Source organism: Choloepus didactylus, chromosome 4, assembly GCF_015220235.1.
Source record: "Choloepus didactylus isolate mChoDid1 chromosome 4, mChoDid1.pri, whole genome shotgun sequence".
Classification (NCBI taxonomy): domain Eukaryota; kingdom Metazoa; phylum Chordata; class Mammalia; order Pilosa; family Megalonychidae; genus Choloepus; species Choloepus didactylus.
This window is the reverse complement of record NC_051310.1, coordinates 161650238-161722326: the sequence shown is the minus strand read 5'-3', so window position 1 is coordinate 161722326 and position 72089 is coordinate 161650238. Positions and strand designations below refer to the sequence as shown.

Genomic DNA, 72089 nt, shown 5'->3' with positions numbered 1-72089 from the left:
TTTTTATATTGTATTTCTCAGAATACATACAAATTAGATTGCATATCTTGTCATTGTGCCACATTTTTAAGTTCTTGTTATAGTTGCAATAAAGGAAGTTTCCTTTCTGATTTAGTCAACTCAGAACAATACTTGAAGGTGAGTATACTTATATTGGGTAATATGTTCCCATACTGATGTAAGTTACAAGTTGTGCTGGTTTGAATGTATTATGTCTCCCAAAGCACCGTTATCTTTGATGTAATCTTGTGTGGGCAGATATATTAGTGTTGATTAGATTGTAATTCTTTGTTTCCATGGAGATGTGACCCACTCAACTGTGGGTGATGACTCTGATTGGATGGTTTCCATGGAGATGTGGCCCCACCCATTCAGCGTGGGCCTTGGTTAGTTTATTAGAGCACTATATAAGCTCAGACAGAAGGAATGAGCTTGCTAGAGCCAAGAGGGACACTTTGAAGAATGCACAGAAGCTGAGAGAGTAGCTGCAGATGAGGGACAGTTTGAAGATGGCCGTTGAAGGCAGTCTCTTTCTCAGGAGAAGCCAAGAGAGGACAAATGCCCAAGAGCAACCAAGAGTGACATTTTTGAGGAGTTGAAGCCTATGGACGAATGTCCTGGGGGAAAGCCATTTTGAAACCATCCTCCAGCGGAGGTACCTGATTGTTAATGTGTTACCTTGGACACTTTATGGTCTTAAGACTGTAACTTTGTAACCAAATAAACCCCCTTTATGAAAGCCAATCCATTTCTGGTTTTGCAAAAAGGCAGCATTAGCAAACTAGAACACAAGTATATTGACAAATGTAGGAATTCATAAAGAAACTATTTCTACATTTTGAGTTTTCATTTCACTAAAAAAACATTTTCCAATAATAAAATTGGTTGGGAATGACATCAATTAAGTGACAAAGCTTTGAATTATTTATGTGTCCATTAGGTAATATTTCTATGATTTTGCTAAAAAATTGTGGAGCAAAGAAGTTTAAAAAAGAAAGTAAATTCAGATGTTTCTTTCATTGTAGTCAGTCTAAATAAAATCAAATTAATCCTTTTGAAGTTAACTCATGAACACTTCTTATATTATTTTATAGAGACCTTCCCTTTTGCTTCACGTATAAGCAACACAACTTTATGGCAGGGTGGGCACTGCCAGACATCAGCTTGGAAATGGAAAATTGTAATTACTGTGTTTTCAGACATAATTCATAGCCTAAACCTGGTTGGAATTGCTTTCTCTGTGTAGACTTTTAGGTATGATGCTTTCTGCAAAATGTGTGTTGCTCTCATTTTATCTCTGAAGGACATTGGATGGTGTGAGATGGAGATGAAGATGGTGATACAGGCAATACTTTAGACTGCCGCTGAATTAACATCTCTGAATTTCATCAGCAATGAGTGGATATAAGACCAACTCTCAGACATTTTTTGGGGGGATTGGGAAATATAATATTTAGTGGATGAAAAAATTCCTCTCTACACCTTGACTAGTAAATCTTTTTAGGATCTCATTCAGCTTTATCGTTCCCTCTGGCAGTTCAGTTGTTGGCCCAGATTTATTGAGGTCTGACAGAATGCAATTGAAATCTCCCTTGGAAATAAAGTTCCTGGAATGAAGAAAAAAAAATCCACAAAAAGCCTCATCTCTAGCCCGGCAACTTTTATAATTCAGAGCTGATCTGAATAGCTCTTAGATGTTGGCCTTGAAGAACAGTTTAGACTTTTATCGGGTATGAACCTTGAACTCTGTAAGTCTTTCTCTTGCTATTTCTTTCTCTTTTACTAGCACACCCACACATATTCCATCCTTACTCCCTTGCCGAAAACGGAGAGAATTGAATCTTAAATTAGATATAAAACAACACCTCTAGCATCTCTCCGTTCCATAGCTCAGCAAAGCAATATCCTGGAAACTAATAATATCACTAATCTGTTTTTAAGGATTTTAGAGCACTTTATTCATGTCCCATTTATTTTCACATACACATTGGAATGTTTCCTTGGAATTAAGTTTAAATGGGAAAGTAGCAAAATTATATATGTAACAACATTATAAAACTCTCACTATTCCCTTAAAACAATTAGTCCATTTATTGATTTTACAGTTAGTTATATACTGTAATTTTACAGTTAGTTATACAGCAAAACTTTCTTAAAATGGTAAGGCTTCATTTTGCCATAACCTCCCCCTTGGTAAGTTCTCCCTGGATATGAGTCCCAGCTCTGAAATTGTCGATTTTCTTAGGCATTGAAGACTTTTTCTTTTGTAATGTCCTAAAGGAAATCTCATCTATTACCCTGATATTTAAAAGTCTTATGAATGTTGCTTTTGTGACTGAGGCCGAATTGGTGGTGAGAGGGTATGGAGCGCAACATTGATAATGCAGCTTTGACTCTTACCTCCCATATATGTCAAAATTATTACTGTTAAGAAACAGAATCCATTCTTGTTAGCAAAGGGAAAATAGATTTCTTAAGGGATATCGATAGACTTTAGGTGTGAAGCCTGAAGAAACATATTTTAGGCTGAGATTTCGGGAACAACTCTCATCAGCTACCAAACACTCCCACCAAGAAAACTTGCCTCTGCTGTATAAAGAAGTTATTTTGTTTCATAAGTCTCCAAAGAATTCAGAATGTGTGAGAACTTGGTTTGAGAAAAAAATTGCATCTTTATTTTCACTAATCTCTGCAATTACTAAAGTAGGCAATGGTATTAGCAGTGCCTGTGACTTCAACAATTAAAATTCAGAGGTATTTTACATTACTAGAGTTGCTGCAGAGTTCCCAAATATCATTTAACTTCATTCCTCCTTCATGAATTTGATAAATAATAGACCTATAATTTGGTCATTTTATTTACTTGTTTGTAAAAAACAGCTATATTATAATATCATAAACTTGTTTTTAAAATATTTTGATGTGGTATTTAAAAATTTCCTATGTAATCTTATTTTTTTTATTGTATTTGTTGAAAAGCATTATCCAGAGGCCTCACCAGACTTTCAGAGTTCCTTGGCATGCGCGTGCACACACACACACACACACACACACACACACAGATATTATTTGCCACTACTGTTCTAAAAAAAAAAGAAAATACTTCCAGATACTGAACCACATGTCTCTACCATAATCCAAACCAGCAAATGAAACTCACTAATGCCCTTCTATATCAAATTCTTGGGTTAATACAGCTAATTAACTATGCCTAAATAAGGTAAGCACTCAAGGTAGAAAGAAACACATGGAATATGAGTGATTTTTGTTTCCTTTTGTTTTTGTTTTACGTGTGTGGTTTTGAAATTGTCTGCAAAGTCACCCTAGAATACTGCAGCAAATTTGTAAAAGTGTTCTGTAATATTTTAAATTTTCTAGGGAAACTCCATGATCCTCAGCATAAATTGCTAGCTCCAAATAGTTCACAGTTTCAACATTAAATCACACTACATTCTTTTTGATGACACCCACATCTTTGCACACTTGGATTTTCGGTGGTTGCTGTAAGTTAAAGCAACTACCAAGCAAAAATGAATGCTGAACATAAAATGAGAGTGGTGAACTGAGAAAGTTTAGGAATCTCTGAAGTTTAACATTGGAAAATTTAAATTGACATTATGGGAAACTATCACAGATTGGAAAGGGAATTCACATTTCAGGCAGTATATTTTCCTTATAGGCACCTTAGCTGCATCTGACACATTTCCATGGAGCACTGAGACATGCACACCACAGTTAGAAAACTGTGGGTAATTGGAAGTAACTGAAGTTTCCTAAGCTGGCATTCTGTCTTAGAAAGATTTTCTGGAGATAATATGGAAAGAAAATCTAAGGGATAAGAGAACAGTTAGGTGCTTACTGAAATAATTGGTTTAAAAAATGATGAGAGGGTAAACTAAGGTTGAAAAGAAGAACAGATGAGAGATTTTTTAACTGTATAGCAAAGACTAATTCAATGTATGGAAATGAAGGAAACAATAAATTTTCCTGTATTTCTAGCTTTAATGGTGGGGTCAACAATGATGTATTACCAGAATTGCTAATGCAACTGGAGCTCTAAATTAGACATTTTGAGTTAAAAATTCTGGAGCACACATTTTGAGATGTCTTGTAAGTAGTACATAATTATAAATCAACATCATTAGTGAAGTCTTGAGTATGAATAAGGAAGTAGAAGCAGGGTCATTCCAATGATGAGATAAAAAGAATCCTCAAAAGAGCCCCAAAATATTTGTTAGAGGTAGAATTAATGTAAATAATATGGAATCTAAAGGGGACGAATTTCATGGACAGAATGTCTTCTTAGTTAATTTTTTATATAGATTTTAATTTTATTTGCTAAAATGGCCATATTATCTACTGATTTCTTCATTTCCAATTGAATCAGGTGTAGTGGAAGAGCATAAAAAAGTGGAAATGAACAGACTTTGAAATGATGAGTTCGACTCCCATCTAGCCCTACAATTCATCTGGTTCCTATCTCTGGGCAAGGCATTCAATTTATATGAAGTTATATAAAATTAAAATAATATCATTTCAAAAATACAATACTTATTTCACAAAGCAATTATGTCAGAAGTAAATTGATATTTTTTCCTGAAAAAAAATAACATCTACTTCTTGAGGCTATAACAGTATTACAAATCCTATGTATAGGAGCTAAAAAAAATGCCTGGATTTATAAACATAAATGTTTAATATTATATGAATTGGTTCTATTTTTCATTTATTAGAAAATTCTATATAATAGATATCATTTTTCTTGTCATTTTTTTTCAAAATAATATAACCTCTTTTTACTAAGCTGTGTTTTCTGTCAATATCCTACATCCATGGGCTATAGTTAATGCCTACAACCAAAATTATTGTTTTTTTCCTCTTACTAACAGTACCTAGTCCTTACTATTTATCCTTAATATCACCTAAGGATTACCTTTAATTATATGTTTTGATAGTTCCTAATTTTATTTTAGTCATATTTCCTTAGATCTTTTCATTTACTTTTAATGTTTTTCTTTTTTGTTATCCTTTCTTTAAAATTTTCTTTCTTTGAATTCAAATCCACTAATGTAAAAATCTTTTGTATGTAGCATTATTGTGGTTAACCATTCATTATCTTAATATTTCCTTTTATACCATTCCAAATCTGAAATTTCATATGTTAAAGTTTAAATTCATCATTTCCTCCTGCAATCTAGCTGCTGCTATTAGTGGCTGTAGTACCTTTTCCCAGGCACTGAAATTCCCAATGTCAGGGACTATGCTGATCTGTTCTTTGTTGCCTTGTATTTACCTTGTCACTAGGCTTCATAATTATATTCTCTACCATATCTCTGAATCAAGCTTATTAGTATCCACAACCACCACCAAAAATGAAGGTGTTGAATTTTCTCAAATAAACAGTGGTCCTATAGATTTAACTAGAATGTTCAATTATTTTATAAACACACAAAAAATAGCCTGTATTGAGTGATATGTCACTAAAATGCTTATAAATACTGTACGATTGATGCAGAAGAGGATTGTAGTGTGTTTGATGGTTTTTATTAGTACATGTTTATTTTCTATTTAATCATGAGCAAGTCTGTGTTTATTATGAAATTCACATTCTTCAGTACAAAAATAGAAACAACAAAACTCAAATGGTTATTGTGAGGAGGAGAATGCTACAGTTGATCCATTTCTCTCCAGAAGTGAGGGTGTTCTAGTTTGCTAATGCTTCCAGAATGCAAAATACCAGAAATGGATTGGCTTTTATAAAAGGGGGTTTATTTGGTTACACAGTTATAGTCTTAAGGCCACAAAGTGTCCAAGGTAACACAACAGCAATCGGGTACCTTGATGGCCAATGGTATCTGGAAAACCTTTGTTAGCTGGGAAGGCATGTGGCTGGCGTCTGCTCCAAAGTTCTGGTTTCAAAATGGCTTTCTCCCACGATGTTCCTCTCTAGGCTTCAGTTCCTCAAAAATGTCACTCTTAGATGCACTTGGGATATTTGTCTTCTCTCAGCTTCTCTGGAGGAAGAGTCTGCTTTTAACGGCCGTCTTCAAACTGTCTTTCATCTGCATCTCCTGTGCTTTCTTCAAAGTGTCCCTCTTGGCTCAAGCTCCTCTTCAAAACATCACTCACAGCTGCACTGCATTCCCTCTGCCCATCAGCTCATTTATATGACTACACTGATCAAGGCTCTCCCTGAATGGGTGGGGCCACACCTCCATAGAAATATCTCACCAGAGTTATCACCTACAGTAAGGTGGGGTGCATTTCCATGCAAATCTATCAGCACCAAAATGTCTGCCCCACAAGACTGCATCAAAGAATATGGCTTTCTCTGGGGGACATAATACATTCAAACTGGCACAGAAGGTAAAATCTACTTTCCGGAAAACAATCTGAAAGATCGTGGAACAAAACATTCATTATTACTATTATTATTTGATAAATACCATCTCAGTCAAGAAGCTGGGTGAATTTCCAAATATAGATTCCAGGGATATGGATCTGAGGTGAGAAACAGCAGCTAGAAACCCCAAACTAGTTCCATGTATTTGAATCATCGAATCACCTCTTCCTGCTTCTTGTTGACTCTGTCCTTGCATGGTATATGGATAACTGAGAAGATGTCAAACATTGCAGCCATATGTATAATTTGTAACCACATGTCCAAGAGGTATCCCCTTGAAAATAGCACCATAATTATTCTCCCTTCTCTCTGGAATGCCAAAATGAATAAGTTAAAATAATCCAAGCTCCCTGAAATTAGGAAATCTTTTCCCGGTCAGACCCTTTGGCTTGAGTTTAAAGAGAACACAAATATTTGACAATACTACTAACATTTTAGTAATTTTTAACCTCTCCCCAAATCCAAATTGATTATGGAAATTCACAATTTACAGACAAGAAATGAAAAGGATTCAGGCAATCTCCGACTTTCTGACAGCTCATTCTAAATCGACCCCAAATTGTTGTTTTTTAACATATATTTATCACTTTTAAACGTGTTAATTGTGTTGCAAGCACTGCAGCTGGGATTAATTTAGGGCGTTTGAATTGCCTTCTCTACAGCTGGTGAACACTGAAGCAAAACTGTGAAATAAGCTTAGCTAAAATAATTAGATATTTTGCAGTGTTAATTATTCAACCCTTTCCTTCAGAATTCCTTCTAAATAGTCTCATTCTAAATTACAAAAGGGATTTTCTTTCTCTCATAGAAAGAACATGATTTTGACATTTGGTTGTTTAGGATTCTGATTTTATGCACATCCTCTTCTCCTAGTTTAATGTCCAAAACTAGCAAGTATTTTGGGAAAGGCAATGCATTCCAATAACAGAGTGATACAACAGGAACTGGTCTGTTACTTAGACATGACAAACGAGGAAGAGTGCCTTTATTTATCTGTTTATTATTTTAAATTTAATACTTTTCTTTGTATTCCTTCATTTCTACCCCCCAAAAAATACTAATCTAGAAGTCACTATTTTAAGAGCCTCAATCCTCTTCTTTTGACTCTGTCCCATGTGTTCCTGGGGATGTATAAAAAGTATCAAATATGTGCCCCATAAGCATCTGTAAATCTGCCAAACAAGGCCAAATAGCTATCTGACTCCCAATGTTTTTTTTCTGGGGTCTTTAAGATAAGTCATATGTTTGAGTGTAAGTACTTCTTTGAGTAGTAACTTATAGACAGAGGAATCAACAGAAGGTACAGGTGGTCTCTGATAGTGTTTCCTTTATGTACCAGAAATGGATATCAAAATAAACTCCCTTGAAACAAAGTATAAATTGCCCAAAGGAAAAACACCCTAAATTTTTTTACCAGGTTTGAGCTTAATTCTTTTACTAACTCTGACTATATACAATATAATTAAATTATTTGAAAGAGTTTTATTTATAAAATATAAACGAAATAGCTAATTTGCAAGAGAGTTTAATGAGATAATAGAAAAAAATTTGCTTTGCCACCTGCCTCAGTGTATGTTTTCAACAAATGGCTCCTATTTTAAGTTCATTTCTTAAATTTTTATTAAGAAATATTTCAAGCATACACACAATAGAGATATTAGTATAATGAATTGCAGTATCAATCACCCAGTTTTGAATATTATCAACTCATAGCAATCTCTATTCAGCTATAGGTTACACTTTCACCTCTTCTTTTTCCCTACAAATATTTTGTTGAAGAAAGACGGTCCTTCACATTGTGTTTCCCTGCAGTCTGGAATTTGCTGATTCCATAAACATAATGCTATTTAATATATTTCTTCATGCTGTGAATTTCCTGTAAATTGAAGCTGTATCTAGAAGCTTGATCTGAATATGCATTTTTAGTATTTGACTCCCTTTGATCATTTTGTTTATGCATTCCTTTCCCACCATTCCTGTTTCCCCACTTGCTTTGGGTGGTTAATTTCTGAAATCAAGGAATTTCAGAAGATTTAAATGACCTGCAAATCAAGGACAGGGGTACATTTCTTCATCGGAAATGGCTCACCCTTTCTTCAGTTTAAATTTCTATTTAGGACAGAGTCTTGGCCCAGTCTAGAAATTCCATGACGGGCTGATTGATTAGAAGTCTTCTCCATCATAACTTGTGATAATTAGGTACTTCAGCAAATAAACACTGCATCTTGTATATGCTTGGCATTGTTTTGTGCAGTTTTTTTTTTAATGAATGAATTTGGTGATGTTATCATTAACTGCCTTGTAATATCTTATACGCTCACCAGGAAAAAAAAATTCTTCATGGACTTGCCTAAATGAGAAGCAGTTAATAGGAAATAAATATGTGTAAAACCTAGTTTCTTGCGTTGGTAAAATTCAGTTTTATGCCTACATCCTAAATGTCTGATCTAAGTATGTGTATTTCTACTATTCAGTAAATTTGTCTGCTTTGCTGGGCAAGAACCAACTTTTCTAAGAACCAAATTTGGCTTTGTTGATCATCTCAGTTGTATGTTTGTATGCATCTTCAACAGTCATGATTCTTGTTTTTCATTTCCACTTTTTTATTCTGCATGGTTATTTTTAATTCATTTTTCTATTGTATGTTTCTAACTTTTAAGGAGGAAATTAAATTATTACGTTTTTCCACTCTCCTTTTTAAATCAAGTAGGTAAGACTACATATTCCTCAAAATATTTTTTAGCTTTATTTTACATTTTTTGAAAGATGGTATTGCTGCTCAATTCTAAGTATTGCTAAATTCCATTATAATTTTTTTGGCTCATTTGTTATTAATTTCAAAATATATGGAATATTTTTATTTATCTTTTTTCTTTTAAATTATTTTTGTCTCAATATTTTTAATCTTGAATCAGAGTCTATACCCATTAGGTACTCTTACATTTTTTGCATTGAAATTAATTTTAATGATAAATTCTTTAATTGTTCATTGTAAAAATAGATACATAAAAATTCACATGCAAATTTGCAATTCAACAAACTGTTACAAATTTAATGTCTGTGTCACTAGCAGATCAGAAAACATATTACCAACCAAAGAGATCTTCCTTCTGCTTCCTTCCATTCACTAATCCCTAAAGCATAAATAATATTCTGATATTTAACAACATAGATAACATTTCCTGTCTCTTACCTTTACATTTGTGTGTGATTTATAGGTATATTCAGTTTAGTAGACCTTGCCAGAGAGATTTTCAAAGCACTCTTACTAATTTACTAAAGGACACAAATAAAATAAAATCAGAAATGAAATAGGGACATTATTACCAACCCCACAGAAATAAAAAGAACTTATGGGGATACCATGAACAACTGTATGCCAACAAATTAGATAGCCTACATGAAATGGACAAATTGCTAGAAACACACAAACTGCCTACACTTACTCAAGAAGAAAAAGAAGATCTCAACAAACCAATAATTAGTATAGAGATTGAATTAGTAATCAAACCACCACTTCCCTCACCCCACCCCCACCCCCCAAAAAATAACCCAGGACCAGATGGACTCACAGGGGAATTTCACTAAATATTCCAAGAAGAATTAAGACCCATCCTGCTCAAATTCTTCAAAAAAAAATTGAACGGAAGGGAACAATCCCTAACTCATTATATGAGGCCAATGCCACTCTCATTCTAAAACTAGATAAAGGTAATACAAGTAAAGAAAACTACAGACTAATATCTGTTACAAACATACATGCAAAAATTCTCAAGAAGAATACTAGCAAACCAATTCCAAAGCACATTAAAATTATACACCATGATCAAATGGGATTTATCTAAGGGATGCAAGAGTGATTCAACATAAGAAAATAAATTAATGTAAGTCACCACATTAATGGAATGAAAAGAAAAAAAAAGGAAAATATGATTTTCTAAACTGATGCAGAAAAGGCATTTGACAAAATTCAGCACCCTCTTTTTAATATAAAATCACTTAGAAAACTAAGAATAGAAGGAAACTTCCTCAACATGAAAAAGGCATATATGAAAACGACACAACTAACATCATACTCAATGGTGAAACATTGAAAGCTTTCCCTCAAAGTTCAGAAAGAAGACAAGGATGCTCACTGTTATTCAACATTATATGGGAAGTGCTACCCAAAGAGACTTACAGATTTAACTCAATCCCAATCAGAATTCCACCAGCCTCTTTGCAGAAATGGAAAATCCAATCATCAAATTTATATGGAAGGTTAAGGAGCCCCAGTTAGCCAAATCTTCATTCATGAAAAAGAATGAAATTGGAGGATTCACACTTCCCAATATTAAAACTTATTACAAAGCCACATTAATCAATGGTATAGTGCAGGGACAGTCATAGAGACCAGGGGAATCAAATTAAGAGTTCAGAAATCAACCATCACATTCATGTCCAACTGATTTTTGACAAGGGTGTCAAGTCCACTCAGATGGAAAGAACAGTCTTTTTAACAAATTATGCTGGGAAAACTGGATGTCCTTATGCAAAAGAATGAAAGTGGACCCCTACCTCACATATACAAAAATCAACTCAAAATGGATGAAAGACCTAAATATAAAAATGAGAACTATAATAGTTCTAGAAGATAATATAGAGAAGCCTCCTTAGGCAATGGTTGCTTAAACTTTATACCCAAAGCATAAACACCAAGAGAAAAATAGATAAATGGGGTCTCATCATAATTAAAACTTTTGGGTATCAAAAGACTTTATTGTGAAAGGGAAATGCAGCCTACATAATTGGAGAAAATGTTTGGAAACCATATATATGTTAAGGTTTTAATAACCAGAATATATGAAGAAATCCTGTATAATTCAACAACAAAATGACAAACAATCCAATAAAAAGAAAATGGGCAGAAGGCTTGAATAGACATTTCTCCAAACAAGATATACAAATGACCATAGTGGATATGAAAAATATTCAACATCATTAGCCATTCCATTTGGGAAACACAAATTATAACCACAGTGAAATACCATTTCACACCCACTAGAATGGCTACTATTTTTAAAAAGGAAAATTACAAGTGCTGGAGAGAATGTGGAGAAATAGGAACACACTCTCTGTTAGTGGGAATGAAAAATGAAGCAGCTACTGTGGGAGATAGTTTGACAATTCCTCAGAAAGTTAAGTATAGTGTTAACATTTGCCCTTGCAATCCCACTTCTAGATATATTCCTAAAAGAATTGAAAGCAGGGACTCAAACAGATATTTGCACTCCAATGTTCATAGTGGCATTGTTCACAATTTCCAATAGATGGAAGCTTGCTAAGCATCCATCAACCAATGAATGAATAAACAAATGTGGTATACACAATGTAGACATATTCAATGGTATGTTATTCAGTCATAACAAGAAATGAATTTCTGATACATGTGACAAAATGGATGACATCATGTTGAATGAAATAAGCCAGACACAAAGGACAAATATTGTATGATCTCCCTGATGAGAAGTAATTAGAATAAGTAAATTCATGGAGTCAGAAAATAGAATATTAGTCACCAACAACTTAAATTGTACAAATTCTAGGACTGGTTCACTGATGAGTAACAATAATAGGTTGGCATAAGCCAAAAGGGGCATACTGCTAGCTATAGCCTCATGTAGGGCGTGTGTGTTTGGGGAGGAATACTCCTAGAAGGCAAACTCATCAGCACATCTGGCCATCAAACTTGTGTGGAAGAACAGGGATGAGGTAAAAATATTCACGAATTTCAGGACAGTGGTGAATAACTTGATAGTTTGCTGAGGACCCTGGACAAAAAATAAGTTTGGGAAATTGAGGAAAATGATGTCTAGGGAAGTATGTAGATGGAATTATGGATGCAACATGCACAGAAATTTGTTTTTCACAATATCCACAAAACAACACAAGTGCAATGGAGGCAGTGAACAACCGAGTGGATAGGATGACTCATCCAGTGAAAGCCAGCCCCTTTATCTGTACAAAATGGGCTATGAATAGAATTCCAATAGTGTGAAAAGTCAAGGCTTTGCATACACTCAATAGCATGAGTTCAGTTTTACTAAGGTTGATTTACCTACAGCTTCTGCTCAATATATGACCTGTTGGGTAGCAGTGATTGCCTCTGAGCTTTCAATATGTTATCATCTCTCAAGAAGATGTAAAAGCAGCTTGGTGGCAAATTGATTGTATTGGATCCATGCCACACTAGAGGAATTAGCATTTCAACTTTACTGGTATTGATATATATTCTCTTTATGAATTTTCTATTTCTCCCTGATACTTTGGTCACCAGCCCTGTTCTGAGTGCTTTCATCATGTCTGGTTTACCTTCATGAGATTCCTCATGATATCAACATGGATCACAGGACTCATTTTGTGCCATATTCTTTAATGTAAACTTGTGGGGCAGAAGTAATATTGTTGATTGGGTTGGAATCTTTTGATTGAGTGTTTCCATGGAAATGTGACTCAATCAACTGTGGGCAAAATGTTTGGTTAAATTATTTCTGTGGAGATATGGACCCCACACATTCAAGTGTGGTCTGGATTTAATCACTGGGGTCCTATAAAAGAGCTCACAAACAGACGGAGCTCAGAGCAGCTGTGAGAGATACTTTGGAGATGGCTGTTGAAAGCAGGCTTTTGCTGACGCTTTGGAGATGCTAGCCCAGAGTTTGCTCCAGAGAAGCTAGGAGAGAACAAAATGCCCCAAGAGCAACACTGAATGAACAGGAGCTGTTCATCATGTTGATGCCTTAATTTGGACATTTTCATGGCCTTCAGACTGTAAATTTGTAACCAAATAAACCCCCTTTATAAAAGCCAATCCATTTCTGGTATTTTGCATAACAGCAGCATTAGCAAACTGGAACACATTTATGGTACAGGTTGAAAAAAATAGATACATAGCACTAGGATTCTCTGGTCTGACCACATACTTCTGTCTTGAGGGAATATTTGATTATTTGAGGGTAGTGTGCTGTAGGTTGAAAATTGATTACTGATGCATTATAATCTCAACAAAGGTGACTCTGTAACATTTGGGTGCTTATCTTCAAGATCAGAGGTCATTAAATGGTCCTGTGTCCTTTGTTCTTCTGTAAAACATGACTTGTTCCTGGAATGGGAGGTGGATTCTCAATGGGCATAGTAAGGGTCATCCTCAAACTAAAGACAGAGTTGTCAACTGGTCACTTTGGGGGCCTCCTGCCGGTAAACTAACATGCAGAGAAAGCATTGATTGTTCTGACAATTAACTCTGGTTTTCATATGGAGATAAGAGTATTGCCACATAGTAGTGGTATAGAGGAGTACATATGTAACATGGAGGATTCATTGGGGAACCTCTTTGTTAGTCTATGTCTTATGATAACTATAAATGGGCAATAAAAACATCCATGGCCTGACAAGAGTATGAAAACCATGTCCTTAATCCCCTTCAGCCCTTGGGAATGAATGTCTGGGCTACCTGATGAATGTCTGGGCTAGCCCAGTGGAAGTGCTGGCTGAGGGTAATACTAATATTATGTTTTGGAAATCTACATCTATGACATTAAAATGATATAGACACTAGTCTGTCATTGTACTTTCTTACAATTTGCTTGTTAGTTCTTATTATCTATTATGTTGGTCTCAGACAATGAGTTGGAAACTCTCTGTTCTTTGTTCTATTTCTTGAAGAATTTGTGCAAGATAGGTGGTACTTCCTCCTTAAAATATTTTTAAAAAGTCATGAATGAAGCTATCTTGATCTAATGTTCCTTGTGGGAAGTTTTCAAGTAATATTTGTTTGTGCAATAAATGCAGGGCTATACAAATTTTCTATATTTTATATTTTTCACTTTCATAATTTGTTTTCAAGCAATGTATTCATAGAGTCTAAATTATCAAATTACTAATGTACAGTTTTTGATACTAGATTTGAAACCTCAAGGATCTACTATATTGTCCTAGTTTTCTTTCCTGTTATGGTATGCTTATGTTTTATCTTTGATCATTATTGCTATAAGGGTTATCAATTTATTTACCTTTACATAGAAATAATTTTTGCTTTTGTTAATTTTCTATATTGTATGTTGGTTTTCAGTTTTAGTTACCTTTACACAGAAATAATTTTGCTTTTGTTAATTTCTCTGTGGTATGATGGTTTTCATTTTCTTATATTTATACTTTTAATACTTCTATTCTACTTGTTTTGTATATTTTGCTTTTAAAAGTTTACCTATTGATGTGAAAGCTTAGGTCATTGAATTTTCAAACATACTTATTTTCCAACATATGCATTTAATGTATAAACTTTCCTCTAAATATTATTTCATTGACTTCTTACAAGTTTTGGAATGTCATAGTTTCATTAACTTTTGGCCCAAAATGTTTTCTAATTTCTATCATGAGTTATTGTTTGCTTCAAATATTTTTTTTTAATTTTTCTAATTTCCAAACATCATATATATTGTTTATTCGTCATTCTATGACTGAGTTCTAATTTTATTCCACAGTGGTCAGAAAACATGTACTGTATGTTTCCAAACATTTTAAATGTTGTAACATCTGATATATGTCCCAGGACACTCTGTTTCATTAAAAGTCAACTTATGGACTTGAAAACAATGTGAATCATGTAGTTGGAAGTTCTAAGTTTGAGGCAAGACCCTCCCTCTAGCAGTATAAACTAATGCTGTTAGAAAATGGAAATTAATTCATGGAATAAGAATTGGAAAATAAATTGAAATACCTCTAAATTTTAGATAATATTATAGTGGTGCTTGAACTATCCTAGAGAATCATTGGTAAAATTAACTCAACTAATAGAAGAATTTGGTAAAGTAGCAGGATATAAACAATGTAAATGTTTTGGTAATGGATGATGGTGATGGTAGCACAACATTGTGAACATAATTAACAGCACTAGAGTATATAACTGAATGTGTTTAAAAAGGGAAATATTAGGTTGTATATATGGTAACAGAATAAATTAAAAAAAAAATCCATGGAACTACACAAAACAGTGAACTCTATGTTAAACCATAGACTATAGTTAATAGTAAAATTATAAACATGTACTTTCATAAATTATAACAAATGTTCCATACCAAAGCACAGTGTTAAAATAGGGTGGTATATGGGAATCCTGTATTTTATGCATGATTGTTCTATAAACCCACAACTTCTTTAATATCTTTTTTTTTAAAAAGAAACCAGTAGGCGTCACATCCATAAACGATAATAAATGAGAGATCACCATAGTAGAGAAAACATTTTTTGCAATAGCAACAAAGATAAATGCTTAAGGAGAAAAATTTAACAAGTGTAAAATCTAATTTTTTATTCATAATACATTCTGAAAAAAAAAACCACAAGAGAAAGTCTGAATAAATTTAAAATAATGCCAAAACAAAACGCTGTTTTTTTTTCTTTTCCCTAGGCTTACCTAAGTTTATTTTTAAATGTAAGGCAATATCAGTAAAATACTATTCTTTTTAATGGAGTTAGACAAGTGGGTACAAAAGATCAAAGGAAAAAATAAAGATATAAAATAGCCAATTAAATGTTAGAAACTAATAACTAAAAATGGCAACTGCTCATGAAAGATATGAAATCATAGCATAACACAGATCCTGTAATTACTTCATTGTCAAAGTATGTATGTAAAATTAGTATATGTTAGAGGAGGCATCTCAAATAACTAAGCTAAAGATAATATAAATTGCGTTTAGGCAATTGAGTTGCCATTTGGAAAAATATAAAATTATATCTGTAACTCACACCATACACACAAAAAAAACTCCAACTTGATCAGAAATCTAAATTTAAAAAACAAAGCCTGGCAAGCACGAGAAGAAAATACAGATGAATTTCTCTTTGACCTTGGTTTAAGGAAAGGCTGTCTATCTATGAAAGGCAGGGATGATACAAGAAAAAATTAGTAAATTAGCTTCCTAAAAGTAACTTTTTAAATGAATTGCAAAATCACCACAAACTAAGTCAAAAAATAAGCGGCAGCCTGTCCTAACAGGAGATTGGAGTCTTGGATCAAATTGGATGAAATTTTACATAGAGTGATCCTAGCTCCCTATGTTTCTATTCTCTCTAACATTAGTCCTTTTTTTAGATCTCAGACATCGTTCACAGTAAAGGAAGGTGAAAGAGTGAAATACACAGAACATTAGCAATAATCTGCTTGGTCTGAAGTTGTTTAAATTTGATAATCTTAGGAAACTGTAGTTCTAAGCAGTACCGATAATTTTACCATAATAAGAATTGAGGAGGAAAGATAAGTGGTTTCCCCTTTGCATCATCATTTGGAGCTTCACCATCTTTGAATATGGAGAAGTGATTACTTAGTGGGCAGTTTGCTACAACAGTATGTGCTTATATATGATGTCTGATATTCTGAGCTGATTGTTTCTAAAGTCAGCAGGAGCACATCAGTAGTTTTGCAAGACTGCACTAAGTCATCGCTGACATTGTGGGTCCGCGGAGGGAATGGGAGAATGAATTTGAAGAACAGAATTGCATAATTATTTCTACCAAAGTCTCTCTTTTTATAACTTGCTTTCTCAGGTCTATTTTTTATATTTTATTCTGGTATGTTAATATATTTCTTTATGGTTATTAAAGACTATTAGCTCTAGGGTCAAATAAATGTAGGTTTGAATCCCAGCTTTCCCACTTATTTGATGTGCTAAATTAAGTTGAAAGAATGAATTATTTGTTATTGTAATGATCAATGAGGAAAGAAAGTATATTACATTCTTTTTATAGTTGCTTTCAAAATATTGTCAATACTTACTGAAAGTACACTGTATGCTATATATTGTGATGGTTTTATATTAATTTTCTCAAATTATCCTCAAAGTAATTCTATGAACTGAGTACTATTTTCATCCCCATTTAGCAGAAGAAACAGAGGATTAGAAATTGAGGTACTTACTTGATGTTACATGTCTTGAAATTTTAATGGATTATGATTCTGTATATCAGAGTCAATAATATATTTACAAATTTCTTAATTATTCATGTATTGATTATTTAACTCAGAAATTATGCTATGCATCAGAAACTGTACCAGATGTCTTCTACAGACACATATGACTTGGTTTTGTAAGAGTAATAATCCAAACACACTATGGCTACAACAAAATTTGTGAATTTTTATAGAGGAGCACATGCAAACAAAAATTGTAAATGGCTATTCTCTTCCTTATTCTTTAGATTTGAAATAACCCAGAAGTTAAAGGAAAAGCTTTTATTCTCAGTTTTAATGTAAATCATTACATGATCCCTTTTAAAAAATCAAATCAAATAGCAAGTGCAGATAACAATTTTTAGAAATAAATAAATTTGTTGCAATCATTCTTTCATGTTTCCAAGGTTGCAAATCCAATTTTAAAAATTAGGCAATGGTTCAAAAGAAAGTTAATAATTATCACTTTGGCAAATGCGACAGACCTAGATTAAATATTTTACAAATTCTGGAACAAAATTCTCATACTATGTATTCTCATGGTCACCAAAAAGTTAATATTTCACTCAGGATTTTATATCTGGGTGAATATATTACAGTAATATTATAGTAATATACCCTATATGTCATTAGGTTATTGATTAAGTCATGCATTTATGATAAAATGGAGACATTACTTGCACAAAGGCAGGGTCAGCAAATATTCTATTCATGGATACTGACCGACAAAGAAAATACATCTTTCGGAGAACCCATAAAGGAGACATTTTAGTGAAGCTTTTGTGGTATACTGAGCAAACAAATAAGGGAGAGACACTGAATAGAGTTACAATGTTTCTCTTGAAAAAAAGAGAACATTTTTAATAGAATTTTTAAATTTGATCATGAGCAGAAAATGAAAAACAATACTATGAAAAATGGTGAAATGGAGAAATAAAAAAATGTAGATTAGAGGAAAAAGAAATGGAAGGGAAAAATTGATGAGATAAAGTGGATAAAGTAAAAGAAAAACAAGAAAATGACGGAAAGAGAAAGCAAGAAGCAATGCTAAATATAGATTTAAAAAAAGAGAGATGTGGAGAGAAGAATCAGAAATGACTGAAATAAAAGGCGGTATAGCATTGTGTATTCAATAAAACTATGCTATTAGTAAAGTACTCATAAAACTTCATTAACACTTCTAAGTATAATTTCTTTTTATCACTTTACTTTGTGAAAATAAATATTTCAGTAACTATTACACAATTATTCAAATTTTAGTCTGCAAATACATGTTACTTGTTAATGACATCTGAATATCATTCCCACAGCATCTGGTCATTTATATATTTATATAACTAAACAACCATGATAAAATGATTATGTAATTTTTACATCCTAAGTCTTTATACTTTACAAGAAATCCAAAATCAATAGCATTCTATATCAAGTAAAAAAAAATGGCATGTAATTTAAAAAATATTTTTCTAAAAACAAATATTATGAGCCTTTAGAAAACCATTGTAATTGGTAACAACCGAAGTTTCCTTGAAAGAGATGACATTGAAGTTGTGGTTTGATAAGGCTGCAGAGGGTTTTAGGTAATCCAGCAGTGTACTGCCATACCGGTAATTGTGAACAAGCAAATTTCATTAGAAAATGTATGGTTACTCTGCCCATTTCTCCAGAGTATTGTTAACTATTTCTAATGTCCCTGGAGAATAGAAGCATAGGAATTGAAGCATGGGTTTTGATGATGCTTCCTTTACTCTCATGTCTATTCCTGAGGTTTGTCCCATCATCTGAGTTTTATAACCAATTTCCAGATATTTCTGCAGTTTTTATCATTGGTCCTTACCTCAGCCTTCTTTTGTCTCAGTGCAGATATTTTTGCTTTGTGGTAACCTTGACTAACCCTCATACCTTATTAATAATTATCTTATTAATAACCTTCTTCAATCCCCTTATTAATAAGGCCATCAACATACATAACTGGCAAGACTGAAGTTTTAAGTACAATCCATTTTGAGTTCATGTCTCAGGAGAGGAAGCAGAGAGGAAGTGTCCAAAAATTAGCAGAATCCTAACACATTTTGTCTTGGAAATTAAGGGGGGGGGCATTTAAATGAGGATGGTAGAAGCCAGTGGAGAAAGAGAAAGTAAAAGAAGAGGGAAAAAAAGAAATAATTATTAATGACGGTCCCAGAGGAGGGATGATAAGGGGTTAATGGTCACTTGTGGAAAATTGTCTTAAAAAGGAGAAGCAACACCTTTGAACACGAGTAGAGAAGAAAGTTATACAGAAATATCAATGAATGGGAAAAAAACACACAAAATATGACATAGGGCAGTGCTTCTCCTGCTATTAAGATGAGTTAATAGAATATACAATTAATAAAAAAGATATACAAAATAGAAGCCAGATTTTTTTTTATCAATTCTAACAGACACAAAATTACTCTGTCAAATGTTTCTGTACCTTTACTAGTAATTTCTACACTTCTTCATTGTGGATGGTAATATACAGTGTGTAGACTCCACCAGTCTGTGGACCATACTAGAGTAGCACTTTTTTTTTTTTTCATCTGAGATTGATAATAAGCTTAGAATAGCAGAGGATCTTGCTTTGCAAAATGGAATCACTTCTACTCACAGAAACTGAAAACAAGTTTAATCCAAGTCACAAATTGAGGGGACTGTCATGTTTGCAGAAAGCTGGTATTTAAATAAGGAGAAAGACTGTTGAGTGAGGTCAGCTTTAGAAATGATAACTAGATGAGACAGGATTCTGGGTTACTAAATTCAGAGTAAAGAGAGGGATACAAAGCTTGTTTTATTGATGTTGTATCCATTCAACAGATGTTTGCTAAGTATCTTCTATCTTGTCAGGCACTATTGGGTATATACCAGCAGACCTAACAGACCAAATTCCATGATGTCATTGCAGGACATGTTGTATTTGAAAGGGAAAGGCAATGTATACAAATAAAAAAAGACAGAAAAATTAAGATAAACTAACAAAGCTAAGTGATTTGAAGGTTCAGTTTTTTAATAACATGATCAAGGACAGCCTTGGAGAGTAGATGACATTTGAATAAAGAATTAAAGGAAGCAAGTGAGTTGGACATATGGAAATCCACAGGGAGAGCTTTCCCAGCTGAAAGAAGAGCCCATGCAAAGGCCTTAATGGTAAGCAGGACAGGACAGTGTGAGGAATTGCAAGGTGGCAAGTATACTTTGAACAATGTGAGCCAAGAAAGAGCTGGGCCTCAAGTCCTTTGTAATGACCTTGTCCTTTTCCTAGGGTGATGAGATGTTTTGACAGTGCTGGCTTTCTTTGCAGCAACTGGCATGCCTTGTCTTAAATTGGCCAGAGCCTGATGTCATTAGCAGAAAACACAGGGCCTGGTGCGGCCATTGTCTCTATGATATCATCCATGTTTTTCTTTTCCCTATTCTTTCCGCCCAACATTTCTCAACCTGTTGCTTTCTAGCTTCCTTTACTTAAATCCATTGAAACAGTTATTTCTGAGTTTACCAATTGCCTGCCAGTTTCCAAACATATAAGAGATTCTTTATGTCTCATCTTACTTCAAATTTCTGCATCACTTAATACGGCCAAATAATGTAGGCTCCAGTTTAAAATTTTAGTTCCACTAATTGCACGCTTATACTACCTTGGGAAATCTGGTTAGCTTCATGGTACTTTTGTGTGTTCATGACTAACATGGGAATAATAAATAGTACCTATCTCAGGGCTGTTTGGAAGTTAAGTTAACTAATACATGTAAAATGTTAAGAATACAGGACAAACACTAAGCTTTGAACGAGTAAACACATAGTAAATTTTGGCTACAATTATTATGATTGTAATTATTTTATTATTCTTTGGCTTTTATGAAACCAGGTTTTGTTTGTTCAAATGATTTCCTTTTAGCTTCCTCCAACCTCTCTGGCTGCCTATTTTCCCATGATCCTTCACAGGTTGTTCTTTCTTCACATTACTTTTGAACTTCCATGGTTTCAGACTTACTTCTGACTATCAGCTTCTCAGTGATCATCCTATGATTTCCAGTAGGATCTGCATGTAATTAACTCCAAATACATTATTTCTTTAACTTGGGTTTCTTACTTCTACCCTCCAATCATACACACACACATATATTTATACACATACATATATATATATATATATATATATATATATATATATATACACATATAAATATACATATACATATACATGCACATACATACTTATAGGACATCTCCATTTGTTTGTGATACTGTTTCAAACTTTTCATAAAATTGAACTCATTATTTTTCCCCAAATTCCAAATGAATGTCACATCCTATAACCGCTGTTAAATTAGCTGGCAACACTATTCAACCAATTGCCTAAATAAGAAGCACTATAGTCATCCTATGTTTCTTCCCTACTTCATGCACCCATGCAATAGTCCAGTCTAATTTGTTTTATTCTCAGAATCTCTCAGCGTGATCGTCTCTCCAAATCCATTGTGGCTACCTGAGTTGTTATATTAGTTTTCCAGTGCTGTATAACAAATTACTTTAAAAACTTAGCATTTAAAAAACAAACATTCATTATTGCGCAGTTTCTGTGGACCAGGAATTTGGACACAGCTTAGTTGGCGTATCTAGCTCAAGGTATCTAGTGATGTTTCTGGCAAGCTGTAGGCTGGAGTGTAGTCCCACTTGAAAGCTTGTCTGGGGAGAGGGGATCAATTTCCAATATGACTCATGATTGTTGTGGGGCTTTGGTCCCTTACATGTGGGCCTCTCAATGGGACTGCCTCATGACATGGCTTCTGACTTCTGCCAAGTAAGTAATCCAAGAGAGAGAGAGAGAAGGGGTGGGTGGGGGAAACCAACAATATGGAAACCACAGACTTTTAAGAGCTTAGTCTTATCACTGCCAAATTTTATGTTACAAGTGAGTCAATAAAGCAAGCCCACAATCAAAGGGAGGGGATTGCACAAAAGCATGAATACTAGGAAACAAGAGTCATTGGAGGTCTTCTTGGAGCTTTCAACCATACCAGTTTATTTATTTATTTATGTTAAAACAATAATTTCTTAACTGGTCAATAAATATCTTGGGGTTGTTCTGCGATAAACAGAGGAAGAGATGGGCATGTGGGAACTTTATTGAGGAGTAATTTGGGGATCAAATATTTAGGGGAGTGAAAGAAGAAGGATTGAACAAAGAGAGGAATTGAACTTAGATGCAGTTTACTCAAATGCTTCAGGGGACACCAAGAAAAATCCTGGAGATTGGATGGAGGATTTGAATTATTCTGTCTTGAAGCAAAAGGGCCAGGACTTTATGTCTCTGCATTGACCAGTTTTTGGATGAGCTATGCGTGACCTTGTATATGGTGAGTCTCTTTAACAGAGGTCAATACCCAGAGAAAGACTCAGCTTAGAGCCTTCACTGCAACACTCCTTACACCTGGGGAAGTGACTGCCTTGGATACACACATTGTGGGACTTGCACCTTCAGGATTCTGTAGTTGGTATCTTTTCCTGGGAAAAATGTATAAGAAAGATCGTGGAAGAAACTACACTTTTTACCACTGCAGTCTTCTATCCTTGATTCCTCTCATCTTCAGCTGGCACTTTTATCAGTACAGGCAGCTTAACTAGTAGTGTGATTCAGAACTCATATTTCCAGTGGCTTTAAGCCCTTGATCACCAAACATATCTCAGACTGTAGCTGTTGTGCTTGTTCACTTACATCAAAATTTGCCAAAGGAATACCAAAGGTACCTGAAGAAATCATGTGTGCCTTCGCTGTTTTACCTCCTCATAATCATGATCTTGCCAATATAGATTGTCAGTCTTCTCTTAACCTATTGGCCTCTTGGAACTAGGATCCTGAAGGAATTGAGTAGCATCTATAACTTAAAATGTAATGGGACTTCTGTTCCCTGATGAAAGCATCCTCCCTCTGAAAACCAGTAACCAAATCCTGCAGAGCCCAGACTTGTAGGGATGATAAACACAAATTCCTTAAGTGAGTCACTGGGAGTCATGGAAAGTGGGATCAAAACTACTTCTACAACTTGGTTTCCCGAGCCATGAGTTGTACCTATTAGGGTCATAACATCACATAACAGTTACTGATTTAGCAAGTATACCACATCCTGGAGTATGCCACTCCATCCTTGAAGGGTATCACCTTTAAGCTGGAGCCTCAGTTGAGCCTTTAAAGGGACATTGCATTGCTTTAACAGGCTGGCAGTTTCTGGGATGTCTAGTAAGTGATAGGACTAGTACAGCCCATGGTCATTTGTCCATCTCTGCACCTCCTTTGCTGTAAAATACAGAGTTTTCCAGGAACCCCTGTCACTGGATCAAATATTCTTTAAGCTCTCCTTCAGTGGTCTTCTCTGGGAAGGAAAGGCAATTCTGTAAACAGCATATTTACCTCTTCCTGGGTAGAAGGGTTCAATGTAAACAACATGCTGCCAGGTGACTGTAATTTACCCTTGGAACAGCTTTATTATTTCTCTTTTCCTTTATATACAATATATCTTATACTAGAATTTTATTGTAAAATTGTTAAAAAATTTAAGGAACAATGTAAGAAAAATAAAAGCAAGATTCATTGATATTACTTTGAATATAATTGAAAAGTAATAGTTTTATTATATGAATTAATACTATTTCTTGCACCAATACACACAAAAATTATTATCATTGTAGGCAGTCATTTTAAGCTTAGAGGTTAAAGTTTACATTGCAGAGGTTTAACTTGCTCTAGTAAGATAAATAAAAAGATTTGACAACACTATTACCCTGATTTTTTTTTACACTTAAGGGAAGAAAATTGCAAAGGAGGAATTCTGCATTTGAGATATAGAGCATGACACAGTGAATGTTGTCTTTGGAGGGCATAGCTTCAACATGATTAATCAGCTAATCAAAGCCCTGTTGTCTCGTTTCATTTCCTTATCAGCTCAAAACACAGTTTTCACACACACCATATGGACAAAGTATTCATGGGAACAGAGAGACAGTTTTCTCTCTGTGCAGCATTCTTTGTCTTTGATGCCTTCTTTTGCAACAAAGCTGGGAAACCTTGTACAATCTTTGATACTGCATTTTCTCTTGACAAAGGGGAGAATTTATTTTTTAGTTCCACAGGATGGAACATATGAAGGGATACATGTTCTTCATTAGGAAGTTGATGAGATTTGTGATCTATGCAGAGAAGTGGAATTGAATAACTTACATAAATAGCTAATTTCCCAGAATATGCAACTTTAGATGAAATTGATTTGAGGAAGAGCCCTTTAATGACCTTATAAAAGCATATATCAAGTGACTCTCTATCACCACTTCTAACTTTCTGTACATCTGTGTATCAGAAGGGTAGGTAGGATGGTGGGAAACCCCCAGAAACCAAGGGTGCTGCTCTATAAGCCCAGAAGGTCAGAATTTCCTCAGATACATGGAACAGGCAGGTAGTTATATTAGCCAAACTTGAGCCTGTAGGCCTAAAAAGAGAAAAAGACAGAGAGGACAGGGTGGGGAGAAGAGTGGAGGGAAAGGAAGTAGGAAACATAGAGATAGATAGATAGATAGATAGATAGACAGACAGATAGAGAAGGAGGATGGGGTATAGGGAGAGAGAAGGAAGAGGAGGAATGATTGTTGATTTTCCCTGGGGTAGGTTATGCTGACAGTCTTTCAGTCTGGCAAAATAAACTTCTTATTCCTAATTATTTCTGTTCATAAAGATGAATTTGCTTGTACTGTTCCAGCACAGTAGAAGTTATGCTTGCCTTTATTTAGAAACTCTGTCTCTAAGGGCAGAATTGTATTCTAGGATAAGTAGGCAATATGAATGCATGGACATCAATGGATCACAATTTCTCATAATATCTGCTGACCATTAAGGAAGCTGAAGTTATTCCATTACAACAGTACTCTTTCACATAATCCTCACATAAATAGTTAAACATAATTTTTGCCCATAACTTATCCATTTTCCCAGAAGATTGATACCATAATTTAATCTTCTAACTTTCAATATGAGAACTAAGAACAGTTGAACTTTTGGAAAAAAAAATTAACTTTCTTCATTACATAAAATAATTCATGCTGAATACTTATCATGTCACATTTATTTGTTTTTAAATAATTTTACATGGAACACTTACATATGACAGACACACTGTAAGAATTTTTCCTATATTTCTACCCCTCTGTTTCTCAGTTCCCTCCTTCATAAAATAAAAATGATAACAGTACTTACCTCGTATTAAGTAAATTTGAAGGAGTTAATGTATATAAAGTAATAAAAAGTTTTCATTCATAAATATTATTATATTATTCAAACAATAGATCAACCTGATCATTTAACTAATGGAAAAATTATAATTCTGTTACATGAGATTGATATACATCATTTTGTAGGCATTGTGAGTATGTACTGTAGTTCATTTAATCAGAATCTCTTTAACATTTAAGTTGTTATTTTCTTAGCTGTTTATTTATTTATTTTTTAACAAATAACTGTATTATGTGCATTATAAAGTATATAACTGTTTTGTAAGGTCTAGTGTTAGGATTCTGGTATAAAGGGCTTGTATATCAACTTTTATAACTCTCAAACATGGTGAATCAAAGATCACAAATAATGTGGGCTTTGTAGAATTACCTTTTACAACATTTCATAATTTGATCTCATTATTGTACACATTTTTAGCATACTTAGATCATAGAAGAAGGACTTTGTCCAGTGCTCAATGATTTTGGCAGGCACAATATCCAGTTAAGTACAGTCCATGGCCAAGGGGACAATATGCATTGTGTAGAGAATATTAGAGAAATTTATCTATGTTAACCTTTATAAAATTGATTTTCATATCCCTGCAAATGTGTTATTATTTGTCTTCTCCTTGATTCATTTCCAATCCTTTCACAGGTGGCTTATAATTTAGATGTGCATTCAGTGTGAAAGTTAGTGTGAAGCTGGAACTAGTAACTAAATAGAAGGGTAAAATACCCCTCATAGTTTTTATTTGATTTTTCCTCTGGTTCCTACCAGGTAGGATGCCAGAGGTCTGTCTACAATGGAAAAACGAAGCTATTATATCGCCACCCTAATTCTTGCTTAGCTGGCTCAAAGATATAAGTTAATTGTTGACTAACAAATCTTAAATTGTAATTTTCTATTTTTGTCAAGGCCAGCTCCAATGGTCAGAATTTCTTCAGTTCTCAGAATAAGTCTCTAAATATATGGTGAGTGGGTTAGGGCCTGGGGAGGCAAGACAATAACTTATTAACTAGGTAATCAATGTGGTTTAGAAGTGGTTATCATATAACACATGATATTGACTATCTGCTACATGTCAGATACTGTTCTAGGCAATTAGGACATTAAAGTTCTAACAGAATTTACATTCTAGTGACGAGACACAGAGGGTAAGCATATGAACAAATTGTCAAGGATTGCCGTGTCACTTGGGTCTTGCAGGAAACACATGCTGAGATGGAGTTAGAAGTTTAAACAGCATGGGGGAATAATGCCTGTGAAAGATAGAGGATGGAAGTGGCTCCACTGGACAGGGAAGCTTTGGATTGCAGTGATGTAGATCTGACATCTGTGAAAGGGAATTGGGGAAGAATCAAGATTGACAGGAAGAACTTCAGGCTATAATGTAAGTCTGACAAAGACTTGACCAATTGAATGGGAATCTTCAGAAGAAAGATTATCAATTATAGCAGACTCATGGCAGAAACGACTTGGTCCTATTACAAGCATACACACACCCCACCCCACCCCAGGATTCTCAATTATTGAATGGAGTCTGCATGGGGAAAGTTTGAGCTTTGATTCAAAAACTGAGACTGGCACTGAATGTTGTGCAGCTGGAGTATGCCAACTTCACTAGAAGCTAAATGGAGCTCCTTCTTGAAGGGAGTTCTAAACAATGCATCTCCATGGCTGTGCTATTCCTTTGAAAATAAACTTGTGCAGCTGATAGAATGTGATGGGTGGGGAGGAATGGTGCTATTTTAGATAGGTGATTTAAAGCCTGAGGTCATTGAAAGCTTCTTTGAATGAGTAATATTGGGTCAGGGACATTAGTAAGGTAAGAAAATAAGCCATGTAGAAAATCTGAGAAGAGCATTCTATGCAAAGGAGTAGTAGATGACTAAGTGCAAAAGGTCTGATGTAAAAGAATATTTGATCAGGAATAACAAAGAAACCAGTGCCCTGGAGCAAAGTGAGCAAACAAGAGAAAAGCATTAAATATGTTTTGAGAGATATTCATAATCCAGTTAAGGCAAGAGAAGTCTTCTAACTAGGATTACCATGTAACTTATTGTCTAAAAACAGAAATTTTGAGAGTGAAAAGAAGTACTATTTATAACTATGCTGAGACAATCTGCTTAAACTGTAACTGACCAGGGTAAAATGAGAAGTTTGGGGTTGTCTTAATTTAGGCCATGACAATAGCTCTGATTTTATTCTAATACTGACAGGAACTTGATAGGAAACCATTGGAGGGCGTAGTCAGAATATATTTTTAAATTCTTAATATGGTTCATTTATGAAAAATAACTGTAGAGAAGCAATAATGAAAAAAAGAGAACATTCATGATGTTATTGCTTATGAAGAACCAAATGAAGAGTGTGATAAAGTAGACATTTATATAGGTACTTGAGATGTAGCAATAATAGATCAATAATCATGTTGTAATTACTGATAATATTTTTAGTTTATTTGGGGTTTAATAACCTCTTTATTGTGCTTTCAAATATTCTAGTATGCAAAAATATACTAAGAGCCAAGGACCAAAGATCTCTGGTAGCCAGCTCCAGAATGCTCAGTCTTTGGGAAGAAATAATTGCCTTGGTGATGCCTTGATTTGAACTTCTAGCCTCAAAACTGTGAACCAACAAATTCCCATTGATTAAGTCAACCCATTGCATGGTAGTTGCTTTAACAGTGAGGAAACTAGAGCACAAGAACAAGACAAATGTGTCAACTAACTGTCTATTATTTATCATTAGTTGAAATAATAGCAAATTCTAAAGGATTAGGCAATTAGAAGACATAGGCATTGGGAAGAGGCAAACTTATCTTTTTTTATAGATAACATGATTGCATATCTAAGACACCCAAGAAACAATATGATAAATTAATACAATAAGATGAAATATATTAGTATTACAGAAACCCAGATTTATAAATTTATATAAAATTTTAACATTCAAAGATATATTGGAAGTTCAAAATAAATAATGGTATTTAAAATTAAGTACTTACACATTAAATTGAGAACATGTCTAAAAACTATGTGAAAAATATGAAATATTGACAAAGACAAGACTTGAATAAATTTAAAGACACAGTGATATTAAACAGGAAGACTCAATATCACGAAGATGCTAATGTTCTCTAAATTCACGTGTAGATTTAATGTAATGCTAATAAAAGTACAACTTTGTTTTTTTTATTATTTTTCCTGGAATTATACCAGTTTGATGTTACAGAGCATATGAAAGTGAAAATGAGCAAGAATAACCAGGAAAATCCTGAAAACAGAGCATGTGTTGGTGGGTATAATAACCCTACCAGATTGCAAAATGTTTCTAAGGAACTGTTAAATTGGTGCATGAATGAACAGACATAGTAATGGAGATAAACAGACAAACAAATATTCATAAAAAGTTAAGAAAATTTAATTTGCAATAAAAATTATGTCATAAAACAGATCAAAATACAAATTTTTTAATAAATGGCATGGTGGTATCTGAACAGATAGAATGAGGAAAGAGTAAAATAGGTGCATTACCCCAATGACATTACAGGATAAATTTAATTGGATCAGAATTCTAAATTTAGAAGTATTTAAAACATTCATGGTCTTTAAAAAATGAATTCCTAGACTCCTTTAATAGCCTTGGAGTGGGTAAAACTTTCTTAACTATGACCTAAAATTCAGAAGCAATGAAATAAAGGTTTGATCAATTTGATGGGTAAAATTGAGAGAGAGAAAATACCTTCATGTACGACAAACACATCCTCATATATTAAATATACAAATTCAAAAGACAAATGACGACATGGGAAAAATTTGCAACACATATCAGACAAAGGTCTTCTATTTCTAATATACAAAGATATTCTAAAAATTTAATAAATAAAAGACCATGAATATCTAAAAATGGACAAAATATGTAAACATTTCATAGAAAAAATTCAAATAGACTGTATGGATATTTGTCTATTTCAGTAGTAACAGAAAAAAACAAATTAAAACTATATTGAGAATCCATTTCTTAGCTATCATAATGGCAAAAATTCAAAAGTTGAATATTTTCTGTTGGTGAGGCTGTAGGGAAACAGACATTTTATATGTTGGTGGTACAAATACAACATGGAACAATCCCTGTGAATGAGGCAGTGTAATTACCTAGAAAAATTGCATATACAGTTTATTCTTTTACCTAACAATCCCACTTTGAGAAAAAATCCCAAATTTACCTTGTCAAGAATTCAAAATGACAAATATTAAAGATTAATCATGATATTTCTAAAGAGAAGATATTGGAAACAACTCAAGAGTCCCATCAATACTAACTGACCTGGTTAAATACACTGGTACATAAAAATAGTGGATGAATATGTGGTATAAAAATGAATGGGGCAGAACGTATAGAAACAAATATACAGTGATCTCCTGGAAACACTAAGTAAAAAAACGTATTGAGGTAGATAAATTCTTTATATCATAAGAATCTTCAATAAATTGAGGAATGATAACTACTTATGGGCTCATGTCTAAATCATCTGGCCTCTATCCTTTCCTCCTTTCTTGTCTCAATCTCTCCATTTCCTCTTCCCAACTCCCTGGATTCATCTCATAAATAAACAACCCCCACCTAAATTCTTGTCTTGGGCTCTGCTTTAAGCTGTGCCCAAATGTATAAACCAACAAAGGCAAAATTACATAAGTCTTTGGACATTCCTCCATGGTTGCTACTATATATTACTGCTTAATAAATAGTTTGTTGATGGGGGATGCTTCTAACCATTGCAAGTCCACGATGCTGGTTCTGATTATCATACACAAACTTGGTAAGATCAAAAGTAACAGTACTATAGATGTGCTCTTCTTTGGGTGAATTAAGTCCAAATATTCTTTACATTCAAGTTGTCTTTTCTTCAAAGAGGACTATCAAATATTGTTGTAATAACAGAATCCCAGAAGTGCTAATAGATACTATTTGCATTTTAAAAATACAAATAATTTTTAGCTCAAGATTTTAAATAACATACAAAGAGACACACCAGGATCAAATTTATATTAGTTATTTTCCAGAATACTTTTTGATTTTATTATGCTTTGTTTTCAATGTTTGGTTTATGATTTATCTGATGTCCTAAATGATTTCTGCAGGAAATTGAGATACCAGAAATTAGGAGCTATATCCAAATATATATAGCATGCAATAATGGCCTGGGACAGAATGCTTAAACAAATTACCTACCCAAATTTACAGATGAAAAACCATGACCTATGACCTATGGCCTGCTCACCATCACACAGATAGACAGTAACTGAATGAAAATGGGGCCTATATTTCTCAAATTAAAGTCCAAAGCCCTTTCCAATATAATAGGCGTTCCAGAAAGACTGGTTACATAAGAATTCATAGATGATATTGCCAATGTAAAAATGTTAACGGAGTTATTAAACTACAGTCTTAACCTATTATAGTATAAAATGACTGCATTTATTGAGTTTCTTTAACAATTTTTTTTTGTCATAAAGTTTGTTCTCACCTACCTCATTTATTGTTAATCATCTCAATGTAGAACTATTTCTTTTATTAGAAAAGGTTTTGAAAACATGTATTCCAGTTTTCTGTACTAGCAGGAATTAGCTATATATTTCTCATTTAGAAAATTAATCAAAGTTTTAGCCTGGACTCTTGATAGATTTCATTTCTCATAATGGGATGCACCCAGAGTTCCAATATTGTGTACCATTAAGTAGGGTTTTTATTTATTCATCATTTTCATTATGAGTAATCTTCATGCTCAATATTTTAGTCATCTGAATAAATAGCAAAATTATACTGTACAATGTCATGAAAATGAGGTTAGTCTATGTACAAGTCAAGTGGAAAGGCTTTCTCTCATTTCAACTGAATTTGTGAACTAATAAATAATGTAAGAGGAAAAAGATTGGCTGCTGAAAATCAATTCTTCTATCTAAAGTATATCAATAATTTGAAAACATAGAGAAACTGTAATAAGGCCAGTCATTGCAGAAGCGGGAAGAAAAAAATTCAGTAAGTTGCAAGGTAAAATTTCATTATATATTTTATTACTGCATCACATTTGGCCAAAAGAGCATGATCTGAGTCAAACTTACTAGAATAAGGCATGAATCTTTAGGAAGCTTGGTTATAAATAAACCTATCAAGTAAGATTTGAAGAGTCTTTAAAGATTCAGTATAAACCCTCTTTAATTGTGTATCTGAGTAGTCTTTCAAATTGTAATTTTACAATATGATATTTTTATTAAAGTGACTCCCAAATGAAAAAAAAAATCATGTTGTAATATGTTCAATGAAAAACTGGTTCCATTGTCTAATATTATCCAAATCACTTAGAAGGCAAGAAAACATCAGTATTTTGCCTTGAAGCAAAAATCAAATTCCTTAACTTTTAAATATATTTCTATGATAATGGATCTCTTCTAGATTAAATGTAGAAATGGACTGTTTTAGTTTGCTAATGCTGCAGAATGCAAAACACCAGAGATGGATAGGCTTTTATAAAACGGGGGTTTATTTACAATTACAGTCTTAAGGCCACAAAGCATCCAAGGTAACACATCAGCACTCGGGTACCCTCACCGGAGGATGGGCAATGGCCTCCGGAAAACCTCTGTTAGCTAGGAAGGCAGCTGGCATCTGCTCCAAAGCTCCGGCCTCAAAACGGCTTTCTCCCAGGACGTTCCTTTCTAGCAAGCTTGCTTCTCTTCAAAACATCACTCCCAGCTGCACTCTCTTTCCTCTTTGAGTCAGCTCATTTATATAGCTCCACCGATCAAGGCCCACCCCGAATGGGTGGGGCCAAGCCTCCATGGGAACATCTCATCAAAATTATTTCCCACAGCTGGGTGGGGCACACTCCAAGCAAATCACCAAAACTTCTGCCCCACACAAGACTATAAAGATAATGGCATTTGGGGGACACAATACACTCAAACTGGCACATTCCACCCCCTGGAACCCAAAATGGCATCATCTTTCCAAATACAAAATACATTCATTTCACAAAAACTTAAATCATTTCAGTAACAAAAGTTAAGTACAAAATCCCATCAAAATCAGTTTAGGCTTGGTCAGTTCTAAGGCATAATTTTCCTTTAGCTGTGGATCTGTGAACCTAGAACAAGTTATGTGCTTCCAATATACAAAGGAGAGACATTCATAGGATAAACATTTCCATTGCCATAAGGAGAAACAGTAAGGAAAACAGGGTTAACAGGAGCAAAACAGTTCCTAAAACCCACAGGACAAAGTCCATTAGATTTCAAAGTCCGAGAGTCATTTACAGAAAAATGTTGCATCCTTGGGGCTTGAGAGAGTGGGAGCCTAACCCTTCCCAAGGGCCTTTTCAGCAGCCCATTCCTCTCCAAACACTTAGGTGAGTGCTCCAACATTTCCACACATTGGGGAGACCACCTTCTCGGCCCCACCCTCCTCAAACATCGGGGCAGCTCCCGGATTCCCTTCCATCTCCGGGTCACACGCTCAACCCCTTCAGAACAGTGTGGTGGCAGCCAGGCTCTCCCCAATTCCCTGGGAATGTGCTCCAACCTCTTTGGGACCTGAGGTGGCAAAACTCTTCCAGAGCATCGAGGCGGAAAGCCCGCCCTCGACCTCCAGGGCAAACTCACCCTTTCCATGCATGTGGGCTGCTCCGCTCTCCCAGCCCCAAACCTCTTGACTCCAGACCTCAACCTCCATGGCTCTGTCTTTGAAGAGATTTTTCCTTTAATTTTTTCCTTGTCTGTCTCCTCCAGTCCAGACCGGCAATGGCTCTGTCTATAAAGATCTCGCAAAAATTCTGTTGGCTTTGCATGAAGCATGCAGGGGTCAAAGCCATCAGACAATAGGAGTTTCCACAAATCCTTTCTGCTTAACTCCTTATCCAATCTTGGCTTGTCCTCAGGTTGGGCTGTAGCTTCTGGGATTCTACCCACTGGAAGCCCGTAATTTTCCAAGCCATCAACTTCTGGTTTCTTTGAACCCAAGAGTTCAGTTCTAAGTTTATCTCTCTCTGCTCGCATTTTACTATAAGCTGCAAGGAGAAGCCAGGATATGTCCTCCACACGTAGTCTGGAGATCTCCTCAGCTAAGTATTCCAAGTTGTTGCTTCCAGATTCTTCCTTCCATCTGACACCAGGACTCAATTTTGCCAAATTCTCTGCCACTTTAAAACAAGGATCGCCTTTCTTCCAGTTTACAACACATTCATCATTTCTGTTCAAGTCCTCATCAGAAGTATCTTTAGAGTCCATATTTCCACAAACAGTCTCTTTAAAGCAGTTTTGGCCTTTTCTATCAAGCTCCTCACAACTCTTCCAGAAATTCCCCCTTATCCATTTAAAAAGCCGTTCCAACATGTTTGGTATTTGCAAACTCAGCAGCAAAAGCACCCCACTCTCGGTACCAAAATCTGTTTTAGTTTGCTAATGCTGCAGAATGCAAAACACCAGAGATGGATAGGCTTTTATAAAACGGGGGTTTATTTACAATTACAGTCTTAAGGCCACAAAGCATCCAAGGTAACACATCAGCACTCGGGTACCCTCACCGGAGGATGGGCAATGGCCTCCGGAAAACCTCTGTTAGCTAGGAAGGCAGCTGGCATCTGCTCCAAAGCTCCGGCCTCAAAACGGCTTTCTCCCAGGACGTTCCTTTCTAGCAAGCTTGCTTCTCTTCAAAACATCACTCCCAGCTGCACTCTCTTTCCTCTTTGAGTCAGCTCATTTATATAGCTCCACCGATCAAGGCCCACCCCGAATGGGTGGGGCCAAGCCTCCATGGGAACATCTCATCAAAATTATTTCCCACAGCTGGGTGGGGCACACTCCAAGCAAATCACCAAAACTTCTGCCCCACACAAGACTATAAAGATAATGGCATTTGGGGGACACAATACACTCAAACTGGCACATGGACGTATAAGAAAACTCATGACAAAATCAAATGACCTATATTTAGTGGAAGCAAACCTTTCAATGTCAAATAAAGTCCAATGTAGACTAAATCCAGCCTATGCCAAAATCACTATGCATATTCTGACGAGGATAATTGTTATATTTTGTTTTTGTTTGCTTTTAAATCATACCTACTTAAGTTTGAAAATGAGTTCTTTTATTTATTGTGGGAAGGGCCAGCTACATAATTTGTGAAGCCCTGTGCAAAATGAAAAGGTGGGGCCCCTTGTTAAAATATTACTAAGTCTTTCAGGATGACAATGGTGTAGCATTAAACCAAGTGCCGGACACCTCTGAGCATGGGACTCTGTGTGACTGCACAGATTGCAGGGCCCATGAAGCTGGCCCTGATTGTGGAAATTGGGTATGGTATATAGTCTCTTTTGAATTCAGTTTCTGGTGTGTGTGTGTGTGTGCGCGCGCTTAGGAGAATTGTTGAAATGAATATATCGAGGTGCCCATGCAAAAAAATAAAACTGCATGTATTTTATTTACACCAATAGTTGCCATTTATAAACAGACTGTTTTTTTGGTATTATATAAATTTTTTCCTGCAATTTTATTGAGATATGGTCACAAACCATACAATCATCCAAAGTATACAATCACGGTATCCTCATATAGTTGTGCATTCATCACCACAATCAATTTTTGAATATTTTCATTACTCCAAAAATAAAATGAAATAAAATAAAAATAAGGATAAAAACAAAAATAAAAGTAAAAAGAACATCCAAAACATCCCATCCCACCCATTATTCATTTGCTTTTTTTGTCCCCATTTTTCTACTTATCTTTCCATACACTTGGATAAAGACAGTGTGAGTGACAAGGTTTTCACAATCACACAGTTACACTGTATAAGCTATATAGTTATACAATCATCTTCAAGAATCAAGGCTACTGATTGCAGTTCAACAGTTTCAGGTATTTCCTTCTAGCTACTCTAATACACTAAAAACTAAAAGGGGATCCCTATATAATGCATAAGAATAACTTCCAGAATGACCTCTTGATGCTATTTGAAATCTCTCAGCCACTTTAACTTTATTTTGTTTCATTTCTCTTCTCTCTTGGTGCAGACGCTTTCTTAATCCCATGATGCTGGGTCCAGGCTCACCCCTGAGAGTCATGTCCCACATTACCAAGGAGACTTACACCCCTGGGAGTCATGTCAAATGTAGAGGGGTGGGCAGCAAGTCCACCTGCCAAGTTGGCTTAGAGAGAGAGAGGCCACATCTGAGCAACAAAAGAGGCTCTCTGGGGGTGACTCTTAGACACAATTGGGCTTAGCCTCTTCTTTGCAGTAACGAGCTTCATAAGGGCAAGCTCCAAGACTGAGGGCTCGGCCTATTAAATTGGTAGTCCCCAATGCTTGTGAGAATATAAGGAATTCCCCAAGTGGGGAAGTTTAATATTTCTACATTTTTCCCCAGTCCCTCAAGGGGGCTTTTCAAATATTTATTTATACTCTGGCCAAATTACTCTGGGATGTATTGGGGCTTCACTCTAACCTGTACAAACCAACCAGATCTCACTCCCTAGTCAAGGTTCCATGTAATTATGGTGTTTTAATAAACTAACCATACAAGTTAAATTATATAGCATGCTATAGAAAATATAGATTTTCCACCAAATAAACATGTCTTCCTTTGGTTTCACACAGAAGTTGAAGTTTTAAAACAAAGTCAATATCTTCCTTTACCTGATTTACCTTAGTCCTAATCAATTCCATTTTATTCATATCTCTAATTGAAGTCTGATCTCTTTTTCAGCTTCTTTAGCAGTTGCTGTATGGGATAATGCAGAGATTCATAGCTGCTGAACTCTGGCTCTGAGTTTTTTTTTTTTTTTTAAAGGGTTTTTATCTGCATATATTTATGTATTTATTTATTTTTTCATTTTTATTGAGATTGTTCAGATACCATACAATTATCCAAAGATCCAAAGTGTACAATCACTTGCCCCTGGGTACCCTCATACAGCTTTGCATCCATCACACTTAATTTTTGTCCAATTTTTAGAAGCTTTTCATTACTCCAGACAAGAAATAAAGTGAAAGATGAAAAAAAAAAAAAGAAAAGAAAAGGAAACCCTAATCCTCCCCTACCCCTAACCAACCCCCCTCAATTGTTGACTTGTAGTATTGATATAGTACATTTGTTACTGTTCATGAAAAAATGTTGAAATACTAACAACTGTAGTATATAGTTTTTAATAGGTATATAGTTCTTCCCTATATACCCCTCTATTATTAACTTCTAATTGTATTGCCATACATTTGTTCTGGTTTATGGAAGTGATTTCTAGTATTTGTACAGTTGATCATGGCCATTGCCCACCATAGGATTCAGTTTTATACATTCCCATCTTTTGACCTCCAACTTTCCTTCTGGTAACATATATGACTCTGAGCTTCCCCTTTCCACCTCATTCACACACCATTCGGAGCTGTTAGATATTCTCACATCTTGCTACCAACATCCCTGTTCATTTCTAAACATTTAAGTTCATCATAATTGAACATTCTGCTCATACTAAGCAACCACTCCCCATTCTTAAGCCTCGTCCTATATCTTGGTACCTAATATTTCATGTCTATGAGTTTACATATTATAATTAGTTCCTATCAGTGAGACCCTGCAATAATTGTCCTAATGTGTCTGGCTTATTTCACTCAGTATATTGCCCTCGAGGTTTTGACATCAACCCATTTTTTTTTAATATGGTTATGTTCACTCACATACATTCCATCCCAAGTACATAATCCATGGTTTTCTGCATGGTCATACATTTATGTGTTCACCACCTTCACCATTATCTATATAAGGGCATCTACATTTCTTCCACAAGGCAGGAGGGAGAGTCAAAGAAGGTAGAGAGGCAAAAGAAAGAGGAAAAAAAAAGACAGCTAGGAAGCAGCAAAAGGAAAAATAACCTTAAATCAAAGTAGAATAAAGAATCAGACAATACCACCAATGTCAAGTGTCTAACATGCCTCCCCTATCCCCCCCTCTTATCTGCATTCACCTTGGTATATCACCTTTGTTACATTAAAGGAAGCATAATACAATGATTCTATTAGTTACAGTCTCTAGTTTATGCTGATTGCATCCCTCCCCCAGTGCCTCCCCATTTTTAACACCTTGCAAGGTTGACATTTGCTTGTTCTCCCTCGTAAAAGAACATATTTGTACATTTTATCACAATTGTTGCATACTCTAGATTTCACCAAGTTACACAGTCCCAGTCGTTATCTTTCCTCCTTTCTTGTGGTGTCTCACATGCTCCCCACCTTCCTCTCTCAACTGTATTCATAGTTACCTTTGTTCAGTGTACTTACATTGTTGTGCTACCATCTCCCCAAATTGTGTTCCAAGCCACGCACTCCTGTCTTCTATCACCATGTAGTGCTCCCTTTAGTATTTCCTGTTGGACAGGTGTCTTGTTCACAAAGTCTCTCATTGTCTGTTTGTCAGAAAGTATTTTGAGCTCTCCCTCATATTCGAAGGACAGCTTTGCTGGATACAGGATTCTTGGTTGGCGGTTTTTCTCTTTCAGTATCTTAAATATATCACACCACTTCCTTCTTGCCTCCATGGTTTCTGCTGAGAGATCCGCACATATTCTTATTAAGCTTCCTTTGTATGTAATGGATCGCTTTTCTCTTGCTGCTTTCAGGATTCTCTCTTTGTCTTTGGTATTTGATAATCTGATTATTAAGTGTCTTGGCATAGACCTATTCAGATCTCCTCTGTTTGGAGTACGCTGCGCTTCTTGGATCTGTAATTTTATGTCTTTCATAAGAGATGGGAAATTTTCATTAATTATTTCCTCTATTATTGCTTCTGCCCCCTTTCCCTTCTCTTCTCCTTCTGGGACACCAATGATACGTACATTATTGTACTTTGTTTCATCCTTGAGTTTCCGGAGACGTTGCTCATATTTTTTCATTCTTTTCTCCATCTGCTCCTTTGTGTGTAGGCTTTCAGGTGTTTTGTTCTCCAGTTCCTGAGTGTTTTCTTCTGCCTCTTGAGATCTGCTGTTGTATGTTTCCATTGTGTCTTTCATCTCTTGTGTTGTGCCTTTCATTTCCATAGATTCTACTAGTTGTGTTTTTGAACTTTTGATTTCTGCTGTATACATGCCCAGTGCTTCCATTACATTCTCTATCTCTTTTGCAATATCTTCTCTAAACTTTTTGATTTGATTTAGCATTAGTTGTTTAAATTCCTGTAACTCAGTTGAAGGGTACATTTGTTCCTTTGACTGGGCCATAACTTTGTTTTTCTTAGTGTAGGTTGTAATTTTCTGTTGTCTAGGCATGGTTTCCTTAGTTATCCAAATCAGGTTTTCCCAGACCAGAACAGGCTCAGGTCCCATAGGGAAGAGATATTCAGTATCTGGTTTCCCTGTGGGTGTGTCTTAGAAAATTGCTCCACCCTTTGATGCCTCGGGTCACTGTGCTTTTCTGCCCAGCAGGTGATGCCTGTTAGCCTATAATTCTTGACTGGTGTGAGGAGGTATGGCCGTGTTCCCCCAGGCTCTGGGGTCTGGTTCTGAATGGAAAGGGCCCCACCCCTTTCCTCCTAGAGAAGACAGAGCCCCCAGGTGGAGGTCATTAGCATTTCAATGGTCTCTCTCTCTGCTTGTGCTGTCTCCACCCTTCTCTGCTTCACAGCCCTGGAAACTGAAAATGACTGGGGCTTTCTCCACTGAGCCAAAAAAGAAACAGATAGTCCCCTTCAGACCCAGTCCAAGGCGACCCTCCAGCTCTCCCAGGTCAGTAGTCACCCAAAGCCTCTGTCTGTTTTTTGGGGCTGCGTACCTGTAGTGAGCAGTTCACACTCGTTATTTAAAACCCCAGTTGGAGCTCAGCTGAGCTATATTTGCTTGCTGGGAGAGAGCTTCTCTCTGGCACCACGAGGCTTTGCAGCTCAGGCTATGGGAGAGGGGGTCCACGACTTGGTTTCGCAGGTTTTACTTACAGATTTTATGCTGTGTTCTTGGGCATTCCTCCCAATTCAGGTTGGTGTATGATGAGTGGATTGTCTCATTTGTCCCCCTGCAGTTATTCTGGATTATTTACTAGTTGTTTCTGTTTTTTTGTAGTTGTTCCAGGGGGACTATTTAGCTTCCACTCTTCTCTATGCCGCCATCTTGCCCCTCCTAATTCTATCTGCCTGGCTCTGAGTTTTAGGTGTCACACATATACCTGAAGGTACTGACCAATTTATACACAAAGATCTCAGGGTCTCAGAATTTAGAAATAACCATTACAACTCAGGAAGAGCTTACAATCTAGGCTTACAATAAGCCTTCCTCTGATAACCTATGCTTTCAGACTCAATTCTCAGTTTGTACATTATAGTTAGTTCATCTTAGTGAGGCGTTACAATGTCTGTCTTTTCTTCTGGCTTATTTCACTCAACCTACTGTCCTCAAGGTCCATTTACTTAGTTGCATGTCTCACAACTTCATTTCTTCTTGCAGCCACTCATTATTCCATGATATGTATACACTACAGTTCACCATTCCATTCATCACTCAATGTACCCTTAGGCCACCTCCATCCATTAAGAATCGTGAATACTGCCACTATAAACCCCACTGTGCAAATGTCCATTCATGTCCTTCTTTTCAGTTCTTCAAAATATAAACCCAATAACAGAGTTGCATAACCATATGGCAACCCCACACTTAGCTTCCTGTGGAACCACCACACTGCCCTCTAGATGGGCTGCACCATTCTACTTCCCCACCAAAAGTGATTAGGCACATCCTTCTCTCCACATTTTCTCCGACACTTGTATCCTTCTACATTTTTAATGCAGTTTTATTGAGAAATATTCACACACCATACAAACCATCTGAAATATATAATCACTGGCTCATAGTATCATCACATAGCTGTGCATACATACCCAAGATCAATTTTAGAAAATTTTCATTACTCCAGAAAAGAAATAACAATAAAAAAGAAAACTCAAATCCTCCCATACCCCTACTCCCCACCACTATTGACTCATAGTATAGGTATAATACATTTGTTACTATTGATGAAAGAATATTAAAATATTACTAACTGTAGTACATAGATTGCAATAGGTACATTTTCCCTATATATCCCTCTATTATTAACTTCTCGCTAGAGTGTCATACATTTGTTCTAGTTGATGAAAGAAATTTCTAATACTTGTACAGTCAATCATGGACATTGTCCATGACAAGATTCACTGTGTTATACATTCCCATGTTTTAACTTCCAAGTTTACCTCTGGTGACATACATGACTGTAAACTTCCCCTTTCTACCACATTCACACACCATTAAGCACTGTTAGTTAATTTCACAACAACATGCTACTGTCACCTCTGTCCATTTCCAAATGTTTACATTCTAACTGGTTAAACATTCTGCACATATTAAGCAATGACTCCACATTATTTAGCCTCATTCTATGTCCTGGAAACCTATATCTATGAGTTTACATTTTATAATTAGTTCATGTCAGTGAAATCATACAATAGTTGTCCTTTTGTGTCTGACTTATTTCACTCAACATAATAAGCAACCAATGGTTCCATTTATAATCATGCAGTTATGCATTCACCACCTTGATCTATATAAGAACATTTCCATTTCTTCCACAAAGAAAGAGGAAGAGTCATAAAAGGTAGAAAGACAAAAGAAAACAAAAAAGAAAGAAAAAAATGACAGCTAAAAAGCAACAAAAGAAAAGATAAATTAAAATAAAGTACAATAAAAAGTCAGACAACACCACCAATGCCTAGAATCCCATACCCCTTCCTTATATCCCCCTCTTACAGGATTTAGCTTTGGTATATTGCCTTTGTTACATTAAAGGAAGTATAATACAATGTTACTGTTAACTATAGACTCTAGTTTGCATTGATTGTATTTTTTTGCCGATACCACCCCATTGTTTGCACCTTGCAAGGCTGACATTCATTTGTTCTCCCTCATGTAAAAACATATTTGTATTTTTTATCACAATCATTTACTACTCTAGGTTTTACTAAGTTATATAGTCCAGTCTTTACCTTTCTTCTTTCCTTCTGGTGTCTCACATACCCCTAACCTTCCTCTTTCAACAATACTCACAGTCATCTTTGTTCAGTATACTAACATAATTGTGCTACTGTCACCCAAAATTGTGTTCCAAACCTCTCACTCCTGTCTTTTCCTATCTGTCTGTAGTGCTCCCTTCAGTATTTCCTGTAGTGCAGGTATCTTATTCACAAAGTCCCTCATTGTCTGTTTGACAGAGAATATTTTAAATTCTCCTTCATATTTGAAGGAAAGTTTTGCCTGATGTAAAATTCTTGGTTGGCACTTTTTCTCTCTCAGTATCTTAAATATATCACACCACTGTCTTGCCTCCATGGTTTCTACTGAGAAATCTTCACATAGTCATATTCAGCTTCCCTTGTATGTGATGGATTACTTTTCTCTCACTGCTTTCAGGATTCTCTCTTTGCTTTTGATGTTTGATAATCTGATTATTAAATGTCTTGGCATAGGTCAATTTGGCTCTGTTCTGTTTGGGGTATGCTGCACTTCTTGGATCTGTAATTTTATGTCTTTCATAAGAGATGAGAAATTTTCATTGATTCTTTCCTCCATTATTGCTTCTGCCTCTTTTCCCTTCTCTTCTCCTTCTGGGACACCTATGACATGTACATTCATATGCTTCATGTTGTCATTCAGTTCCCTGAGATGTTGCTTATATTTTTCCATTCTTTTCCCTATCTGTTCTTTTGTGTGTAGGATTTCAGGTGTCCTGTCCTCCAGTTCATGAATCATTTCTTCTGTTTCTTGAAATCTGCTGTTGTATGACTCCCTTGTGTTTTTCAACTCTTGTGTTATGCCTTTCATTTCCATAGGTTCTGCCAATTTTTTTTTCAAACTTTTGAGTTCTTCTTATGTTTGCCCAATGTTTTCTTTATATCTTTCACCTCTTTTGCCATATTTTCCTTCAACTCATTGAATTGGGTTTTGAATTGATTAAGTATATTTATTTGAAGAACTTTAATTAATTGTTTCAATTCCTGTATCTCAGTTGTGTAAATTTGTTCCTTTGACTGGGCCATATCTTTGTTTTTAATAGTGTGATTTGTAGTTTTCTGTTGTCTAAGCATCTGATTTCCTTGATAACCCCAATCAGATTTTCCAGACCAGAATAGGGTCTGAGGAGGAGAATGTATTCAGTATCAGATTTCCTTGATGGTGAGTTCTAGAAGATTGACAGGCTTCCCTGTGAGACCTCTAGATGCTATACTTTTTCTATCCTGCCCAGCAGGTGGTACCTATCAGCTCATTGCTCCACACCAGTGTAAAGTCCCTTTAATTCTCAGCAGACCCTGTCCTTGGCCAGACCAAGGTGTCAGAAACCAAACTTAAGTTGTTTCTGGTTTAATTGTTTGTTTTACCCTAGGCCCTGGTGTCTGAGTTCTGAAGGTAGAGAAGTAATTTGAGATGAGCCTCATTCCCCTCCTCTTAGGGAAGATACACACCTTAGGGAGCTATGTTCTCCACTTGAATTACTCCATTGTCTCTCTGACTCTGTTAACTCCACGCTTGCTTGGGTCAATGCTGAGAACTGAAAATGCCTGAGGCTTTCTCCAGTGAGCTACTCAGATTGAGAGAAAAATAAAGGAGAAAGAGAGAAAGCCCCCCTTCTGAGCCAGTCCCCAGCCCCCTAATTTCACCTGTTGACCAGAGATAGTACTGGGTCTCTGTACTCCCCTCCCTGGGACACAGTCATTTTTCCGGTATTCTAAGCTCAGCCATCACCAAAAGCCTCTGTATTTTTTTCCATCAGCTCCACCTCCTCTACACTGGGAGTGACCTCATGGTAACTTCCTGCTTGTTAGGGGTTTATCTGTGCTTGTACTTGCACTCAGCAGTCCACATTTGTTAATGAAAACCACAGTTGGAGCTTGATTGAGTTACATTTCCTTGCTCCCAGCAGGGATTGCTTCTTTCTCCCACAGCAAAGTTTTGCCGCTCAGCCTACCATGCCAGGGGAAAGGGTACCTGCAGTTTTTACTTACACTTTTATGCTGTGATCTCAGCCATTCCACCCATTCCAGGCTGGTGTATGATGTGTGAACAGTCACAGATGTCTCCCAATAGTTGTTCCAGATTATTTACTAGTTGTCCCTGGTTATTTACTAGTTTCTCTAGAAGACTAACTAAATTCCATACCTCTCTATGCTTCCATCTTTCCCCATGACTCTCCCTCTATTTTTTAAACATTATATCCTAAGTAAACAATCAGTGGTCCCCAGTATAATCACATAGTTATGTTTTCACCACTACAATCTATATGAGGACATTTCCATTTCTTCCACAAAGGAAGAAGAAGAGAAAAAAGATAAAAGATAAAAGATGACGAATAAAAAAAAGAAAAAAGAAATATGAAGTAAAATAAACTAAAATACAATAAGAAGTTCAGACAGGAACTACAGCACCAAGAATCCCATACTCCTCTCTTATATCCCCCTCTTATAGACATTTAGCTTTGGTATATTGCCTTTGTTACAATTAGTGGAGGTATAGTACAATGTTACTGTTAATTATAGACTTTAGTTTGCATTGATTTTATTTTTTTACCAATACCATCCCATTCTCAGCACCTTGTAATGTTGACATTCATTTGTTCTCCCTCACGTAAAAACATTCTTATATTTGTACACTTAATCACCATCACTGACCACTCTAAGTTTCATTACATTGTACAGTCCCAGTCTTTATCTTCTATCTTTCCTTCTGTTCCTAGCCTTCCTTTTTCAAATGTACTCACATTCATCTTTGTTTGGTGTACTTACAATATTGTGCTACCATCACATGGTATTATGCTATCCATTTCTCTCTCTATAAAATCAATTCTCTTGAACATTCTATACTCCTTCAGCATCAAATGTGTGATCTCTACACTCTTTTTATCTCCTGATTTCCTGTTTTCCCAACTTAAATTCTCAAAATTTGCTCATTAATGTTAGTTCATATTAGTGAGATCATACTTGTATTTGTACTTTTGTTTCTGGCTAATTTCACTCAACATAATATCCTCAAGGTTTATCTACATTGTTATATGCTCCATGACTTGATTCTGTCTTACACCTGCATAATATCCCATTGTATGTATATACCACAGTTTGTTATCCATTCATCTGTTGATGGACATTTAGGCTGTTTCTATCTCTTAGCAATCATGGGTAATGCTGCTATAAATGTCAGTTTACAAATATCTGTTCATGTCCTAGCTTTCACTTCCTCTGAGTATATAAATAGTAATGAGATTACTGGATCATATGGCAGGCAATTCTATACTGAGCTTCCTGAGGAATGGCCAAACTGCTTTCCAGAGTGGTTGTATCATTCTACATTCCCACAAACAGTGAATAAGTGTGCCTCTTTCTCCACATCCTCTCCAGCACTTGTAATTTCCTGTTTTGTTTTGTTTTGTTTGCTTTCTTTTGTTTTGCTTTTTGATAATGGCAATTCTAGTAGGTGTGAAATGACATCTCATTGTGGTTTTATTTGCATTTCCCTAGTAGCCAGTGTTCTAGTTTGCTAATGCTGCCACAATGCGAAACACCAGAAATGGATTGGCTTTTATAAAAGGGGTTTTATTTGGTTACAAAGTTACAGTCTAAAGGCCATAAAGTGTCCATCAACCAAGGGTACCTTCACTGGAGGGTGGTCAATGGTGTCTGGAAAATCTCTGTTAGCTGGGAAGGCAACTGGCTGGCATCTGCTCCAAAGTTCTGGTTTCAAAATGGCTTTCTCCCAGGATGTTCCTCTCTAGGCTGCAGTTCTTCAAAAATGTCACTCTTAGTTGCTTTTGGGGTGTTTTACCTCTCTTAGCTTCTCTGGAGCAAGAGTCTGCTTTCAACAGCCATCTTCAAACTGCCTCTCATCTGCAGCTACTCTCTCAGCTTCTGTGCATTCTTCAAAGTGTCCATCTTGGCTGTAGCAAGCTTGCTCCTTCTGTCTGAGCTTACATAGTGTTCCAGTAATTTAATTCAGACCCACCCTGAATGGGTGAGGCAATACCTCCATGGAAATTATGCAACCAAAGGTCTTGTCCACAGTTGAATGAATCACATCTCCATGGAAAAACCCAAAGTATTCCAAAATCTAATCAACACTAATATGTCTGCCCACACAAGATTGCATCAAAGATAATGGCATTTGGGGAGACATAATACATCAAACTGGCACAGCCAGTGAAGTTGAGCATCTTTTCATGTATTTTTTTGAGCCATTTGTATTTCCTCTGTGGAAAAGTATCTGTCCATGTCTTTTGCCCATTTTTTAATTGGGTTGTTTGTCTTTTTGTTATTGAGTTGTAGGATCTCTTTATATATTCTGGATATTAAACCCTTATCTGATATGTGGTTTCCAAATATTGTCTCCCATTGAATAGGCTGCCTTTCTACTCTTCTGACAAAGTTCTTTGATGCACAAAAGCATTCAGTTTTGAGGAGATCCCATTTATCTATTTCTTCTTTCACTGCTGATGCTTTGGGTGTACAGACTGACTTTTAAAAGTATCTTTATTTACCTGGTTAGTAAAAATTTAAATTTTTAATATGAGGATAGTTTTTCAAAACTGAAGACATCCGTCTTCAAATGAATAGCAACAAAAAAGGCAATGCACAGCCAATTATTTTTATTCTAATATCAGAAATAGTATCTCTTTTCCTCTTTTGGTCATTTAAATATCAAGAATAGAGCTACATTTAAAACTGAGTAAATTTGCCAATAAGTTATAATATACATACCACCAAATGCAGAAATCAAATGTATGCAGTTGCTCTTTGCCAGAGCCAGCTGGCTGGTGACTACAATAGCTGTGTCCCTTCGACTTCCCACTTCACCACTGCCGCCATGCCTGAAGGTCCACTTCTCGGGGATGACACCTCTACTGTTAGTTGCCTCAGTTTCCAAAACTATCTGGGAGATTCATGGGGCATTCTCTTCTCCCGTCCTCAGGACTTTACCCCAGTGTGCACCATGGAGCTTGGCAGAGCTGCAAAGCTGACATCAGAACTTGCCAAGAGGAATGTTAAGTTGATTGACCTTTTGATAGACAGGGCTGAGGTCCATTTTTCTTGAAGCAAGGACAACAATGCCTACAATGGTGATACACCCACAGAAGCATTTACCTTTTCCTCATTGATGATAGGAATTGGGACCTTGCCTTCCTGTTGGGAATGCTGGGCCCAGCAGAGGATGAAAAGGGCATGCCTGTGATGGCTCATGGGGTGTTCATTTTTGGTCCCGATAAAAAACTGAAGCTGTCTATCCTCTATCCAGGTGCCACTGGAAGGAATTTTGGCGAGATTCTCAGAGTAGTTACTCCAGTGGTCAGCAGAAAAGAGGGTTGCTACCCTGGTTGATTGGAAGGATGGAGACAGCATGATGGTTGTTCCAAGTATCACTTAAGAAGAAGCCAAAAGAATTTTCCCTAAAGGAGTCTTCACCAAAAGCTCCCATCTGGCAAGAAGTACCTCCACTACACTCCCACTACACTCTCCAAAAGTTGGTGTTGGAGTTGCTCACTTAGCACAGTGAACCAGAGTTTGCTACCTGCCAATCATGTTTTCCCACAGCAATCCCATAAAGACATCCAAGTGTGATCACAGCCAAAATCTTTATGTTGCTATACCACTGGCTTATTAAATGAAAACAGCAGTAATAAGTTCTTGGAATTCTTTACTCTGTGCCTTCACCAACTCTCTGTTCTGTTCCTGTGCTGACTCTCTCTGAAATATATTCAGAGAATCTCATTTCAGGGTTTGTGATCAACAAATAAAACAATCATTGATGGTTGATGGAGCCTATTTTGCCCCATCATAGAATGGTTCAACTTGTCAGCTGTCCTAATCAAATCCTCCCTTCTGTTAGTCATTTTGGGGAGTAACAGAACTTAAGATTCAATTTTCTCTGTAAATGCCTAAGTACATAGACCAAGAACACAGAGTAATAGGGAAACTCTTCAGAATTCAATGCTTTAAACACAGTTGGGGGGTGGGGTAGGAGGCTTTTCAGTTCTGTACTTTTCCAACTAAAGTAAGAGTGGGAAGAGACATTTTTAAAATATTTTGCTACAAGAAAAAGAAAATTCTGTAATAAATTTCTATCAAAAGAGAAAGAGCTACAGAAAAAAAAAAAAAAAAGATGCACCAGAATGGGGAGCTCCCATTTCTGTGCATCAGTCTGTTCTAAAATATAACATACATAAAAAAGAACACCTTGGGAAGAAAGGAAAGGATGATTTTGAATGTTTTCTTATAGAACTGTTCTTGCACTGGGTGATTATATTCTGAATTTTGCTTTTTTGGGGGTTAGCAAAACAATCCTTTGCTAAAACTGGAAAAAAAAATGTGTATAGTTAAAAACAGCCAAAAATAAAAAAATAAACTAACAACCAAACCAATTAAAATTGGGCAAACTACTAAAACAGACATTTCTCCAAAGAAGATAAACAAACGGCCAGCAAGCACCTGAAAAGATGTCCAAAAAGATACCACTTCTCACTCACTAGAATGACTAGACTGAAAACAAAACAAACAAAAACAAGCAAACAGAAAAGAAACAAAATAAGTGTTAGAGAAGATGAGGAGAAATTGGAACCCTCGTACATTGCTGGTGGGAATGGAAAATGGTGCAATCACTACAGAAAACAGTCTGTGGGTTCCTCAAAAAGTCAAACAAAATTACTATATAACCCAGCAATTCCACTTTCTAGGTATATACACAGAAGAATTGAAACAGGGATTTGAACAAATACTTGTACATGCATGTTCATAGTAGCACTATTCACAGTAGCCTAAAGGTGGAAACAACCCAAATGTCCATCAACTGGTAAATGGTTAAACAAAATGTGGTATATGCATACAATGGAATGTTACTCAGCCATAAAAAATACTGAAGTACTGACACGTTACATGTGGATGAACGTAAAAACATTATGCTCAATGAAAGAAACTAGACACAACAGGTCACATTAATATGATTCTATTTATATGAAAGACCCAGAATAGGCAAAGCCATAGAGACAGAAAAGATTGGTGGTTGCCAGGGGTTGGGAGATGGGGGGAATGGGGACTGTTTAATGGACACAAGTTTTCTTGTGGAGGAATGACAATGTTTTGGACCTACATGGAAGTGGTGGTTGGACAACAATGTGAATGTCCTACAGGCCACTGAATCATATACTTTAAAATGGTTAATCTTATGTTATATGAAATTTCCTATCAATAAAAAAGTAAACAAAGATTTTCATAAAAATAAATGCAGCTGTGTAACCAGCATAGATGAAACAAAAGAATATTACAGCACAACAAAAGTTCTCTTCTGTCCTGTTAGGTTGACCATCCATACCATCTCCCCAAACACACTCAAAGTTTTATAACTTAGTTTTACCTGTTTGTGAGCTTTTATAATTAGAATAAGAAAGCATGTCTTTTTGTTTGTTTGTTTCTACCTGCCTTCTTTTGGTCAATATTATGTTTCTAAGAGTCATCCTTTTGTTGTATATAGCTATACATTGTCCTCATTTTCATTGTTGTGTAATAATCCATGACATAAATACATCACAATTTACATATTTTACTACTGATGGGCTGTTTCCAGTTTGGGGCAATTATAAATATTGTTCTATTAATATTCATGTAATTTGGTGAACATGTAATTCATCTTGGGCACACCTAGGAATAGAATTGTTGGGGCACAGTACATGGATCTATTGGTATACATAACTTGACAAACAATTTTCCAGTGTGATTAGATCTAATTACATTTCCACCAGCAGAAATTTATAAGACTTAAAGTTGCTGTAGCTCCTTGTCAGTATTTGTTACCATTTACCCCATTTAAAAAAGTATTTAGTCACTCTGGAAGAAGTGTGGAGGTATCTAATTTTGATTAGCGTTTGCATTCCTTTGATATCTCATGGAGTAGAGTGAATTTTCACATGTTGATTGGCCAATCAGACATTCTTTTTAATGAATTTCCATTATTTCTGTCTTATTGATTTAGGAATTCTTTATATATGTTGGATACGAGTTCCGTATTGCATATATGTATTGAAAATATTTTCTCCTAGGATGAGGCTTACCTTCTCATTCTGATAATGATGTGTTTTGATAAACAGAAGTTCTTAAAAGTGGTGTATCCCAGTTTAACATTTTTTTCTTAAATTTAACACTTCTGTCTTTATTTTAAAGAAATCTTTACCTACCCCCAAATTGTGAAGATATTTTTCCTTTACTTTTTGCATTAGGTATACAGTATATATTGAAATTAATTTTTATGCATGGCATGAGGCAGAGGTCGAGATATATTTTTAAAAATATCTTTTTGAACCATCATACATACATATGAAGATAGACAAATACTAAAACTAAACAATACCTAAATACTTGTAGTGATACAATACTTTCATGTATAAAGTGCGAGTATTAAGATTCAGTTCTCGTATTCTATCTACAGATTCAATATCTATAGATTCAGTTATAATCAAAATCACAATAGGGCTTTCTTGGTGGAACTTTGCAGATTTATTAAATGGGATAACTGTGGTCTTAACAAAAGCCGCAATGTGATACCATTGAAGAAGGTCAAATGATGGTGACTCACCTGACTAGGTAATATGTTTAACTTTTTAATGACAAAAGAGCATAACATTGACATAGAAAGAGACAAAAACTAGAATGGAAGAGAAACTAAAAGCCAAAAACAAGTCAATTTGAGATGATTAACCACTGGCACAAAGATGAACACCAATCAGTGCTACTTGTAATATTCATTAACCTTATGGAAAATCACTGTTAAGAAAAATCAATTATAATACAATTCTAGATAAAATGTGAACATGAAATTATCAAAAACTTTGAAGAATATACAGGATATTTAACAAAATACCGGAAAGGTCAAACCACAAAGGAAAATGCAGATAAAACTGAAAATGTTAAAAATTTCGATAAAAGACAAAAATAAAGTAAAAACCAAAACAATACCTAAGAGAAAATATTTGCTGATCAAATATTTATATTCAGAATATACTGAAAATACCTAAATGCCAATAAGAAAAAGTCAAACAGCTTAATTTCAAAAACGGGCAAACAGGCCTCATATTGAATGTAAGTTTCCCGAGGCAAGGAATTTTATCTATGTCGCTCACAGCTATTTCCCAAGTACCTTACAGACTTTGCTCAATAAATACTTTGTTGAACAAAATAATCAATAATGTTCAACTTCATCAATAATTGAGGAAAGCAAATAAACCAAAATGAGATGACTTTCTATACCAAGAAGACTGACTTTCTATACCAAGAAGACATGACAATGTCATGGTTTGGAGAAGTAGAGGAGAGACAGAAATCATACACCCAAGTAAGTGAATAAATAAATAAGAGCACTTTGATGATAATGTATTATTACCTAGTAAAGCTGAACACAGCTTTACCTTATGGTCCAGAAATTACACTCATGATTATTTATCTATACCCATAGATTTATGTATTTCTATTGCTGTCATTTTAAAATGTTCATTGCTGAAAAGTATTTCATTGAATGAATATGCCCTCGATTTATTTTTCTGTTCTTGAGGGATATTTGGATTGTTTCTAGATTTTTTTGTGATTACAAAGAGTATTTTTTAAACTAGAAAAATGACACTTGCAAAATAGGTTTTTATGTGGGTTAATTAATTAATTAATTAATTGACATATTTTCATACTCAATGTTTAATAAATGATGACTATTCTTACTGGAAAGGTTGTTGCCAAACTGAACTTGCTGGAATACAAAGCACAAAACTGAGAAAACTTTTCTGGTGGAAAAAATAATAAATAAATAAAAATCTCAAGAAGTCCCCTTGTTTCTAAATTCCTTAGTATGGTATTCATATTACTTTGTCATACGGCAACATACTATTTTTTTTGCAATCTCATTTTTCACCCTTCACCATCCACAATCTATAATTTTTGGATTTACTTACCGTTTTTTCCTACATGAAGTGTATATTTTCACGTATCTATAATTTTGCTGATACAATACCATTGCCATTCTTTCTAAACTTCTGAGGTCTAATTGAATAGTTTTCCTTTCTCAGTAGTCTGATAGCAATTTCTATACTTATAGACTAACACCTATTTAATTATACCTTATAATACAATTATTTGTATTTGCTTTCATTACTTGACTTTATATAATTGAGGGTTTTAAACACATCTAGTAAATTTGGTATACACCGTAATGACTGGAATAGGACTCTTATACAATAGGCACCAATACATGATGCTTAAATTGGGTTACAGAGTACTGTAATGAATGAGAGAGATTATTTTGCATTGCTGATTATTTAGTATCTTTTCAGGCCAATGAAAGTGCCCCTTTTTTTTTCTTCTGAAATGGGAGCAAGCAGGCAGTGTAATTTCATCACTGAAAGTTATTTAAGTAAATTAAAGATTTGCAATGAATATTTTGTTTTTGATAGTGCCTCAAAATTATTATAAAATTTAAAAATTCACAAATATATTAGAAGAAGAAAATGTGAGTTTCCCATTCGAAATTATATAGAGCAAAGTTCCTGACTTATACTTTCAAACATAATCTTTAATTTTTAAGGGCTGTTATGTATTTCTCCAAGAAACCCTGATTAAGGGTAAATAATATAATCTATCATAAATGGATGCCGGTTGTAAATGTAATTATGGATTTATGACTCAGAATTTTTGTTCTGAAACCACCTGGTTAGTTGACAGTACTCTTTAGCTTCCCCTTCTCAGCCCATTTTGATCTCCCTCTCTTATTCATGAATAATTTTTTAAATAAAATGTATCAGCTATGCTTCTTCCTTGCATATCTGAAGTCAAAATTATTTTCCTAGATTTTTTTTTCTATTTTAAAGATCTAAAAGTTCCATCTTCAGAAAAAAAGTATTGTTTCTCAGCTCAGAGTAACTATTTTATTGTTGTGTAAATGATCTCTTAAAAATTCATCAATGTCGTGAAATGTTTTTCATATTCAGTAGAATTTAAAAGTAGTAAAGCTTTTAATTACTTTTCTATATTTGACTATGAAACTTTCAATGTATTTTTCTCTTCCTATAAGGTCTTTAAAAACTGTTGCTATGCCTCAAGGATTTTGCTTTGGGAAAATAAAGTGTTTGAAACAACTTTTCATTTTAAAAGTAGTACTTTGATCATAAAAAGTTTCAAGGAAGGAAATAGCATGGGACAGGGAAGGAGAGGAAAGAAATGTGTCTATATCCATAAAACATGTTCTAAAATTAATATAAGAAACAAAAATATAAGCCATATAAATTCCACTATACTTTTTTGGTCCCTTGGGCTAACAAGATGTTTCAAATAGCAATAGCAGAAATAAGATCTGATTGAATATCAGGATTATGTAACTATACTAGTTGTTTGTGGCCTTCTGGAAACATAGATTGTTTCAAGATAAACAGTGATAAAATTTGTCATAGTTTATGATCCATTCATGTTAGGTTTCATAAGGATAAAAAGCCCATAAAACGTGTCTCCAAGGAACATTATGGAATCCAATCTATGAAATTGAGGCAAATAGCATTTTGTGCCACACTAAAATTTCTATCCAGTTAGTGCATATTGCAATGGAAGACCATAGATGATAAAACATTTCAAGTTAGAAAATTCACACAGATCACCTAAACAAAAATCAATATGATACTTTTTTGTTTGTTTCATCATACATTTATATGCCCAATTTGTAAACTTGTTTGGGGAGGAATTTTCTCCATTTTTCTGCAGTTAATGATCATGTTGGATTAAATATTATTGCAAGGTTAAAAATCAGTTTCAATATTTTTCCTATGAGTTTATATTGTCATTATTCATAAAACAGTATTTGTAACAAAACCTCAAAATTCTAAATTGTTAGCTAAAATTGCTTTGACATTTGAGTAATATGAGCAAGACAGATTTGGCAGAAATATTTGCAATGCAAAGTCAAATCAAAACATAATTGCAACATCACCAAAACTAGATATACTTTAGCATAATAACATTTCAGAATCTAAACTTTAGCAGGCAGTTAATTAATGTTCCAAGCCATTATAGTTAATTAATTTTTTTGATACTGTTAAATCATTTGACTATGGAAAGAGGCCCAGCTGTATGATAATTACATTAGCATTGTCAACATTATCAATGGACAGTCCAAAATTTAATAGATGAATTTTAAAGTCCACTATGCCTTTGGTGTCAGTGAGCTGGAAAAGTACTCAAAAGGCATCTGGTTCAATTGAACGTTTTCAAGTAAATTTGAATGAAAATATTCTGGAGCAATAAGTATCTTTAATTCAAGAAAACTTTACTTTAAAAAGTTTTACGGTAAAAAAGTTTGCTCTAAAATCTAGAACATATGTATATTGGAGTTGAAACCTGAATGATTAAAAAAAATCACTTCAGGAAGATTATTTCTTGCAGAAAGAACAAACACCAAGTTCTGGAAATAAGTAAGGATATAGCTAGAGATTAACAGATAGATATTGGTGAAAATAGAATTATTATACAAGTAACATTTTATAATTTCCAATTTTTACTCAATTACACCATTGGTATGCTGTTATTATATGCCTCATTTTGTTGCCATACATCATCATACCTACAAAAAAACATATTGGTGTGTTTTGCTTTATGTTATGACTATATTCATGTCCATATGTCCTTTTAGAAACACTGTTTTAAATAAGGAATGGTTTTTCTTTGGGTTGTGACACAAAAGCCTTTGTGCACACTCTCCTGGCCAGAAGTAGTCACATGGCCAGCCAGGATGCACGAAAGTCTGCAAAGGCAGTTCCTAACTGGCTGCCCCTTCCAGGGACAACTCTACTTGTGGAAATTGGGCCTACATTTTTCTTGATAAATTATCTCTGTCTTTTTCAAAAGAATGAAAGCTCTACACAAGAATTCCTGGGATGGGGCCCCACTTGTATTTTGTGGAAAATTTAAAACTCATAATGTCAACTATATTGGAAAACAAAGGTGATTAAACTGAATATACTAGATGTTAAATCATAATTTAAAAGAAGGGCAACAAATAAACCTAAACATGTGGAAGGAAAGAGAAATTAATGACAGAAAATAAACAATAAAAAATAGATACTTGAGCATCTAGTTCTGGGATACTACGGTGTGAAACCAATTTTCCTTCTCCTCTCTAAATACAACTAACTACACTAGAAATAATTCAGCAGAGAATCATAAAAGGACTCTGAAAGAAGGAAAGAAGAAGGTGGACTCTCTAGGGACCTCAGGACTAGGAGTTCCCTGGGTTTTAACTTTATCTCCCATACACGCTCAGCTGGACACTGGAGAGACCTTCAACCAAAAACAGCCAAGCATAGACAGAAAGCAACAACAACCACCAAAACAAACAAACAAAGAAAAGAAAACAGGAAGAACAAGTAAGAAAAGTCTGATTTCTGTTACCAAGGGACCTAAAAGGGGAAGCAGCAGTGACTTGAGAACAGAGTCCAGTCTTCCCAAGGCAGCTTTGCCACAACCATCCCCTGACGTAGATCAGCCATAGCCCGATCTACCTACAGCTGGGATTTCTGGGGAGCCTGGAAGAGCTACTGAAGCCTATACACAAAACCTGAACAGAGTACCTGCCTCCAAAATAGAAGCTGTAAGTAAGGTCAAGAGCCTCCTAACAATACCAGAAATACCCAGGGCACATACAATAGAAAAATCACTCATAATACCAAAAACCAGGAAAAAACACAGCTGAAATGAGAGATAGCAATCCACAGACACCATCACTGAGATGAATCACATATTGGAATTATCTGTTAAAGGTTTCTGAGCAGGCATCAGAAAAGTTCTTCAAAATATGTACTTTGTATTTTTGCAGAGACCAATAAATTTGCAAGAGTATACAGCATAATTTCATCTTGTGCAATGAGCAAATTGGTTAAAGAAAGCTAGGTACTTTCATATGTCTGCTGGTATGTATAAAGAAAAGTAACTATAGAAACACACTTGAAAAAATAAACATATTAAATTGTCATTAAAGACCATGTTTGGGTTGGAAATGGGAGAAGGGGATAAATGGACTTTAATAATTTACTCCTTATGATTCTGAATTTTGGGAATTGCAATTTCTGTCATTACTTAAAAAAATAAAAGTAGAAGAGAATCGTAAAGACAAAAGGAAATTCACCGTGAGCCTCACATTCCTCACAGCTCCACCATTAATCAAACCTCTTACTGACTCAATATGTTTCTGCAGTTTTATGGGATTCCTTAAAGAGAAGCCCTAAGATAAAGAATGCAAAACAGGTAAGTGTCATAAAGGATGCTTTCTATGTTAGTGATCCTTGAAAGAAATATTGTATGACTCACATACGAAAATTTAACTATACATTTCTTTCTGCTAGACAATTTGGCCCCAGATATTGAATGCGGTAATAGTTACTTCCAGTTGATTGTTAATCCAAGTATATATTGAAAGGGGTCACTGCTACCTGTGTACCCTTAGGTAAAAATGATCTCTCTGCATCCTCCATAGTCACATTTTCAACTGTAGGTGCAGCTTTAGTAGGGTTACATGTACTATCTATCTATCTAGCTAAGCTGAGTCAACCCCTGCCAAAGTTGGAAGGGTAGATATTTTGGGAGTGCATGCCAAGTACTGAGCACTCTAAAAAAATGGTGGATCTCATGATAGAACTGAAGGAATCAGTATCATCAATTGTTTAGTAAGGTAAACAAAGGTTTACCTTATTCAAAGAGTGTGACCTTGGACATATTATTTCATACCTCAGTTTTCATATTCCCCATCTTAAATGGAATACTGATGATGATGATAATGAGGGGATTAATGAGCTAATACATGAAAAGCGTTTAGACTTTTGCCTAGCATGTTGTATGTGCTCAGTAAAATTATCTTACTATTGCTCTCTCCCTTTTACAGATAAGGAAACTGAGACTAGACAAGTTAAGAAAAAGTAATTCAAGGTCATACATTTAGAAGACACTGGAACCAGGATTTGAATACAGACAATCTAATGCCAAAGCTTATGATTTTAATTTCTTTATTAGACAGCCCTCATCTTACATTTGGCAAAATAAGTTGCAAATGACCTCTGCAAGTGAAAACCTAGATATAGACCCAGGGAAGAGATGCTTGGTAATAGTTTCCATCACACATAGGAAGAACACTATCAACACAGGCATTTATGGAAAGGAACAATTATATCAATGTATGTGTATATATGATCTATGAATTAGCTTATTGTTGCACTTTACGCAAATAGGGTGATCATAGTGTGGAAAACTTTACTTAAATGACAAATAAAGCAAAGGCAGTTTCCAGTTGAATATCAGAAAATGTTTTCTGTAGTAAGTACATTAAGAATTATTGCTACTTTTCTTACTAATTGAGTGTAGTAATTATCCCTCAGAACAGTTGTTGATATTCTTAGTAAACCTAAAATTGTGAATATATTAGGAAACTGGCAAGAGTTGTTTGTCAATGGAGCACAGTTCCCTGAAGCAAGAGGCTTGTCTGCATAGTCAGGTGTGTCTTCTTTTCCACCCACTATTTCTCTGGTTCTGTGACTAATGAATGCATCATATTATTTTGTTCACAGAAAACATATGCCATTTCAACAGGCTCAAATTTAATCTAATGCTATTACAAACATTTCTTTTCTTAAATGGAATTGCAAAGTTTAATCATTTTTAAAAAGTTTCCGGGTTATATGTCCATTGTGTCATAAAAGATAATAAATTTATCTGTTTTACAGGTAAATCCTGTGCTTAAATAGCATCATATTACTACTCTATATTTTAGTTGCTGTTAAAATCTCTCTCTGAGATAGCTGTTACACTTCTGTAAGAGAGCATGGTTGGCCCAATCCCAATTTCCAATTCAATTTCCTGCAAAGTATTTTATCATGGAGGAAAGATTTTATTTGAATGGTTGGTGATTTTCTTATCCATTAATTTAAGGCAATGCAGGAAAAGTGTATGAGAGCATATTAAGAAAAGGTTTGACATGCCTGTCTGCTATGCCAGTGTGTGTGTGTGTGTGTGTGTGCGCGCGCGCGTGCACATGTGCATACTCAGCTTCTGCTATGAAAATGCGAATGACTCCAAAGAGAGCCTTCACACATGGATGGAACATAAAGTTTAGTGCATTACATAGTGGAAGGAGCAGTCATTCTGTGTGTCCAACAGAGGTCACCATCATTAACCTTTAATATTTTTGCTTTCTGAAAGAATGATCAGATTGTTAAACATACCATTTCCCTTTTTATTTTTAAATTTTCTTCTTATCCAGCTCACATTCCATGGTCATAAATATCATACTACCAATATATTAACTATTGTTGCTGTTGTTTAGAATATGACTATTAAAAACCCATACGACATGAATATCTCAATTTACTGATCCTGTGCCAAGTAGCACGTGCACTGTAGGAAAATTACACGATGCATCAAACTGGTTCCCTTCTAAATCCAAAATGATGAGTGTAGGATTCTTTTCTACCTTATTTATTGTTTATTCTTACTGCTTACAGTGTGAATAGTATCTGACAAATAAAAGGCATACCAAATCATTTGTTGAAGCAGTTATTAAATCTCAAATGTGTCCTATGTCTTATATTTTTTCTTTCTGTATCTTCTAAAAAATATCAGTAAAAGTTGCAATTCCTCAAAGCTCACTTCTCTTCTCATCCTTTCAGATAACTTGATGTATAATCAGGGTTTAATTACTCCTACATGACAATGACACACAGACCTCTCCAATTCTGAATTCCAATGCCACATGCTCACTTACTATGACAATTTCACTTGCATATATTAAAAATTCTTCCAACCTAAAGTGTCCAATTTATAACCTTCTACCTGCTACACCTCAGTTTTATCTTGTCTAGTTCCTTTCCAGAGATTTCTGTGTCAGTGAAACAGACTCTTTCTCAAGCCAGAAACTTTAAAGTCACTCTTGAAAAGTTCCTGTGTCTTATTTCACTGTCACATCCATCACCAAATCCTGTCTAACCAATTAAATTGTTCCATATTCTTTGTTCTATCTCCAAATATAGAGTGCCACCACTCTAGTCCAAGCTACCTTTCTTTATTAGAAAAGATTTAGGTTTACAGAACAATCATGCATGAAATACAGGATTCCCATATGCCACCTAACAGTAACACTTTGCATTGGTGTGGAATATTTATTTGTTTCAATTAATGAAAGCACATTTTAATAATTATACAATTATCTATAGTCCATGGTTTATCTTAGGGTTCACTATCTATGTAGTACAGTTCCATGGAATTTTTAAAAACTTTTATTCTGTTACCATATATACAACTTAATATTTCCCCTTTAAATTACATTCAGATTATAATTCAGTGCTGTTAACTATATTAGCAATGTTGTGCTACCATCGCCACCAACCATTACCAAAACATTTCCATTCTTTCAAATAGGAACCCTGGACATTTTAATCCTTAACTTCCCATTATATAGTCACATATATATGTATATGTGCATCTACATGTGTTCATATACTCATTGCATCAGTCAAGATAAGGAAACTATCACTATAGAAAGTCCCTTTGTTAACTCTTAGTATTTAGTTTCTCCACACTATACCCTAGGCAACCACCAATCTGATTTCTGTCACTATAGGTTAACATTGCTTGTTCTAGAATTTCATGTGGATGGAATCATAGAGTATATATCTTTTGTGTCTGTCTTCTTTTGTTTAATGTAATGTTTGTGAGCATCATCCACGTTGTGTGTATCAGTTGTGGGTTCTTTACATTGCTGCATAATATTCCATTATATAAATATGTGATAATTTGTTAATCAACTCAGAATTTTGGGATTTTGAGTTATTTATAATATTCGCTGTTAAAAATAGAGTTGTGTGATGGCTAGGTTCATGTGTCAGCTTGGCCAGGTGTTGGTGTCCAGTTGTCTGGTCAAGAAAACACTGGCCTAACCATTACTGCAAAGACATTTCATGGCTGATTAATAAAGAAGAAGGCTGGTTTATTAAATCATCAGTCAGTTGACTGTATCTATGGCTGATTACCTCTACAGTTGACTAAGGGAGTGTCTTCTGTAATGAGAGAATCTAATCAGTTGGAGTTAATCCAATCAGTTGAAGACTTTTAAGGGAGAAGAGAGAACTTTCATTTCTTCTTTAGCCAATCAGCTACTCCTGGGGAGTTTGTCAAGGACTTTCATCGGAGTTGCCAGCTCACAGCCTGCCCTGCAGAATTTTGGCCGGTGCATCCTGCCCTACAGAATTTGGACTCATGCATCCCCATAGTTGCATGAGACACTTTTACAAAATCTCATATTTATAGATATCTCCTGTTGGTTCTGTTTCCCTGGAGGACCCTGGCTAATAGAAGCTGCTATGAATATTTGTATATAAGTTGTTTTCTAGACATGTGATTTCACCTTTCTTTGGCAAGTATTTAGGAGTAAAACTGCTTTTTCAAATGTTAAGCTTGTATTTAATTTCATAAGAAATGGCCAATCTGATTTCAGGTTCAGCCCATGAATAAATATCTGCCAAGGGAGTGATTTCCTACTTTAAGCAACTACACAGTCAGGAAAAAATGAAAAAAGGGTTTTCAGACATTGGACAATAGGAAGCACAAGACTGTGATTTCTGAAAGGAGCAACAAATGAGATGGGGCCTAAGATTCTGCCAGTTTACTGCCAAGGTTCAGTGCAGGAAATGGCCTCTCAAACAGAGCCTGGATCTTTTGCTCAGCTGAGGAGGCACGGATCACAGTTCAGGGAGACTGAGTTGGCTACAATTTGTAGGACAGAGTTGCAGGGAGGGAGCTCAAAATAGGGGGCTACAAAAAGATTCAGAAGAACTTCCATGAGTCCTCAACTGAATTCTAATTTGTTTATACATGGAGTGAAATACACAAGGCTAAAGAAGGAACTAAAGAAAAATAAGGTGCACAATTCCCAGAGCCCACACCATCTAAACTGGAAAGACCTCATACAACTCAGTATATTGGGTAGAGTGCTCAGAAATCTCTTGCCCCAGACAAAATGCTGCCCCGCCCCTATCCTCTCCGTGCAACAAGCGAAGCTCCAAATAGAACATGCCAATTCATGAAAAATGTAACTATATGTTAGAATGAAGTTCTGCTCTTCTTCAAGATGAACAGTTGGTTACTAAATAAGGAAAAAAGAAGATTGAAACAGTGCTGTATGTTTATTTTTTCCTCTTCTGTAAGAAGGGAAATATGATACACAAGTTAAACCAATGCGATATAGAAATCAGAAGAAATCCTAATTAATATGAATGAACTGCCCTTGTAATAACACAGGTCATCAAACCAATGCATGCACACACCCATGATCCCAGCCTTGAATTACTGTTTAGCTAAAGAAGACTCTGAAGAATCTCAATGGAGGAGTTGCAAACCCCTTACCCAAAAGATCTGCTATTTCCTGCCAAGTTAAAGGACTTTGAGGAAAAGGAATTATTTGAAGAACTTTGCCTTTTCTGATCAAAAACCATTATTCAGTTCACTCAAATCTATCAGTGTTCATTGTGCCATTCACAATATGGGAATATTAAAATCCTATTAATTGACCTACAGTGATTTGGTTTAAGATGTCTCAAGAACTTTCTAAATAGATGTGTCAAAGAAACTTTAAAGTCAGGTGCAATTCAAGAAGTTTATGTATTCATTTTCAGCAAAAACGATGTTATTAGATATTGAAGGAATGACAAAAAGATGTTGATTTTTATTTTTAAACTCTTATCTGAGAATCTTCCTGAGGCAGCAAGGGTTAATCAAGTTCTCAGGCTTCAAAATTTCCCATATTTGTATTAATTATTATTCAAAATTTAACTTTCCCCTAAATGTTTGCTCCTGATTTTTGAAGAAAAAATATTGAAATTTACATTAGAAATGCAGAACTTACACTAGAAATCAGAAACAGTTAAAAGGATTGAGATAAACAAATGAAAGGATTTGCAAATAGTGTTGTTCATAAGTCTAAAATTATTTCTAGTTGAATATACCCTTTAGTGAACAAAGTGCATTTTATGAAAACAAGAATGCACACATAATATTTCATGTTTATTGCTTATGTTAATCTAAATTTGATTTGATCTGAAAATGATGTTTGTTCTACTTCAGATTTCAGACCTCCCATTTTCTAAACTTAATATGCCAGTCAGACAACTTACAGAGGAAAAGACTTTGTTTCCTTTACTTTTCACTTTAAGCTTTTTAATCTCTTTTTATATTGCACTCCACAACTCTGAAGTGGCAGAAAATTAAAGTTACGTCTCCTTAGAGAGAACTTGAAGCACAGGTTTCTAACTTCATAGTCAGCAAGCTTCTAACTAAACCAATATTCTAATTTTCCATTAAGTGTATATACTACATTTCAAGAAGGGTGATGTTTCAGTTCTCTAGACTATCGTATTTAGCTCTTTCTGCTATGCATTTCTAAGTTATACCTGACAGCAATCTCATCTCTGTAGAAATCTGTAATAAAATTGAAACTTAAATACAATGCTATATGGGGAAGAGTCATCTTTTCAGTTGTGATGGAAAAAAATTACTCAAATAATAAATGTGGAGGTGATAATACATTTGTCAGTGAATATGTGACTAGAACAAAACTCAGAATTTGTAATAGCTCATTTTAATAAATATGGCAAGGATAATAATATTTATAAAATAATTGGTGCAGCACTAATTAGTCCTGAGAATCCTTATGTTCAAATTAATAGTCTTTCTAGGTAGAAAATATTCCCTTCTTTGTGCATATTGGAACACCTTGGGGTAATTCAACAGCCTTTTTATCATACTCAATGGTTCATAGTTTTTGAGGGGCAGAGGACAAAATCACAAACAGTATTGGGATATTCTTTGCTTGAATACCAGATTCCACATGATCTTGAATTTTAAATGCAAGATTTAATTTATTTACAAAGTAAGATCAAAGAACGTATTTTAAGCTCTTAACAATGGAATGAAGAAAATCTGACAATGCTTAGGATAATATGCTATCACAAAAAACGATCCATCTCCAGGGTGCACTTCTTTTAAGTTTGAAAGAAAGAACCTATCAGCTCACCTGCAAGTTGTGTTTTAGTGTGAATGTCCTTTCAAGTATACTATGCATTTTCGTTCTCATATTCATAGAACAATTATAAGAGTGAGCCACCGAGGTTCAATGATGCTAATGGTTTCTTCCAGTTAACACAGCTAGAATTAATTGACAAAGCAGAGATCAGAATCAGAGATCTTTACTTCAATCAAGTGTTTTTTCTTATTGACCAAAGAAGACTAGATTCTCACTGAGGAGATGTCATATAGCATGTCAAAAATTCCAATATAAAGAGATACCAAGGTTATTTTTTCCTGTGGGGAACAAAATTTCTTTGAAAAAAATTCTGATCAATGAACGAGGTAAATATTGAATGCTGAAATATCTAATATTATGTTTAGTTCTTTGGGAAAGTAAAACAAGAATTGCCTGATAATTTGTAACTTAAACGTATATAATTCTCATTTAAAATTTATGTAGCTGTTCTTTACATTTTTGTTATATATATTTATTATATTTCCACAAGTTAGAATTTTTCTTTTCCCTAGGACACCAGGAAATTAAGATTGTATTGTTTCTTCAGGACCAACATTACAAATGTGCTATAGAAATATACTGCACCAACCCAATCCCTCTTCTAGAATTTTTTACAATAGATTGTTTTTAAAGAAACTGATAACCACTATGTCTCCTTTGCTCCAACTTGTGAATTATCTTTCTTACTGTATACCAAACAGTCTCAGTTATTTCAACTGTCTCTCATTTGACAGAAAGAATTAAAACCAACATGCCTTGTGTTCCCATACTAAAGAATTCTGGTATAATGCTAAACAAGACTATGAACCAAAAAGTAGCTCAGTTATCAAGGCAAACATTTGCTGATCAAGGCTGTCCTAAGACTTTCACCTTACCCTTCCACAAATCCAAAGGCAGCTTGTCATAAATTATACCCAACCCCACTCTATTCTCCACCCTAAAATCACTGAACCATTGTAAATTTTCCCATTTTGAGACACAATTAAAATGCTCTCAAGATGGGTTTACACATATGATTCAGAAGTATTCCCAATGTTCTTTAAGAAAGTTAACTATGAGCAACAGAGCTTCCTCACCGCAAATAATACAGGTCACTCTAATTTATCCACATTCCAATTTGTTGGTGTCCCTCCTAAAATGCATGGCAAAAAAAGAACACATGGCACGAGCACAAAAAGAGCAAATGATCAACAGGATAAATAATTGTAAATGATCCCCTTAGATGTTTTCAAAATTATATTTTATAAAGTCAACTTTCTAATATAGAAATACATCCCCCAAAGTTATAATCTTGAAATCCCAAGTAAAAACTGACTACTAAATTTCTAATTGTTCATTTGATTTTTTAACAACTGTGATTGTAGGAGCAAGAAAACTTTCACTGATGTAAAAATACCCTAACACATAGTAGGTTTTTAAAATGTATCTATAATTGAAAAATAAAATGAAAAAAATAATGTTATATGAAATAAAAACATGTTTATTAAGAGAAGTGAATTCACTAGCCCTAAAAAAATCTGGTCAACAAATTGTACATAGTCTTTTCACTTTATTGTGAATACCTATGAAAAAAATCTCTACCACAACCTATTGTAGGCCTTTACTTAAGTGAATGTTCTGTTTTACTGATTCTAAGCACCTAAGACTAGACCTTACATCAATATTTCAGCATTTTCATTGTCTTCACATTTTTTAGCACTAACAAACAGGAAACAGTTTTTAGCATACTGGAAAGATAAATGATTTTTGCCCAAAATTTCCTCCTTTATTATCCTAAAACATTATTGTTTGAAATGCTGTCCAATACATCATAGTCTTCTAAAATATTTTTAAATTGTTCTCCATAACATAGGTCAAATATGTGGAAAACTATGAGTCGTGATTCAGTCCATAGTCTTAGTTTTAATTAAATATGCATTGATTGGGTACCTACTATGTACTAGGTTCTGGAATCCATAGTCATAAAGCAATTATAATCCAGAAGAGTGACATTATAGTTATAGTTGTCATAGTTATGGTTATGGTTATAGATAGTGAAATTACATGCAATTTTAAGAGGAACTTATAGATGCTAACATTCTATTAAATATAAAATAACTCTAGGAATGTTTATAAATAAGAACTAAAATTCTATTAATTCTATGAGAGTGAATCAAAGCAATATACAAAGAAAACGAAGCATAGTTGAATTGGTCTTGTAATATTTCACCAGCTGATGAAATGAAAATCAATTACATGCAGGGGAAACAGCATAATGATAGCTGGTATGCATTGATTTTCATATGTGCTGGGTACTCTTATATGAGTTTTACATGTAGTAATTCATGTAATTCTCATCTATGAGATACACAGTATTGCCAGATCCATATAACAGATGAAGTATCTAAAACATGATAAAAAAAAAATTAGGGCCCCAATGTGTATAGTAACTTGAACATTACCAGATCTACAACAGAATTTTTTTAAGTCTTTCTTGAATAGGAGAAGAGGATGAAAGTGTCACAAAAAATGACTGGATTTGTGTATGAAAGAAGAGAATGGTCTGTGAGAGGGGAAAGAAGACTAGATCACATTCCAAGAAGAAACGATTGCTTGAGCAAAAACAATGAGTCAGAATTCATCATGATATATCTGAGAATCAACATAGAGACAATTTAGAGGCAAGTTAAAACGTAGGTAGGATAAAGGTGAGAGATATGGAATGAAAACAAATTATTTCTATTTTGAGGAAGAGCTAGAGAAGACTATATAAAGGGCTTTCATGTAAAATTATTTTTTATTTTCATTTTTTTAATGAAATTTAATTTTGAAAAGATAACATTTTTATTTCATTCAAAATTCAAAAGCACTCATTTAAATACAAAGTTCAATGAAATTTGAAGTGTATACACAATATAAACACCTCCAAAATCAAGATAAATAGGATTTCCTGCATCCCCAAAAGTTCTTCCATCCCCTTTTGCAGCCAGCGCCCCCACCCTCCCATGATATCAAGCAACCACTGATTTTTCATTCTGTCTCAACAAATTAGATTTTCTATTTCTATAATTTCATGTGACTATAATCATAGAGTATGTGCATTTCTGTATCTAACTTCTTCCTCTCTTCTCTGTATTTTCGGGTTTCATCCATGTAGTTTTCATGCTTTGGTAGTTTATTCCTTTTTTTGTTGCTAAATAGTATTCCATTATATGAGAATAGTGCATTTTATTTATCTCATAACTTTTGATACAAGTTTAGATTGTTTCTAATTTGGGGCTATTACAAATAAAGTTACTATGAAGAGTCACATACAGTTCTTTGTGTGGACATATGTATTCATCTCCCCTGGGCAATTCCTAGAAGTAGAATTACTTAGTCATTCAATAATATATGATAAATTCAATGAGAAACAGCCAAACATTATCCAAAGTGGCTATATCATTTAAAATCCAAGAAGCAATGAATGGGACTAAAATTGTTCTGCATTCTCTCCATTATGTGGTATTGTTAATATTCTTAGGCCATTATAGTGGTTATTTATTGCTGTCTCATTGTGGTATTAATTTGTCTTGCACTGACTAATTATTTTGAATATATTATAATGTGCTGATTGGCCACTCATACTTCTTTTATGAAATCTATGGGCATTTTTACCCATATTGGAAGGGTTGTTCACCTTTTTATTGAGTTGCAAGCGTACTTCATATATTCTGAATACAAACCCTTTCTATCATATATGTATTGAAAATATTTTATCTTAATCCTTACCTTGTATTTTTAGTTTTTAGCAGTCTTTTAAAGAACAGAAATCTAAATTTGGATAACATAAAATTTATCAATTTTCCTTCATGTTTTTTTCTTTGTATATCCTTTACAAGAAATCTCTGCCTGTTCTTAATGAAGATTTAGTATTAAGATTTCTCCTTTGAAGTTGTATAGTTTTAGCTTAAATATTTATTTCTGTGATCCATTCCAAATTCATTTTTGGTTATGATGTAAGGCAAGGGTCAATTTTATGCTTTTTGTTACTGTTCCATATACATATCCAGAAGTTGCAGTACCTTTCATTGAAAAGACCAAAGCGTTGGCAGTTCCCAAGTCCACCCTCAGGCTCAGTAATTCACTAGAAGACTCACAGGACACAGAAGAGCTGTTTTACTCATGGTGATAGTTTATTGCAGTAAAGGATAGAGATTAAAATAAGCAAAGGGAAAAGTTGTATGAAATAAAGTCCAGGAGAAACCAGGTACAGGTTTCTGGGTGTCCCCTCCCAGTTAAGTCACATGGAGATGCATTTAGTTAGTTATCCCAGTAATGATGCATGCTGACATGTGCAAGGTGTTGCCAACCAGGGAAGCTCACCCAAGTCTTGGTGCCTAGGGTTTGTCTTGGGGGTTAGTCATGGAAGCACTCAGCCTCCACCAGGCCTGGGTTTCTCAAACCCTGTATTCTTTTCCTTATTGAATACCATTGGCAGCTTTGTCAAAAATCAGTTGACCATGTTTGTATGGGCCTGTTAGTGGACTTTCTATTATTTTTCATTGATCTAAGTGTCTGTATTTACATCAATACCAGACTGTCATAATTATTGTAGTTTTCTAGTACATTTTGAAATAATGCAGTGTAATGATAAGGAGTTGATCAATGCAATGCTGGTAACTTAATTCCAAAACCTGGAAGTACTAATTTTGGTTAAGATGTTTGATTAGGTCTTCAGTTTCTTGCTAGGTGTGGAGTTACATAATTGAATTTTAATCAAAGGACAGATAATTTAAACTCAAATTCCAATTGCCTCTAAATGCAATATTATGAATCTAAAATCATTTTATGATTGTTTTATATTCTGTTTTGTTTTCTGTGGGTTCACACTTCCTATTATTGAATATGTCAATAATATATATATATTAATGTCCATCTAACATTATCCTAAAAAACTTTTTTGTTGAACTTTATAGTGCTTATTTCAGCAAATTTTCTTTGATTTAGAGGAAGAAAAATTATACATTTTTATTTTTGTAAAATAGAAATTATATATTAAATTAGGAAGATATTGGTTTATATATGTAAAGCTCACATCCACTGATTGAGATGGTTCCTGCATTTCAAAAAATTGGTATTTCTTCATATGTCGTAATTAGACAAATTATGGTAAAAAACCCTTTTACACTAAAATATGTAGAAGTAACTCATTGGAAACCTTGGTAAAAAATATTCTTGAAATTATTATCAGAAGAGAGGGGGAAAATACAACAAGAATATATTTTGGAAACTGGCAACCAATAAAGTGCTCAAATTAAACTCTATTACAGTTTATTTATGAGAAAAGTTAACCATTAACCTTAGACTTAAATATTGCACCAAACTGAATCTTTGTCACTACTTCGTTTATATGTGTGTAACCAGAAATAGTAGTACTTGATTGATTTCATTGTTCAAGTGAATATGCTATATTTTACTCCCATGACACCAATTAATTTTTCTCTTACACTTCAAAAAATAGTGGAGGTAGGGTCAATAATATTTTCTCATTCCAGCTTAAGAGTGGTTTGCACATATAAAAAAAAGAAAAAATAATTGTTTTTAGAAAGGGAAATTTATCCAAGTAGAGTCTAAAGTAATTAATAAGTTTCTACTTCTTTTTATGCATAATTTAAACTTTTTTTCCATTTTATATTTAAGTATTACTATGTATTTATTATGCTTTTGAATGATAAGAACAGTAATGAAGCCACTCTATTCTGGTCACATTGTCCGCTTAAAGTTAGATGAGTAAAGGATCATATATTTTATAGATTCAAATGTCCTATTTAGAAGGAGAGGCTAATTAAGGGATTTATAAAGGACCCATAATGATGAGGATAAAATACACATTTCTTTTTTCAATTCACTTAGACTATGAAATAAGACAAAAATGAGAAGAGATAATTAAAGAGAGAGGGAAAAAGCTGAAAAATTATCTTTTTCCTGATTCATTCAAAAGCTTAGGGATTTGCTATGGATTTTACACTTGTATTTGAGGGCTGACTACATCATTATTCAACACCGTGTTCCTGCAATGTCTATGTCCTTGAAATTTATGAAACTCATTACTTCATTACTAATAAAGCCAGAATTTGAAACATTGAAACAAATGCAGATAATTATTCTATTTTAACTTGTAAATTTCTTTTAATCTTTTTTTTCCCCAATTCACATTTATAATTTATATCTCACTTGGTCATTATAAACTCTTTGTGAGGGAATAGGGTAGTTGTCGTAACTTGCTTTCTTATTGTCAAGAAAATAAACTTTCCTTAGTATTTAGTGTTTCATTTTTGAAAACATGCATTTTGAACACCTACTCTATGCAAGGCACTATGTGTAATGGGGAGGGAGGATAAGATAATATTTTAAACAGAATGTCTGTTCCAAAGTGCCTAAAATATACTAGGATACAAGATATTATATAATATCAAAATACAAGGAATAAATATGCAAGTAAACTAAGCAAGTACAGAAAAATCTCTCGAGTTCAGCAAAGAAAGTATTCTTTTAGGCATGATTATATGTGATGGTTTTATGAATAAGTTAGAATATGAGCTGAAATTTGATAAAATAGATGATGAAATGGGGATTAGTAGGAAAGGATGTACATCTCTTTATAATCCTCATGTAAGTGGTAGCTACAATTTGTTGAGCACCTTCTCCATGCCAAACCTTATGCTAAGTGCTTTCAGTGTATTACTATATAAATTATCACATCAGCCCTTTGAGACAGGTAGCATAAATATTCTTTTTTTATTGATGTGGAAATTGTGTTAGAGCTTTTATAAGGTATCTAAGTCACAGAGCTAATAAACAGTAAATTCAGTATTTGAGTCCATATTGACTAAAGAGCCCCCAAACTATAATCAATCGAATCCAACTCCCTCTTAATCAATCATGTTTCAACAATAAGGAAGGTGTATAATAAATCATCACTTAAAGTATCCTATAGTTCATTTTTTTTCTTTCAAATATTTACACTGGCTTTTCTTGGTTTCTACAAAGTAAATTACTTTTTGCATATCATGGTGGCTTATCAAAAACATAAATTAAAAAATGAACTTCATTTTTGGAAGTAAATGCAAAAATTTTAAATATAAAAATAAAATGAATAAAAAAGAAGACTGAATAAGTTTAGCATTCAGTTTTCATTGCATATGCAAGGAAAACTGAAAATAGTGACTAAAAGGCATTCATTTGTTCTCTGATTTTTATATCTTAGCAATAACATAGTCCTGCTGATTCTAGCTCACTTATTTCTCTCTGTCACTACTCTTGATCAGTCCGTCATTTATGCATTCTTAGATTATTATAATAATCTTAATTAAATAAAGTCCCTTTTGTAATTTCTCTTGCACGTTTCTTCCAGTTTAATCTTTCTGAAGCTCAGTTCCTATTTGTAAACGTACTTGCTCAAAAATCTTACTGGGATAAATTTGGTTGAGATAATGATATGTTTATAATAAAACCCCCACCATCCACTTCTAAGCCAGTAATAGAGGCAAAAACAAACAAAATACAAGATATAATTGATATCAAGATCAAGAAATCAGTAAAAGAGAATGGAAAACAGGAGAGAAACACACAGTGGTAAGCCACAGATTGCAGATCACCCTCTCCTTTTGCTGATATCAGCCCTGTGTTGCCATTTGTGGTCTCTTCCCACCTACTTCTAAGCCCTTTCTCTGTATTCCCCCTACAGATCTCTTGCATATATAGTTCCATTTTAGATGTGCTTCTCTGGGGTCCTTAACTGATAGAGTCAGTATCAGAAATGTTCCGAGAAAGCAGGCAATAAATTGAAGGTTTGGGGACTGGGTTACTCATTCCCTGACTGGCAAGAAGAACCCCATCCCAAGTACAATGTGAAAAATGTGGTGATCCACTTGTTAAAGATTTCAGATGATGATCTGGAAAAATGTATTCATGGAGGGACATGTCCTTGATTAGTGCAATGACTCAGGCATTTGAAAGATGTGGGGAAATAATGCCTACAAGGACAGTGGGATTGGCTGGTTATTACCAAGATGTATTAACGTCCTACAAAGAACTAATGAGAAATTCAGGGTGGTTAACAAAAGTTAAAGACTATATGTTAAAGCCAGAGGGCCTCTTTAGAAGCTTAATTAAGAAGATCTTTATCTCTTTCAGTGAATTAGGGAGCACAGCTATGGGGAAATATTAAAACTTAATAGTTAAGAGTTGCAGAGCCAACAGCCAAGAGAGGCTGCTACACTAAGGTCAGGTTCCTGGTAGGGAAAAGCTTGTGTCCTGATGAATGGGATGGGGATATCTGAATGGATGTTCCCAAGGGCTTTGGTTAAACAGACTCCTCTGAAATTTGAAAACTTAAAGGTAGTCCACCCCTCCTTATTAGGAGCTATCACGTCCCTTGTACAGAATGACATTGTAGAAGACATTCCTCTGCAAGGTAGTAGAAGCTTTCTTTAGGGGTTTCCCTCAAATACACTCATGGCTGCTGGGCCAATAAGTAAACGAAATCCCAGAGGCTCAGCTGGGGATGTTCTGGGTATGATAAGGGAGGAAAGAGACTACACTCTGAAGATGACATGAGAAATTAGCTAGCATGTACAGGCAGGAGCCTGGGAAGTATCTGTAGGATTGATTTTTGAAGGTGCTTCATTAAAGGGGACAGAAAATAAGACTGAATAATTAAAATTTTATTTTGTGGATGCTCCTTTTCTAGGACACAAGACTTAAAACACCCAGCAGGGGCACAAAGCCTGGAATAAGTGTGGCCAAACTGGTCTTTCAAGATGGTAGAAAGGGAGATAAAAAATTCAGGGAGGTAGGCAAACTTGGAAAGAATATATTACGTGTTGCCAGAAGACCCACCAGAGGAATATGTTCCACAGGTGAGCCCAGAAGACATGCCATTCATCTAGGCCATCAGGGCGGTGCTGGTGAGAGGGAAGCGCACTTACATCCATAAGCAATTTAGAGGTCACTTTCCTCTGCAGGCCAGGACTGACATGGCCATCACAGAGCTGTTCTCTTTAACATATATGGCAACATAAAGGCCCTGAAATAAGAGAGGCCAGGTGGTAACAAACACAGGAAGTCAGGAGACTGAAATGACCATAAAAACCTACAAGGATGGAAGGGCAGCCAGTGGAGCTGAATGCTCAGGGGAATGGGAACATGGTAAAGTTAGGGGTAAAATATAAATGGTGAGCCAATGAAGGTGTTTAACTTCCACAATAAGAAGGCTGT

At 34.8% G+C, this 72089-nt stretch overlaps 1 pseudogene; it reads left to right on the top strand.

The window, feature by feature from the left end:
• Positions 1-46496: 46496 nt before the first annotated feature.
• LOC119532979 lies at positions 46497-47335 on the top strand (annotated as a pseudogene).
• The last annotated feature ends 24754 nt before the right edge of the window (positions 47336-72089 follow it).